The sequence below is a fragment of the Microcaecilia unicolor genome, chromosome 1 (assembly GCF_901765095.1).
Source record: "Microcaecilia unicolor chromosome 1, aMicUni1.1, whole genome shotgun sequence".
In the NCBI taxonomy this organism is placed as follows: domain Eukaryota; kingdom Metazoa; phylum Chordata; class Amphibia; order Gymnophiona; family Siphonopidae; genus Microcaecilia; species Microcaecilia unicolor.
Genome location: NC_044031.1, coordinates 31,612,678 through 31,684,766, shown reverse-complemented (window position 1 = coordinate 31,684,766; position 72,089 = coordinate 31,612,678). Strand labels below are relative to the sequence as shown.

At 48.6% G+C, this 72,089-nt stretch overlaps 1 protein-coding gene across 1 annotated transcript; it reads right to left on the bottom strand.

The window, feature by feature from the left end:
- Positions 1-16,859: 16,859 nt before the first annotated feature.
- On the bottom strand, positions 16,860-31,255 carry LOC115464057 (zinc finger protein 766-like). The gene is made up of 5 exons (XM_030194577.1): positions 30,970-31,255; positions 20,852-20,978; positions 20,340-20,453; positions 20,073-20,186; positions 16,860-17,164 (listed from the first exon to the last, which is right to left on the bottom strand). The coding sequence occupies exons 1-5, from the start codon at positions 30,994-30,996 to the stop codon at positions 16,860-16,862; spliced, it is 687 nt and encodes a 228-aa protein (XP_030050437.1). The 5' UTR covers positions 30,997-31,255.
- Between the last annotated feature and the right edge of the window lie 40,834 nt (positions 31,256-72,089).

Below are 72,089 nucleotides of genomic sequence, written 5' to 3'. Positions count from 1 at the left end.
TATTATCTGTAGAAAAAAGTACCTTGTAGATCAGATGAACAAAATAGCACTAAAGCTGCTAACAACGATATCTATAATAAATATGTAAACGAAGGCATAACTCACTACATCCTCTCCATACATACATATACAACAAAATGAAATGATACTGAAAAAAGTGAAACATAGAATATATGGACAGGGATCCCAAAAAAAGGTGTGTATTGATGATGGAGAATAATGAAGAAGACCACATGGGTATGAAAATAAAAATAAAAAAATGAAAATGAAAACAAGGCACGGCTGCCAAATGAATCAGCAAATGTCAAAAGTGGTGAACCATAAAATGATAAGGATAGGAGAAACAGAAAAAAGAAATAACTGATATTACTGTGAAAAATAGCATATATTAAAAATAGCATATATTAAAAAAGAAGACCATAAACTACTAAGAAAAATGAACCATAACATAGGGGAACCACCTAACTGAAAAATAATATTACCTTTGCAAAAGTGCAAAAGGAACCACATCAAAAAGGAGGCAAAATTACAAATAAGAGGTAAATGCCAATCAAAATGAGAAAAAATAAATAAGAAAAAATAATGGGTGTGGGGCATACTATAAGCTATTACAGCAGCCAGCATAGCTATCAGCAAATAAAAAAGGGGGGGATTATTGCAGATAAAATATAACAATGAAAATGAATGGAATAGTCGGTGTGGGGCATGCTATAAACTACTAAAACAGACTGCATAGCTGTCGGCATTGCACAAGAACAAACCTTAAAAGCGCCTAAATGACTGCTGAGTACTGTGAAGCAAATTCGTTTGTGTGAGGCACAATGCAAACCGCTATAACTGCATTGAATTAGCACTGGTTAAATAAAAGCTAACATGACTAATGAAAAAACCAATTAAAATGCTTACCGTACACAAGAAAACGCTGTGCTGCTTTGTAAAACGAAATGTATGGCAAAACATGAAACCACCTTCAAGGGAAGGAATTATACCGGAAGTAAAGATGACATCACTTCCCCTGTGATTGGAACGAACCATTACTAGGGAAATATAGCACATGCGAGTGGTGGGGTCGAAACTTAATGGTATGGTCGATATAAAAGACTCCACTGCTAAAAGGGTTAGTGAAAACAATGGGGCACACATAAAGCTATAGGTGGAATCTGACAACAATAAAACAAAAGATTGGACTATATAAACCATGTGATCCCATATGTAGTTCCAGCTAACTGCAGAATACAAATGAAAAATAAAAAGAAAAAAACAAAAATAGCGATTCAATTGTTCGACATGGACAAATAATTTTGTAAAAAAATTTTTGACATATATATAGGTCCTCGTATACAATGTATATGCTATAAAAATAAAATAAAAATGGTAGTAATCCTGAATGATGACACTACACCAAAACAATAAAACAAAATAATAATAATGGAAATGGGAAAAATGAATATGAAAAACCAAAACATATGTAATAGAAAAAAGACAGGCGACTGGGAACACTGAACAAAAATAAAAATAAAAGCAAAAATGAAAATAACAAGGATGATCATAAAAAAGGACTGAAATCCATGTCCATATTGAGTCCATGCGGTGTGGCTGTACCTAATGTACAGTGGGGGAAATAAGTATTTGATCCCTTGCTGATTTTGTAAGTGTGCCCACTGACAAAGACATGAGCAGCCCATAATTGAAGGGTAGGTTATTGGTAACAGTGAGAGATAGCACATCACAAATTAAATCGGGAAAATCACATTGTGGAAAGTATATGAATTTATTTGCATTCTACAGAGGGAAATAAGTATTTGATCCCCCACCAACCAGTAAGAGATCTGGCCCCTACAGACCAGGTAGATGCTCCAAATCAACTCGTTACCTGCATGACAGACAGCTGTCGGCAATGGTCACCTGTATGAAAGACACCTGTCCACAGACTCAGTGAATCAGTCAGACTCTAACCTCTACAAAATGGCCAAGAGCAAGGAGCTGTCTAAGGATGTCGGGGACAAGATCATACACCTGCACAAGGCTGGAATGGGCTACAAAACCATCAGTAAGACGCTGGGCGAGAAGGAGACAACTGTTGGTGCCATAGTAAGAAAATGGAAGAAGTACAAAATGACTGTCAATCGACAAAGATCTGGGGCTCCACGCAAAATCTCACCTCGTGGGGTATCCTTGATCATGAGGAAGGTTAGAAATCAGCCTACAACTACAAGGGGGGAACTTGTCAATGATCTCAAGGCAGCTGGGACCACTGTCACCACGAAAACCATTGGTAACACATTACGACATAACGGATTGCAATCCTGCAGTGCCCGCAAGGTCCCCCTGCTCCGGAAGGCACATGTGACGGCCCGTCTGAAGTTTGCCAGTGAACACCTGGATGATGCCGAGAGTGATTGGGAGAAGGTGCTGTGGTCAGATGAGACAAAAATTGAGCTCTTTGGCATGAACTCAACTCGCCGTGTTTGGAGGAAGAGAAATGCTGCCTATGACCCAAAGAACACCGTCCCCACTGTCAAGCATGGAGGTGGAAATGTTATGTTTTGGGGGTGTTTCTCTGCTAAGGGCACAGGACTACTTCACCGCATCAATGGGAGAATGGATGGGGCCATGTACCGTACAATTCTGAGTGACAACCTCCTTCCCTCCGCCAGGGCCTTAAAAATGGGTCGTGGCTGGGTCTTCCAGCACGACAATGACCCAAAACATACAGCCAAGGCAACAAAGGAGTGGCTCAGGAAGAAGCACATTAGGGTCATGGAGTGGCCTAGCCAGTCACCAGACCTTAATCCCATTGAAAACTTATGGAGGGAGCTGAAGCTGCGAGTTGCCAAGCGACAGCCCAGAACTCTTAATGATTTAGAGATGATCTGCAAAGAGGAGTGGACCAAAATTCCTCCTGACATGTGTGCAAACCTCATCATCAACTACAGAAGACGTCTGACCGCTGTGCTTGCCAACAAGGGTTTTGCCACCAAGTATTAGGTCTTGTTTGCCAGAGGGATCAAATACTTATTTCCCTCTGCAGAATGCAAATAAATTCATATACTTTCCACAATGTGATTTTCCGGATTTAATTTGTGATGTGCTATCTCTCACTGTTACCAATAACCTACCCTTCAATTATGGGCTGCTCATGTCTTTGTCAGTGGGCACACTTACAAAATCAGCAAGGGATCAAATACTTATTTCCCCCACTGTACATTAGGTACAGCCACACCGCATGGACTCAATATGGACATGGATTTCAGTCCTTTTTTATGATCATCCTTGTTATTTTCATTTTTGCTTTTATTTTTATTTTTGTTCAGTGTTCCCAGTCGCCTGTCTTTTTTCTATTACATATGTTTTGGTTTTTCATATTCATTTTTCCCATTTCCATTATTATTATTTTGTTTTATTGTTTTGGTGTAGTGTCATCATTCAGGATTACTACCATTTTTATTTTTATTTTTATAGCATATACATTGTATACGAGGACCTATATATATGTCAAAAATTTTTTTACAAAATTATTTGTCCATGTCGAACAATTGAATCGCTATTTTTGTTTTTTTCTTTTATTTTTCATTTGTATTCTGCAGTTAGCTGGAACTACATATGGGATCACATGGTTTATATAGTCCAATCTTTTGTTTTATTGTTGTCAGATTCCACCTATAGCTTTATGTGTGCCCCATTGTTTTCACTAACCCTTTTAGCAGTGGAGTCTTTTATATCGACCATACCATTAAGTTTCGACCCCACCACTCGCATGTGCTATATTTCCCTAGTAATGGTTCGTTCCAATCACAGGGGAAGTGATGTCATCTTTACTTCCGGTATAATTCCTTCCCTTGAAGGTGGTTTCATGTTTTGCCATACATTTCGTTTTACAAAGCAGCACAGCGTTTTCTTGTGTACGGTAAGCATTTTAATTGGTTTTTTCATTAGTCATGTTAGCTTTTATTTAACCAGTGCTAATTCAATGCAGTTATAGCGGTTTGCATTGTGCCTCACACAAACGAATTTGCTTCACAGTACTCAGCAGTCATTTAGGCGCTTTTAAGGTTTGTTCTTGTGCAATGCCGACAGCTATGCAGTCTGTTTTAGTAGTTTATAGCATGCCCCACACCGACTATTCCATTCATTTTCATTGTTATATTTTATCTGCAATAATCCCCCCCTTTTTATTTGCTGATAGCTATGCTGGCTGCTGTAATAGCTTATAGTATGCCCCACACCCATTATTTTTTCTTATTTATTTTTTCTCATTTTGATTGGCATTTACCTCTTATTTGTAATTTTGCCTCCTTTTTGATGTGGTTCCTTTTGCACTTTTGCAAAGGTAATATTATTTTTCAGTTAGGTGGTTCCCCTATGTTATGGTTCATTTTTCTTAGTAGTTTATGGTCTTCTTTTTTAATATATGCTATTTTTAATATATGCTATTTTTCACAGTAATATCAGTTATTTCTTTTTTCTGTTTCTCCTATCCTTATCATTTTATGGTTCACCACTTTTGACATTTGCTGATTCATTTGGCAGCCGTGCCTTGTTTTCATTTTCATTTTTTTATTTTTATTTTCATACCCATGTGGTCTTCTTCATTATTCTCCATCATCAATACACACCTTTTTTTGGGATCCCTGTCCATATATTCTATGTTTCACTTTTTTCAGTATCATTTCATTTTGTTGTATATGTATGTATGGAGAGGATGTAGTGAGTTATGCCTTCGTTTACATATTTATTATAGATATCGTTGTTAGCAGCTTTAGTGCTATTTTGTTCATCTGATCTACAAGGTACTTTTTTCTACAGATAATACTAGGTATGTCCTCTATATTTATACTTCATCATGTTGTGTATTTTATTTCATGCCTTGTCCTCATTATCTCTATGTGGTATAATTTCATATTTTTATATAATTCAATATTCTCTATTCTTTTAAAGTCATATACTCTTATATTTTTATCATATCTTTTTTATTATATATATTTTGCATCTTTCATTCTGATGTTTTATTTGTCTAAATTTGTACAAGAAATTGTATATGTATGCTCAAGTTTTTATTCATGGTTTTAATTATAATTGTATTTTTATGCATGTCTTTGTATATTATATTATTTTATAGACCCCTGACGCAGGCCTCACGGCCGAAACACGTCACGTGTCGGGTCATTTCTGCTACTGTTAATAAAGACCTTGTTCAGGAAGACACTCATTGTGAGAGGACTTTTTTGGATCCACTGTGTGTTTTGCCTTTCATTGGTTTTCCTGTGGAGAGTTCACCTTCTGTGGGTGTTTGCTTCGTTAACCCTGCGGAACACCACAAGGGTTTCTCCAACTTGCAGATAATTCCCCCTGTGATTTTACTCTATACAATCTACTAGTCAGAAAACCTTTAAACCAATCCAGTACCACCCCTGTAATCCCTAAATCCTCCAAGTTATATAAAAGAAGGGAATGGTCCACAAAGTCAAAAGTCAATGACAATTCAAACTGAAATAACAAAGCATTTTACTCAAGCTCATTAATAACTTCACATGGTCTAACAAGGAACACAATACAGTCTCCGTACTGAAAAAAACCACAGAAACCTGATTGTGAAGGAGGTAACACGTTGTGTAAATCTAAATAATGATTGAGCTGAACAGTTACCATGCTGTCACGTTTGTGCCCCTGTTTCATGCTCTCATGCATCTCGCCACCTGGTGACTGCGTTGGACTGTCTGTTTGCTGTTTTCCATGTTCCAAAAGTCATGCCAGTCCGGTCCAGATCTTCCAGCCTCCCAGACTGTCTTGAGATGTTTGGAACCTTGCAGCACCCGTACCTGGTGACCTCCCTTGTCTGTTACCTTTATGAACCACCTGGAACTTTCTACTTTGCCTTGGCAACAGAGGTCGTCTGATGAGCTTCTCGTCAGTGAGTGCTGTTGCTGTGCTACCTGTTCTTCTTATCCTGCTTTGGACCTGCCCTGCTTGTTTCCTGGTTTATTCTTCTGCTTGCCGCCTGCCCAAGACCCTGTGTGTTTACTGGTTTATTCTACTGCTTGCTGCCTGCCCAAGACTCTGCGTGTTTACTGGTTTATTCTACTGCTTGCTGCCTGCCCAAGACTCTGCGTGTTTACTGGTTTATTCTACTGCTTGCCGCCCGCCTAAGACTCTGGTTTCCTGGAAGCTACTACTGTGCCCTGCCCGGCCTGCTCCAGCATGCTCTACTTCAGCTGCAGCTTCAGTTCAGCTGCTCCAGTCCTGGTTGTATCTGACTGGCTGTGTTCTGCCTTGTCTCTTGTTTGGGTGATTCTCCTGCCACTGCCGCTCCTCAGTAGTGCTCCAAGGGCTCACGAACCTAGTTTCCGCCTGGAAAGCCTGACACATGCCCTCCATTAGTTTGACAAAAAAAGGTATCAATGCCACCGGCCTATAATTCGAAATCTGTTCTTTTGGTTTAGTTACATCCTTATGTATTGGCGTAATTATAATTTCTGCTAAACTAGTAGGAAAGACTCCTTGACCTAATCGATGTTCAATCCATAAATATACATTTAAACTAAATATAGATGGAGCACATTCCATCAAATATGGAGGACAGCTATCCAGCATACAAAGGGCAGAACAATATTTATGAAATAACTTACTGAACAGTGGCCAGTCAATAACAGAAAATGACTTCCATACTCTATCTATAGATATACCCTGTCCAGAGATTTGACCTAGTAGTAACTCTGAATCAAACTGATTACCTAAGGGAAAAGTAGATCTTAATTTACAAACTTTATCTTGAAAGAAAGAAGCTTAACTAGTTAGCACTGGGACATTTTCCTTGTTCAGCTTTGATACAATCAACAGGTTTATGGTGAAATTAGATCTTACCTGCTAATTTTCTTTCCTCTAGACCCTCCAGACCGGTCAAGACGCGTGGGTTATGTACTCCTACCAGCAGAGGGAGACTGAGAAACTACTGAGCTTTGGATACTGTATATATAACCTGTGCAGCACCCCCACCAGCCAGTATAACACTAACAATGCGGAGAAAGCCAAAACAACAACTAACCAGAACCCTGTACGTGGTCACTGCATAATTCCAAGATTTTGTGCTTCCACAAGCAGGTCACAAACCAAGCCACACCTGTAACAGACCCAAGCCAGTGACAGAAGCTGGCCCCAAGAGTCTGAAATTATTTGAACAACAATCATCAGCTGCCGAGAGAAAACAAATGTACTGAAAGAATACCTCCTGGCCTAAAGAATATACTGGGCGGGCCCTTGACCGGTCTGGAGGGTCTAGAGGAAAGAAAATTAGCAGATAAGATCTAATTTCACCTTCCTCAGCAACCCTCCAGACCGGTCAAGACGCGTGGGACGTACCAAAGCAGTAATTATCAACGGGTGGGACCCTCTAAGGCCAGAGGTCAAGACAGCTGCACCAAAACTCGCTTCTTCCTTCGCATGAAAATCAATCCTATAATGCTTAACAAATGAATGCAAAGAGGACCAGACCGCCGCCCGACAAATATCTAGCAGAGGGATTATACTATTTTCCACCCAAGAGGCCGCTACTCCCCTAGTGGAATGAGCTGAAAAGACCTTAGGTACTTCACGACCCTTCAAACGTAAGCAGAAGCAATCGCCTCCTTCAACCACCGGGCTATAGTGCCTTGGAAGCAGCAGCTCCCTTTTTAGAACCGCCATGAAGAACGAACAACCGATCTGAGGCTCTGAACTCTCGAGTTCTAGACAGATAACAACACAAAACTCGCTTCACATCTAACTTTGCAAGACGACGCTGCTCCGAATCTCCCGCCAAATTCCCTAAAACTGGCAAAGAAATGATCTGATTCACATGGAACTCGGAGACTACCTTGGGCAAAAAGGAGGGTACTGGCTGCAAAGAGACCTTCTCCTTCGAAAAGGACAAAAAGGGCGCCCTACAAGATAAAGCATGAAGTTCTGAAACCCTCCGTGCTGATGTAATAACCACCAAAAACACCGCTTTTAAGGACAGATGCTTGTCAGAAGCCAAAACCAAAGGTTCAAACAGAGGCCGAATCAAAGCCTCTAAAACAGGATTCAAGTCCCACGGAGGAACCAACCGACGACAAGGAGGCCGACGCAATTTAATGCCCTTCAAAAAACGGACCACATCCGGTGCAGAAGCTAACGACCTCCCTTGAACCTTTCCACGAAAACATGACAAGGCCGCCACCTGTACCTTCAAAGTAGACAAGGCCAAACCTTTGTCCAAACCATCCTGTAAAAATTCCAACATGTCCGGAACCGAAGCACGCAAAGGTCTCAAATTCCGATCTTGACACCAGTGCTCAAAAAGCCTCCAGACCCGAACATATGACAGAGAGGTGGACTGCTTGCGGGAGCTTAACATCGTAGCGATAACTCTGGAAGAAAAGCCTTTCTTCTTCAACTTGTGCCTTTCAAGAGCCACGCCATAAGCGAGAACGGAGACAGGTCTGGCAGGTCGATCGGCCCTTGACACAACAACACTGTCTCTGTCAATGGAATAGGCTCCGCTACCGCCAGACGCACCAGGTCTCCGTACCATGGATGACGCGACCAATTTTGAGCTATCAGGATCACCCGCCCAGAGTGACGTTTGATGCGCTGGACTATTCTCCCGACTAACGGCCATGGGGGAAAAACATACAGTAACTCCTGAGGCCAGGGCAGCAGAAGAGCGTTGATTCCTTCCGCCCGAGGATCCCTTCTGCGACTGAAGAACCGCTGTACTTGCGCATTGCATGCTGTCGCCATGAGATCTATCACTGGTAGCCCCCATACCGACACAATGCGATTGAAAACCGAGCGATGTACAGCCCATTCCCCGGGGTCTAGAGTATGTCTGCTCAGATAGTCTGCATCCATGTTGTCCACCCCGGCTACATGTGCCACCGAAAGAGCCTGAAGATGAATTTCTACCCATTGGCACAACTGTGCCGCTTCCTCCACGACCGGGCGACTCTTTGTGCCCCCTTGCTGGTTGACGTAAGCTACGGCCGAGGCATTGTCACAGAGCACTCTGACAGCTTTGCCTAGAAGCAGAGTCTGGAAAAACTGAAGAGTCAAGCGAATGGCCCGAGTCTCCAACCAGTTGATTGACCACTGTGCTTCCTCCGGAGACCACCGGCCTTGCGCTACCTGACCGAGACAATGAGCCCCCCAGCCTGTCAGACTGGCGTCTGTGGCGAGAACTACCCAGACTGGACATTCCAATGGCATTCCCTTTTCCAGGTTGCGGGTGTTGAGCCACCAGCGGAGGCTGAGACCAGGGATTGCAGTTAGAGGCAAACGCATCTCCAATTCTTGCGATTGAGGAGACCAACGACTGAGTAGAGCTGCCTGCAACTACCGCATGTGCGCCCTGGCCCAGGGAACTACCTCTATAGTCGCCGCCATCATCCCCAGAACCTGAAGGTAAGCACGCGCCATCGGCACAGTCTCCGCAAGAAACCGATGAATCTGATCTTGCAACTTGAGAATCCGAAGGGACGGTAAAAACACTCGACTGTTGTCTGACTCAAAGCGCACCCCCAGATATTGCAGAGACTGTGATGGAACGAGATGACTCTTGCTGAGATTCTCTACCCAACCAAGGGACTCCAGAAAATGTACCACTCGAGCTGTAGCCGCTTCGCTCTCCGCCCTCAACTTGGCCCAAATCAGCCAATCGTCTAGATACAGATGCACAAGAACATCCTGTCTGCACAACGCCGCTGCTACCACTACCATGACCTTGGAAAAGGTGCGGGGAGCTGTTGCAAGACCGAAGGGCAGGGCACAAAATTGAAGCCTCTGTCAAATCCAGGGAACTTAGGAACTCCTCTCTCCGAACAGCGACAATGACTGACCGCAACATCTCCATGCGAAAGGAAGGAACCTTTAGCGCCGCATTGACCCGCTTTAGAACTAAAATAGGCCGAAAGGAACCTTCCTTTTTCTTCACCACAAAATAGATCAAATAACAACCCGAGCGTTGCTGACCTGGAGGAACTGAAACCACTGCTCCCAGATTGCGAAGACGCCGCAAAGTGTCCCGCACGGCCGCCTTCTTGACCCACGAACAACAGGGGGCCTCCAGAAAGACTTCGGGAACTGAACTTTCAAACTCCAGTGCATACCCGTCTCGAACCACCTCAAGAACCCACTGATCTGACTTGATCTGGGTCCAGCTCTGGTAAAACTGACTCAGCCGAGTCCCCACACGTACCAGAGGCTGAACCCGCACACCTTCATTGGGGACTGCATGCCGAACCCGATCCTCCCGAGAAGTCACGGCCCCCACGACGACCTCCTTGAAAGGACTGGGTGCGCTGGAAAAAACAACCTCTAGAAGATCCACTAGACCTACCCGGTCTATACCGTCGGGCTTCCCTAAACCGACCGCGTACGGACGTACCTCTGGACCCTGCTTTGGGACAAAATTCAGGAAGACGAGGGACTTTAGCATCACTAAGACCTCGCACCAAGTTGTCCAAATCCTCCCCAAAGAGCATGGACCCCTTAAAAGGGAGAGAACACAATTTAGCCTTAGAAGCCGCATCTGCGACCCATCCTCGCAACCAGAGAGCCCTTCGCGCTCCAACTATCATAGCCATATTCTTGGCTGAAGCCCGCAACAAGTCGTACAGTGCATCAGACTGAAAGGACGAGCCCATCTCCAATTTAGCTAACTCCTGAACCCCAGAAGTGCCGACATCTACTGAATCATCAAGAAGCTTCTCGGTCCAGCGAAAGCAAGCTTGAGCTACCAAACCCCCACAAACTGAAGCCTGTAGGGCTAAAGCTGACAAATCAAAACTACGCTTGAGGAAAGATTCCAACCTCCTGTCCTGGGGGTCACGTAAGTGTGGTTCTGCCGTCTACAGGAATAGCCGTAGCCTTAGAAACCGCCGTCACCACTGTATCTACCGTGGGAGCCTTAAAGGAGTCTCTATTCTCCTGCAGCAGAGGATAAAGTCTCGCCATTGCCGGAATCCAGTGAACTCCACTCCTGAGAAATCATATCCCTGAGATCCTTATTCATGGGAAAGGACCGCGCTTTATGCTGAATGCCTTTCACCAAGGGATCCACATGTCCTACCTCCCCCATGGGAGTTTCTGCCTGTTCAAACCTAAGGGTGGATGTCACCTGATCTATGAGCTCCGCAACCTCATCCCTATGAAAAATTCTGACTGAGGGATCCTCACCAGGAATTAAACAGTCCAGCTCCTGAGAGCCCTCAAAACCCTCATTCACCAAAATCACTGAGAGGCCCCTCAGAGCCCATAGGAGAAAAACAATCCCCGTCATCAGCCCACGGGGTTTTTTTAGTGAGCATGGGGCTGACCCCCTTCCTCTAATTGGGGGGGGGGGGGGGGGTCCCAATTTCCAGGCTTGATAAAGCGTCCATACAAAATCCGGAGGGAAACCAACCCCTCCTGGGCTCTCATTAGTCACCTTCTGGGCCAAAACGGGGAAAACAGGCCCAAAAACAGCCGGTTCTGCTGACCGCACCAGATTCAAAATGGCGACCATTCCCGCCGAAACTGCCACCGCCGCCGTCGCTGCTGCTTGCGACCCCGAAGCTAAAGGGGCCACGGACACCGCTGGCACTTCTGCGGTCAAAACAGGAAGAGCCGCGGACAGCTGTTTCGGCTCCCCGCAGAGACGACACTGACTACCTGGCGTCTCTACACCGCGTCGAGAACACACACACAGCAACGGAGGAGTTTGCCTCACATAGCTGAATTGCAGGCAGAAATAAAACGTTGATTTGCTCAGACGGCAACCTGCCTCCTCTAAGAACAATAATCGCACTGCTCTTCCTCCCAGGCAAAGGAGCCTGAACACTTCGTTTGTTCCCAGAAATAATTAAATTATTCTGTTAAAGAAACAGAGCACAAATCTGGCAGCTGCTGATTGTAAGGCACTCAAGGCTCCAGTACTAAGAAAGCAGCCGAGGCACAAAGCTGCCACAAACAGAGAGTAAGAGAGCAGCACAGGGGGAGGGACCCGACTAGCAGGTGTGACAGCCCAAGGGGAATAGTGGGCCCCACCGGACCCAGACCCCCGAAGCACCAACTTTTCTTTTTTTTTTTTTTAACACACGTACAGGGAACTGAAATAACAGAGAATATCAAATCAAAATGACAAATTCCCCTTTTGTTATCAGTAAAACTACCTCACCAGACTATTGAAGACTGCACAGGCAGTACTTCTACCTCTGCTGAGACTGAGAAAATACTGGCTAGTGGGGGTGCTGCACAGGTTATATATACAGTATCCAAAGCTCAGTGGTTTCTCAGTCTCCCTCTGCTGGTAGGAGTACATAACCCACGCGTCTTGACCGGTCTGGAGGGTCGCTGAGGAAAAAGTGAATTAACAATACAAAACAATTGCTTCGTATTACCATTTTCTTTATGAATTAGCTGAGAGTAATATGTTTGCCTGGCTAAAGCAATTGCTTTCTTATAATTGTTGAAAGTATTCCTCCACTTTCTAGTTGTGGCAGATTTTACTTTAAGTCACTTCTGCTCCAATTTCCTACATTCTCTTTTTAATTTCAACAATTCTGGAGTGAACCACTTATTACTCTTGCAAAGTTCTTTCAATCTAGAATAGAGTGGGGCAATGGTATCTAACACTTCATGACCAAGAACTGTCCATTCATTTTCCATATCCAAATCTCTATCTGATGGTAATCTTGCCAATAAGGTATTCCAAAAAGTATTGGAATCTATCTATTCACCCTCTAGTAGTGATGTATTGGGGTAGTACATTGGTTACTTGTTGAAACTGATTCCAATATAATATCAAAAAAACATCTAAAATGATCAGACCTCAAAGACTCTTCCCAAACAATATTGGATAATACTAGGGTTAAACAATGAACCATCACTAAAGGTCACCAAATTCAGTTGGTGTCCCCTATTATGAGTTGGACATAATTCAAATTAGATAGAAAGGAGCATAGTTCATTTCTTATTCTGTCTTGTAGATCTTCCATGGGTAAATTAGGCCTTACCTGCTAATTTGCTTTCCTTTAGTCCCTCTGGACAGGCCCAGAATGTGACTGATGGGAAATAACAAAGCAGTGAAATTATGGGAGGGACTCTAGTAGCCCCGCCGTCAAGACGTGTGCTCCAAAAGCAATCTGCCGACAACTGAGGATATCAAAATGATAGTGCTTAGAAAAAAAAATGCAAAGACGACCAAGTCACCGCCCTACAAATGTCTTCCGGAGGCACCAGACAATGCTCTGCTCACGAGGCTACCTGACCCCTTGTAGAGTGAGCCTTAACATGCTCTGGAACAGGTTTCCCAGAAAGAAGGTAAGCTGAGGCAATCATTTCTTTAAGCCACTGAGAAATAGTGGGCTTAGAGGCCATGAACCCTTTGTGTGACCCTCTGATCAGAATAAACAAACGATCGGATTGCAGAATGTCATCAGTAGACTTGATATAGTGTTTCAACACCCGTTTGACATCCAAACACTTCAAATGCCGTTGCTCCTCTGACCCGGAAAAAGAACTTAACACAGGCAATACCACTGGCTGAGATACATGAAAACGAGTCACAACCTTGGGAAGAAAGGAAGGAACTGGCCACAAAACTACTGGATCGGAACAGAACTCCAAAAACGGTGATCTACACGACAGCGCCTGCAACTCCGAACCCGCCTAGCCGAAGCAACGGCCACCAAAAATACTGTCTTCAAAGTCAAGTCTTTCAGAGTACAGGACGACAAAGGCTCGATGGGAGGCTTAGTAAGAACCGAAAGAACTAAATTCAGATCCCAACAAGGAAAAAAACATTGAGACGGGGGACGAAGCAGATTAACCCCCCTCAAAAAACGCACCACATCCGGATGACTAGCTAGAGATCTCCCTTGGACACGACCACAAAAACATGTAAAAGCTGCAATCTGCACTTTAAGAGAAGCCAAAGCAAGGCCTTTGTCATAACCCCGCTGCAAAAAATCCAAAATTTGCGGAACAGAGGCACAAAAAAAGGAGACAAACTAAACTCTTTACACCACACCTCAAAAATCCTCCAGGTGCCCACATAATTCAAAGAGGTAGAATGGCGATGAGAGTGAAGCATAGTAGCAATGCTTTCTTAGTCAGCTTAGCCCTCTCAAGAGCCAGGCTGTAAGACAGAATCGACCCGGATTCGGAAAAACCACCGGACCCTGCGTCAACAGATCTTACGTGACAGGAAGTCTGAAGGGAACATCTATCAGAAGACGCCGCAGGTCAGCGTACCACGGTCTGTGAGGCCAATCTGGTGGTATTAAGATCAGACGCCCCCTGCAAGTCTCTACCTGCTGAACAAGACGTCCTATCAGAGGAAATGGAAGAAAAGCATACAGTAGACCGGTTGGCCAGGATTGAAGAAGAGCGTCCAAGCCCGCGCTTTGGGATCCTTGCGATGACTGAAGCACAAAAGAAGTTTTGAATTGCCAGCAGAGGCCAACAGATCCATCCTGGGACACCCCCAACGATTGACCAATTGCCGAAACGCCACTTCGCTTAGCAACCACTCTCCGGGATCGAGCAAGTGGCAACTGAGAAAATCTGCTTGAACATTTAGGACCCCTGCCATGTGAGCCGCTGATAGAGCTACCAGATGGACCTCTGCCCACTGAAACAGCAGTGACACCTCTCGCTTCAATGGTAGGCTCCTCGTCCCTCCTTGCCGATTGATATATGCTACCGCAGTGGCATTGTCTGACATCACTCGGACTGCTCCGCCCCTCAGAAGATGAAGAAAACTCTGAAGCGCCACACGAATTGGTCTGGCCTCCAATAGGTTGATTGAAAAAAATGTCTCCTGTGGAGGCCAGAGACCCTGAGCATACTGTCCCTGACAGTGAGCTCCCCAGCCTTGGAGACTGGCATCTGTCGTCACCACAGTCCAGCTGAGCTGATCCAGAGGCATACCTTTGGTCAGACTGGCCTCTTGAAGCCACCATTGAAGACTGGTCCTCACTTGGAGCGAAAGTGGTAATCTTTGATGAAAAGAATCCGCATGGGACGACCATCTCGACAGAAGTGACCTCTGAAGAAGCCTCGTGTGAGCCCTGGCCCAGGGCACCGCCTCGATCGTTGCCACCATGGATCCCAGAACCTGTAGATAGTCCCTTGCCGACGGTCTCAAATTCTGCAAGAACTGACGAATCTGAGACTGCAACTTGAGGACACGGGCCGGCGGAAGAAACACGCGACCCTGCTTTGTGTCGAATAGGACTCCTAGATACTCTATCGACTGAGAAGGCTGAAGACGGCTCTTCTGCATATTGACTATCCAACCGAGGGACTGTAAGAATTCTACCACCCAAGCTGTCACCTGAACACTCTCGTGGTAAGACTTTGCCCGGATCAACCAATCATCTAAGTATGAATGGACAAAATGCCCTCCGTTCTGAGAGCTGCAGCTACAACAACCATGACCTTGGTAAATGTACGAGGAGCAGTTGCAAGTCCAATGGGAAGAGCCCGAAACTGTAAATGGTGACCTAGCACCGCAAAATGAAGGAAACATTGATGTGCAGGACGAATAGGAATGTGGAAATAAGCTTCTGTAAGATTAAGAGAAGTCAGAAACTCCCGGACCGGACCGCAAAGTCTCCATACGAAACGATGGCACCTTGAGAGCTCGATTGACTGCCTTGAGATCTAAAATTGGTTGGAAGGAACCCTCTTTCTTGGGTACCACAAAGTAAATGGAGTAACAGTCTTGACGCTGTTCCGCAAAAGGGACTGGACAAATCGCTCAAAGGTCTGCGAAGAGTATCCCTGACTGCTCTGGCCTTGATGCGAGAACGGCAAGGGGATTCTAGGAAAGCATCTGACAAAGGATGAGCAAACTCTAAGGCGTACCCGTCTCGAATAACCTCTAGTATCCACTGGTCCGACGTAATCTGGGCCCACCTCCCTTGAAATTGTGCCAACCGAGCACCTACTTGGACTAGAGGCTGGGCCCGCCAACCTTCATTGTTCAGGACGGGAGGAGGAGCAAAGGGAATTCCCTGCCTCTCGACCTCCTCTACAACCTCCGCGAAAGAACCAAGTCCTTTGGAAAAATCTGGAGCATTGTACCGGAAAAAAACTGCCCGGCCCATGACAACCTGAAAAATTGACACGGCCAGAACCTCTGGGACGATCCTCCGGCAACCTTGGCACCTTAGCTCACTCAGGCTATGCACCAACTTGTCTAATTCTTCACCAAACAGAAAAGGACCCTTAAAGGGAAATTTACTAAGTTTGGGACTTAGAAGCCGCATCCACCGACCAGCCATGCAGCCATAGAGTATGACAGGCCGACAAGGATAGAGCCATAGACTTTGAAGAAGCCCGAAGCAAATCATAAAGAGCATCTGCCAAAAAGGCCGAACCCATTTCCAACTTTGCCACTTCAACATCAATAGCTGAAAGATCATCCGAAGAACGGTCCAAAACCCTTTCTGACCAGCGGAAACAAGCTCTCGCTACTAAGGACCCACAAATTGCAGCCTGCACTGCCAGAGCAGAAACATCAAAGGAATTCTTCAGCAAAGATTCAATACGGTGATCCTGGGTATACCATGTTTTGCTTAGTAACCACGGAAACTACAGTATCCATTACTGGGGGGCGCAAAAGATCTTTATCAGAATCCGAATAAAGTCTGACCATAGATCTCGCAAGCCTAAAAACAGAATCAGCAACCTCCCACTGAGCCTGAATAATATCCCTAATATCTTGATGCATATGAAAAGACTTACCTGCTCTGCGAATACCCTTGACCAGCAAATCCACCTTTCTAGGCTCAGTCACCTGGATATCTTGGTCATCAAAACGCAAAGTAGAAGAAACCTGAGAAATAAGCTCCTGAAGGTCAAATCCTTACTACCGAAGGATCCTCCTCCGCAGGAAGACATTCTTCTGCATCAGCTGTCTGTTCCAGGTCCTCAGAAAACTGCTCCTCAGGAAACCATGCCTCCTCTTCTAAGGATAGCATTTCTTGATCAGGGGAAAAAGAAAAATCCTGTTCTGCCTCCACAGAGTGTCTGACCCGTTTTTGAGCCAAAGAGGCACCCTCCAGAGATCTTTTTCCTGGAGGGTCCACAGGAGCAGCTTTGTGCAGCAGAAAGGCTTGGTACATCTGTACCACGAATTCAGGAGGAAATCCTCCTTCACCCGCTGCCAAAATGGGAGTTTGAGTAGTAGGCAGAGGCACAGCAGTCAACGAGACACCCAAAATGGCGGCGTTTCCCGCCGAAACTGGCACCGGGAGAGAGGGAGACGCGACCACTACTAAAACGCCTGAATCGGACCCCCAAGCCGACGGCGCCGACGATTTCCCGGCTCCTGCACCCTGCTCCACTAAACCCTCTGCAGCGGTGCAGTATTTACACACACCACTCGCAGCAAGACCCCGCCGCTCACAGACAGAACAGCGGCGAAGTTTTTCCGACATCACTGTCAGCTGATCACAAGGAAGAAAGCAAGGCGCATTTAGAAATATAGGAAAAGACCGAAGGAGCTGCCCTGCTTGTTTTAAAACAGACCAAAACGCGGCTCTCTTCGCAAACAGCAGACCGGTTGGCCCTTTTTTTTTTTTAAGTAGCTGCCTCTCCCTGCCTCCAAAGCTCTTCCCGTGAAGAGATTGAGGAAACCTTTTTTTTTTTTTTAATAAAGAATGCTAGCTATCAAATAAAGCAGCCAGCCATAGGCGGTCGGTGGCCCAAATGTTTGGGGAGGCTAAAGGGGGTGGGATTAGGGGTGGGGCCAGGGGTGGAGCTTAAATCCATAATTGTCTGATAACACACAGAAAAAAAATAAGTCACAATACCTTTTATTAAATTTAGATATTAGATATGTATCATATGTCAAAGAATAAAGTGGTTGCTCAAAGCATATACTAACCACATTCGCTCAACTGCAAAACACTATGCACAACTTTGTGCAAAAACACACTCAGAACACCTTGCTGTACCATAAATATTACACTGGGCAGAACCTAATACACCAATATACCACCCATACGGAAAATGCAGACTGTCAACAATATGAAATAAGGGATCATATCACAATTCTCATGTAGATCCACAAAACACCCTAATTCATGTTTAATGTGGGATAAAATGCCATAAATAAGTAAATAAATTTAAACTTTTAATGTTGAGCACCTAATTCTCAAAGTGGACATATTCCAAACACTGCCCTCCCCTCCATCCACCCATGTCCAGCAACCCTCCTCTTCCCCCTGCCCTCCCCTCCCCTCCATCCACCTATGTCCAGCAACCTTCCTCTCCCCCTCCATCCACCCATGTCCAGCAACCTTCCTCTCCCCTCCCCTCCATCCACCCATGTCCAGCAACTCTCCTCTCCCCTCCCCTCCATCCATCCATGTCCAGCCAGCAACTCTCCTCTCCCCTGCCCTTCCCTCCATCCCTCCATGTCGAGCCAATAACTCTCCTCTCCCCTGCCCTCCCCTCCATCCTCTCATGTCCAGCAACCCTCCTCTCCCCCCTGCCCTCCCCTCCATCCACCAATGTTATTACCATCTCCTTCCAGCCCCACTCTAAACGTCAGGTAGGAATCTTCCAGCCCACTCCCCCAATTCCCGACCTCCCGCTCGTCCATCCCGTCTGCCCTTAGCTTCCCCCTAGTCCTCGTTTGCTTCCTGCCGCTGCCCTACCTTTAAATATTGTATTTTTCTTCCAGTCGCGGCGCCAGCATTAAAAGCAGAAGCAGGCTCGGCTCAAGCCTTCCCTCGCATGGCTCCGCCCTCTTCTGACATATTTCCTGTTTCCACGAAGGCGGAGCCATGCGAGGGAAGGCTTGAGCCGAGCCTGCTTCTGCTTTTAATGCTGGCGCCGCGACTGGAAGAAAAATACAATATTTAAAGGTAGGGCAGCGGCAGGAAGCAAACGAGGGCTAGGGGGGAGCTGAGGGCAGACGGGATGGACGACCTGGGGAGCGGGGAAGCCTGCAGCTCGTCGCGGGGTGGGGGAAGAAGGTCATAGTTGGGCTGGGGAGGCTTAGCCTCCCCAAGTCTCTTATACGGGGCGCCTATGCAGCCAGCACCAAAAATCATCAGGGAGGGTATGGGGGGAGGGACTCGGCCCCCCGAGTGTAACACACCAAAGGCACTAAGAGACCCCCATGGGCCTCTGCCTCTGTGAACCAGGTTTTTTTTTTTTTTTTTTAAAGATGCACAGGACTAAATCAAAGAACCTTTACCACAAAGAGAAATAAAGTACAGACTAGAAAGAAAGGACTGAGACTGAAGGGCTCACCACCTTCCACCTGCTGGAGACTGAGATTACTGGATCTTTCTCTAGCTGGCAAGGGCTCTTATTGGGCTCGCTAGAGTCAGTTTTTTTCTCAGTCTCCATCTGCTGGAAGGCATGCACAACCCATCAGTCACATTCTGAGCCGGGCCGGAGGAACGCTAAGGAAATGTATGTGAACTTCACCCACGATTAGATTAATTCCTTTCCATGGAGTTTTTTTTTTTTTACAAATTCACAAAAGTGAGGCACCAATTTGTAGAATTACTTCCTAAGGACTAATATACTGAAGCGCATCAAAGCAAATAGAAACATTAATGCACATTAAGCATGTGAACACATATATCATCAGTCATATAATTTAGGAAACTAGTCCATGTCAGTTCTCATTAACTTAATCCAGACTAACAGAATATTTAAAGAGCTGCACTGAATGCAAAATCATGCAACTGCGTACTGTGATTTGTACTAACCCACCAGCAATAGAAAAACTCCATGGCTAAGTCAAACTTTATCACTTACATCAGTTATGTCCCCTGCCACTATCTTCTCTATTCCCACCAGCCCATTCAATAGTATAGATTTCCTCAACCCCATGACACTAGATAAAGGATTTTGCAGACCTGATCTTACCCCCAAGCACACCCATCTCCATCAGGTGCCTCCTCCATCTCCACAGGCAGCCAACTCTGTCCAAAGTAGGGAAACAGTGGGAGGAGGAGACAGGAGGATGGCTCATCCCACCACCACTGATTTCCTAAATGGTCCCAAATGATTTTAGTAAATATATGCAGAAAGAATTTTATACTTACTTGTTACAGAAGGGTGAGTCACTTCAAAAGTCTCTAATTCAGGATGATCCATAAACGGGAGATTTTCCTCTTGTTTAACACTCAGTGAGAACACAGAGGTTACCACTGGAAGACCTGCTATGAGAAAACATGTCAAGAAGGTTTCACCAAGGATCTGATAGTATTAAATTAGGAAACAGAGTTTAAGTCTCCAAATGTTTGATGTTAATGATCCATCTCCTGTGATGTAAAAACGCAAAGCCATTTAAAACCAAAACATCTACTTACTCTTGGTGGGATCATTCAGGTTTTCTTTTCCCTCCCATTCAAAGTGTTGAGTGAAATATTTCTCATCTTCCTTTTTAATCTTAAATATAACATCAGGATTAGCAATTGAATAACCTGTTAAGAAGTAGGAAAACAACATTTAAATTAGAACCTTCTCTGACATCTGGTTACCATCAGAAGGGAGTTACACATTGCACAGTATAGCTGAGTAGTGTGCAGCTAATAGTTGTAGTTCTAAGCCAGAAATCTGGGTGCCAAGTCCTCTCTCTGGTCTTCTGTGCCAAATTTTTCTTGGTATAGAAAAGGGAGACAGACTATGAAGCCTTCAGTTTAAGAACAGAGCAGCACCTTCTGCAGAGCCTGCTGTAGTGAGCTACTTCACTGGTTCCTGTTGGATATGGAATGACATCAGAATCCAGGTCCTAAATTTCGGGTGTCCATGGGACCTGGGAGTTTTCCGTGCTCATTGTATACTATGCTTGTGCAGTACATGAGAGAGAAGACATATTTACCTCGTGACATGAGAATGTCATGAATCTCCTTGATGACCCTCTTATACAGTTCCTTCTGCCATTCTCCTAAAATGTCCCACTCCACTTCCAAAAAATAAGCAGCAACATCCTTGAACGTGATCGATGCCTGGAATAGCCAGGAGGACACATTCAGTCACACTTTCATTATGATGTTTATGTAACAGATAGTATAGACTTTGTTAGATGACCTCTGTCAATGAGATCAGATCTCTAGTACATTAGTTCCCTAATTCTATATACGGTGCTTCAACTTGCATGCACCCAATTTACATGCGTAATTTAATTGCAAAACGAGCCAATTGGCCCCAATACTTAGTCGCTAATAATCAACTTTCGGTGCAATAATTTGAATTTATGCACACATCTTTATAGTCGATATTCAGTGCGTTAATCTTTATGCACAGATCCAAAATGGGGATATGGATGTGACAGGGGCATGGGCAGGTCAGGGTGCTCCTGGAATTTGCACGGAGTTACAGAATAAGACAGATTCATGCCTAATTTAGGCCTGAGAATTTACACCAGATTTAAGTTAGCGTAACTGGCACAGATACCGGCATCAAATGTTATTCTATCAATGGCATCCAACTGAGCATCATTTATAGAATAACGCTTAAGGCTCATTTGTTTTCAGCGCTATATACAGAATCTAGCCCTACATGTTCCCTTAAATATGCAATATTTTGAGCAGATATACTGTTGCTTAGAGAACACTGGAAATCTCTCATGAAGCTAAACATGACTAAAACTGAACTTCTCATTTTTCCCCCCTAAATCCACCTCCCCTCTTCCCCCATTCTCTATCTCTGTTAATGGCTCTCACATCCTCCCTGTCTCCTCGGCTCATAACCTTGGAGTCACCTTTGATTCCTCTCTCTTCTTTTCTGCACATATTCAACAGATCGCCAAAACCTGTCGTTTCTTTATCTACAACATTAGCAAAATCCGCCCCTTCCTTTCTGAATACGCTACCAGAACCCTTGGTTCAAACCCTTGTCACCTCTCGTTTGGATTATTGCAATTTACTTCTTACTGGTCTTCCACTCAGTCATCTCTCTCCTCTCCAGTCTGTCCAAAATTCTGCAGCACGACTTATTTTCCGCTAAAATCGTTATACCCACACTAGCCCACTCCTCAAGTCACTTCACTGGCTCCCTGTCTGCTTCTGCATACAATTCAAACTTCTCTTACTGACCTTTAAATGCATCCACTCTGCAGCTCCCCATTACCTCTCCACTTTCATCTCTCCCTACATTCCTCCCCGTGAACTCCACTCACTGGACAAATCTCTCTTGTCGTCCCCCTTCTCCTCCACTGATAACTCCAGGCATCGTTCCTTTTCCCTCGCGGCACCTTATGCCTGGAATAGACTTCCTGAGCCTGTAAGTCTAGCTCCATCTCTACCTGTTTTCAAATCTATGCTGAAAACCCATCTTTTCACCACTGCTTTTGGCTCCTAGCTATTACTCAATTCCCTCCCCTTGTTCCTTCTCACCCAGTACTTCCCTCGCCCTTAATTGTCTTGTCTGTCTGTATTATTTTTAGATTGTAAGCTCTATTGAGCAGGGCCTGTGTCTCTATGTCAGGTGTTCAGTGCTGCGTGCATCTGGTAGCGCTACCCAAATGTTAATAATAATAATAATGTTGGGCTGATAAAAGTAGTTGGAAGAAGGAGAAAGTAGAAGAGATGAGAAGGAGAGAAGAATGTTGTTCGGTGTCTGAAGGCAAGAAAGTGAAGAGTGTTGGGGTCTGGGCTGAGAAGAGAGAAAATGTGTGTCTATTGATGTTACATAGTATTGTTAATATAGTTAATCCAGTATGTCAGGTACAGTTAGTATTGTGAAGAGCAGGGCCGGTCTTAGCAAGTGCGGGGCCCTATGCAGACCAATTTGATGGGGCCCCACCCTAGCCCTGCCCCCACCCTAACTCCGCCCCCACCCTAGCTCCAGGGCCCACCACCCCTCCCTCCGAGCTCCAAGGCCCCCAGTTCCAGGGCTTGTCGATCCTGCAGTCAGTGCCAACTGAAAGCCATGTCTTTTTCACAAACACAGATACACCCTAATCCACTATAGAATAAGTAATCATAAACTTTCTATTTAGACAAAAAATAAAATGAAACCCCAAGATGCCAGACTCTGCATACAATGCAACACCACAGAAACAGAAAATGTCCCCTACTACTGTGCAAAATATAAAGACAGCAGATGTAAATTTGAAAACAACTAACAAATACCAATCACCACTTTACAAATTAACAAATAGAAATAAAATAAATATAGAAAATAAAATACCATTTTATTGAATATATTTAACTTCAGAGGCCAAAACATCCTTCCTCAGGTCATACAGTATAGTACTGTTACAGTATCCTATCCTGACCTGAGGAAGGGGGTTTTGTTCTCCGAAAGTTAGCCAAAATGTATTAAAATTAGTCAAATAAAAAGATTACCTTGTTTGCATGTTCTATTATAACCATTTATTAACATATCTACAATACTACTTTATCCTAAAGCAAAAAAATTTAAATATATATTTTATTTACAGTTTGTTGTCTCTGGTTTCTGCTCTCCTCATCTTCTTTTCACTGTCTTCCTTCCATCCAGCATCTGTCTTCGGTCTCTCTCTGCCATCCAGTGTCTGCCCTCTCTGCTGTCCCCTCCATCCAATGTCTGCCCTCTCTTCCTGCCCCTTCCATCCACTATCTGCCCCTGTCTGCCCTCTCTCTCTCCCCCATCCATTCACTGTCTGCCCTTTCTATCCCGTCCATCCACTGTCTGCCCTTTCTCTCTGTTCCTTCAATCCACCATTTGCCCTCCCTCTCCCATCCATCCAGATTTTGCCCTCCCTTTTACTCCCCCATCCAGGATCTGCCCCTCTCTCTGCCCCTTTTTTTCAGCCCCCAGTTCCAGCCCCACTATCCCACCAGTCCCCCATTTCAGCCCCAGCCCTTTTCTCCCACCAGTTACGAGCTTCAGCCCCCCAGCCACTTCTCCCTGTTCCCTTTTCAGCCCCCAGTCCCCAGTTTCATCCCCTGCCCCTTTTCAGTCTCCAGTCTCTTATCCCACCTAACCTCCTTTTCAGCCCCCAGTTCCAGCCCCCTTCATCCACATGTATTAGGGCCCCCCTTTTCAGAACCATTCTCCCACCTGACCCACGCATACCCCATTTTCCCACCAGCCCCAGGCATGGCCCCCATTTTCCCACATTGCCCCTTCTCAGACCCAGTCCCCTTCTCCCATCCAAGAACCCCAGTCCCCTCCCCACCCGTCCCCTTCAAACCATCCAAGAACCCCCTCTCCACCTCAGTCCCCTTCTCCCATCCAAGAACCCCAGTCTCCTCCCCACCCGTCCCCTTCTCCCATCCGAGAACCCCCTCTCCATCCCCTTCTCCCATCCTTGAACCCCCTCCCCACCTCAGTCCCCTTCTCCCATTCAAGAACCCCAGTCCTCTCCCCACCCGTCCCCTTCTCCCATCTGAGAACACCCTCCCCAGTCTCTCCCATCCAAGAACCCCAGTCCCCTCCCCACCCGTCCCTTCAACTATCCAAGAACCCCCTCTCCACCACCTTCTGCTTCTCCCATCCATGAACCCCCTCCCCACCTCAGTCTCCTTCCCATTTGAGAACCCCCTCCCACATCCCACCCTTCCCCCACCTGAGAGCCCACACCCTTCTCCCATCTGAGTCCCTCCCCACCTACCAGCTCCATTCTCCTGCCGCCCAGGCCCACCACCCTCACTGCCTTTAAAAAAAAACCCAATTTGAAGCGCTGGAGTAACAGGCAGCAGCGCCTCGCGTCTGCCCTTCTACTAAAAATCTCTTAGACGACGTCATTGGGCCTTCCCACAATGAGTCCCACCCGCCCTCGCGGTAATTGGAAGTTCTCCAAAGACAAGCAGGCTGATATTCTCACAAGTGGGTGACGTCACGTCGGCCCCGGAGGATTTTAAAGCAAAATCTAAAAATCTCTTTAACTGCGTTCCGTCGCACGAGCGATCGCACCGCGCATGTGCGCACACATCTTCCCGCTCGCCGTGCGGACACGCCCCTCAGTTCTTTTTCCGCGTCTGAGGAGACACGGAGTTCATTAGTGCTTCGTGTTTTCTTCAGGTCCTCGGAGTTAAATCTCTTTTTTTATTTTAACTTTTTATAGAAATGCTAAGTAGTAGTAGTAGTACCCCTTTGGGTGTTCTTTTTTTTTTTTTTTTTTTCCGTTTGTACTTTACTCATGGCAGGCTCATTGTGGCTTACATATACAGGTACTTTTTGTACCTGGGGCAAGGAAAGTTTAAGTAATTGCCAGAGTCACAAGGGGCTGTGCCTGAAATGAGAATCAAAACTTATAAGTATTTCTTTATAAGTTTCTTTCTTCTTTTTTCTTATTAAAAAAGACTCTCGCCAGCAAAGTAAAAGAATCCATTTGTTAAAGTCCCCAATTTTTTTTAAAACTTAACAAATGGCTCTCGAGAGCTGTGAGAGCCTGCTCCAGCACACCACTCTGACTTTAAGCCTTCTACCCACTGCAACCGGATGCATCGAGTGAGTCTCCACCCGCCTCGGCACCTCCTGCTTTGCAGGTCATTCGGGCGCATCGGCGGACGTGTCTTGGGCCGGATCATCTCCCTGAGAAGTGCAAGTAGTGTCTCAAAATGACGAGACGTATGCTACTTGCCAGGGATGCCCAAAGGAGACATCGGTGCCGAGAGCGTTGCTCCCTCTGTTATGGAGGTATCCTGGCATCGGACGTCGGTACCATCGGTACCAGGTATCATGGGTACCATCGGTACCAGATGTCATGGGTACCATCGGTACCAGGTATCATGGGTACCATCGGTACCGGGTATCATGGGTATCATCGGTACCATCAGTACCAGGTATCATCGGTACCATGGGTACTATCGGTACCAGATGTCATGGGTACCATCGGTACCAGGTATCATGAGTATCATCGGTACCAGGTATAATCTGTACCATGGGTACCATCGATACCAGATATCATGACTATCATCGGTACCAGATACCATCAGTACCATGGGTACCATCGGTACCAGGTATCAAGGGTACCATCGGTACCAGATGTCATGGGTACCATCGGTACCAGGTATAATCGGTACCATGGGTACCATCGATACCAGATATCATGACTATCATCGGTACATCAGTACCATGGGTACCATTGGTACCAGGTATCATGGGTACCATCGGTACCGGGTATCATGGGTACCATCGGTACCATGTGTACCATGGGTACCATCGGTGCCATGGGTACTATCGATACCATCGGTCTCATCTCTGTTATGGATACGGTACCATGGGTACCATCGAGTGCCATTGGTGCTAGCGCTCCTGCGGCATCTAGCTTTTCACCTGGGATTAGATCTCCTTCACCGATGCTGCCTCCGGTATTGGTGTTCGCAGCCTACTGGGTCGATTCTCCTTCACTGGAGTCGTCTGGAGAGTCAACTTCTCGACCCCGTCCTAGAGGTTACCGGGCTTCCATGTCGGACGGGTTTGGATCTGAGCTGCTCTGTCTGAGTTGTTAGTTCAATTCAATGATGGCTCATCTGATGAACATGAAAGTCATGGGGTTTTCTCTGCTGAGAATTCTCTAGATCTTCTATCTGTCTCGACACATTACAGTGGAGATTGTGAATCAGCCCAAGGCCCCAGATGCTCGAGGTCCTGGACTATCCATCTTCACCTAAGTCTTCTACAACATGATATAAGAAGACTGAATCCCAGTATCGGATCCACGGGGAACCCAGTTTCATTGGGCCTCAGTTACCTCATGATTCTGCGGTGGTGGATTCTGCTCTCAGAATAGATAGCAGTTCTAAAAACTTGCTTAGACGCCCCCGGGGCCAGAGCATACATCCTTAGCCTATTTTGGGAGAACGGCGTACCAGGCTGGCATGATCGCATCCAAAATCGAGTCCTGCTAGATCTTTATGAGCATTCCCACCGGAGCAGGCTAAACCTTTTCAACGGTGTGTCGCAGGTTCCTGTCCAGGGGCATTTTCGACACTTGTAACATCTAGATTTCTGCTCTGGGTATAGTGATGCGCAGACTCTCATGACTGCGTGCCTCTCACCTGGAGGAGGGGACTCAGCAGAAATTGTAGATATTCTGTGCATACACTTCCTCATCTTGGAAGTTCTTTAAAGGGAAGAGAAGTTTTCCTTGTGCCTTAAGGGATCGTACGTATACTCCTGCTTCTCGACAGCCGGTTCAGGCTATGCCACAGCACGCTCGTTCTAGTCAACGGCGTACACCTAATCAGGCCCCTGCAGCTACTCCGCAAAAACCAGGGACGGGTTTTTGACTGGCTCCAATTCAGCATAGCCACCATAAAATTAAAAAAAAAAAAATGTCCGTACCGGCTAATCTGCCTGTCGGGGGGAGGTCTAACTTTTCTCCACCAAAGGTGGCTTCTTGTAACCTCCAACCGGTGGTTTCTTCAAATAGTCCGGTTAGGATACTTTCTCAATCTGGAATCAAACCCTCCACATTGCTCATTGGGAGCTTAATCCTTTAGCTTCCATCACAAGTGGGTACTTGCAGAGGAACTCTCCGCCTTTCTCAGCGCCAATGCAGTCGAGCCCGTTCCACCAGGGCAAGAAGGGTTGAGATTCTATTCCAGGTGCTTCTTTGTGGGTTGCGTCCCATCATAGACATAAGGGGCCTACACAGATATTTGGTTCAGGATGCTTCCCCTGGGCATCCTTCTTCCCATACTTCAGGAAAACGATTGGCTATGCTCTCTGGACTTACAGGATACTTATACCCAGTTTGCGTCCAGAGAATGTTTTCCTAGTGCCTGGCTGTTGTTGCAGCGTCTCTTCATGGACTGGGAGTGCATGTGTTCCCTTAACACGATCATTGCCCGTCTCAACAGATTACAGCACAGTAAATATTGAGACTTCTAGGCACATGGCTTCCACAGTTCACGTAACTCCCATGGCACATTTACACATGACATCCGCTCAGTGCATCCTAGCTTCCCAGTGGTATCAAGTTCAGGGTATCTGGAGGATGTGACCCAACTGTTCACCAGTTTTCAGAATTCTCTTCAGAGGTGGTCAATTCTCTCCAATTTGATTCTGGGGCGTCCCTGCCAACTTCCTCAGCCACAAAAGCTGCTGACGAAGGTTGCATCCCTCCTGGGGTCGGCTATCCAACCAAATTATTCTAATTCAACCAAACAATCGGGTTGCGATGTACTCGATAACAAAGGGGTACTGGATCTTGCCCTCTGAGTCAGGATGCCATGCAGATGTAGCGGTGGGCCCGCCAACGCGGCATGTTTTCTCCAAGCCACTTATCTAGTTGGCGTAAACAGCAGTCTGGCCGACAGGCTGAGCAGGATAATGCTACAGTCATGGTTGTAGAGCGTGACTGTAGCTCGAAAGATCTTCCGGGAGTGAGACACCCCCTCAGTGGATCTTTTTGCCACTTAGTCCAATCACAAAGTCCCTCAGTCCTGTTCCAGGCTGCAGGTTCACGGTAGGCTAGCATCGGATGCCTTTCTCCTTCATTGGGGGGACAGGCTTTCTGTATGCATATCCTCCCATACCTCTGGTGGAAAAGGCTTTGCTGATTCTCAAGCAAGATTGTGGAGCCATGATTCTGTTCGGTCCCTTCTAGCCGCGTCAGATATGGTTCCCTCTTCTTCTGGAGTTGGAATGTTTTTCAGCTCTCATTACGCAGAACGAGGGGGCACTTCTACATCCCATCCTCCAATCTCTGGCTCACACGGTCTGCATGGTGAGAGTATGGATTTCGTTGAGTCTTCCAGAGAGTGTCTCCCGAGTCTTGCTTGCTTCCAGAAAAGATTCCACGAAGAGGTGTTATTCTTTTTCATGGAAGAGGTTCGCCGTCTGGTGTGACAGCAAGGCCCTAGATCCTGCCTCTTGTCTTATACAGACCTTGCTTGAGTTCATTCTACACCTGTCTGAGTCTGGTCTCAAGACCAACTCTGTCAGTGTCCATCTTCGTGCAATAAGTGCTTATCATCAACGTGTAAAAGGTCAGCCTTTAGCTGTCCACTTCATGAGAGGTTTACTTCTCCCCCAATAGAGAGAATTCCTTGTATATGTCTAGGGGGGGGGGGGTTTCTGTTGGGCTTAGCACCCCCAATAATTTTGAAAATTGGCTCTTATGCTTCGGTCAAAGCCCTTATCAATCCTTCTTCAATATCTTGGGGTCTCAATGTCGTTTTCATCCAGCTGCTGAAAGCTCAATTCGGGCCACTGGATTCCTGCCATCTGAAGTATTGGACCTGGAAGGTCATTTTCCTTGATAGCTATTCCTTCAACTCGTAAGGTCGGTGAGCTTCAGATTCTAGTAGCTCAAGCGCCTTACCTTACTTTTCATCTTAACAGAGTAGTTCTCCGCATGCAGCCAAAGTTCTTACTGGCGGTGGTATCGGAGTACCATCTGATCCAGTCAATTGTCTTGCCAACATTTTCTCTCCCTCATCTTACAAGCCCTGGCAAAAGCAAGCTGTGCTCTTTTTACGTGGAACGGACGAGCCCCCTCAGACAGTCCGCCCAGTTGTTTATTTCTTTTAATGCCATTAGAGAGGAGTTGCTGGCGGAAACCGCACCATTTCTTCTTGGCTAGCAGATTGCATTTCCTTCGTTTTGTCCAAGCTGGACTGACTCTAGAGGGCCATGTCACGGCTCACAAAATTAGAGCCATGGCTGAGTCGGTGGCTCATTTAAGATCAGTCACTATTCAAGAGATCTGCAAAGCTGCGGCGTGGTCATCAGTCCACACATTCACATCTCACTACTGCCTTCAGCAGAATAGCCAACGTGACAGTCGGTTTGGGCAGTCGGGGCTGCAGAACTTATTTGGGGTTTAGAATCCAACTCCAACCCTCCTAGGCCCATTTTTGTTCTGTTCCAGGCTACACTCATTTAGATGTTTCTTCCTTTCAGGTCAATTTTTATTCTGGCCTCGCCGTTGCGAGACTCAATTGAGCACTGTTTGTTGTGTTGTGTAAGCCTGGAAGCTAGGGATACCCCACATGTGAGAATATGAGCCTGCTTGTCTTTGGAGAAAGAGTAGTTACTTACCTGTAACAGGTGTTCTCCGAAGACAGCAGGCTGCATATTCTCACAAACCCTCCCACCTCCCCTTTTGGAGTTGTCTCCTTCATCTTTTGGATTTAACTGAGGGGCGTGTCTGCACAGCGAGCGGGAAGATGTGTGTGCACATGCGCAGTGCAATCGCTCGCGCGACAGAACACAGTTAAAGAGATTTTTAGACTTTGCTTTAAAATCCTCCGGGGCCGACGTGACTTCACCCACTTGTGAGAATATGCAGCCTGCTGTCTTCGGAGAACACCTGTTACAGGTAAGTAACTACTCTTTACCTCAGAGGAGGGCGGAACTCAATGTGGGAAGGCCCAATGACGTCGTCAAAGAGATTTTTAGTAGAAGGGCAGACGCGAGGCGCTGCTGCCTGTTACTCCAGCGCTTCAAATTGGGTTTTTAAAGGCAGGACAGGACGAGCAGCGCCGGGAGCGGACTCCGAGCACCACCACCCGCTGACATCTGGGGCGGACTGCCCCAAGGTTGCCAGGTCGGTGGAAAATTTTTTTCCCACCCAAAACAGCCTAAATCCAGCCCAAAACCAGCCCAAACTCAAACCCCGCCCCTGACAACCCCACCCCCGCGTCATCACCCCCGCCGTCATCAACCCCACCCCCGCCATCATCGGCCCCGCCCAGAACGTCATCGGCCCCGCCCCCCGCGGCCGAAAAAACCGCCCAAAAACAAAAAAGAAGCCCAAAAAACCGTCCGCAACCCGCCGCGGGCAAAAATTTCCCGCGGCGGGTCGCGGAAAACCGCCCACCTGGCAACACTGGCCCCCACCACCACCACGTCGCCGTCGCGCGTTGTTGAACTTCGTTGGGAGGGAGAGTGGTGCTCGGGCGGTCGGGGCGGGGCGACCTGAGGCGCGCTGCGCGGGGCCCCCCTGAGCGCGAGGAGGCCCTGTGCGGCCGCCTCGCCTTAAGACCGGCCCTGGTGAAGAGATTGGTTAAGGGAAGAAATGTATACATGAGAAGAGAAGAGAAAATAATTTCTTGCCTGATCAGAAGAAACTCGGGCAGACATTTCTCTTCCGTTTTCCCCTCTGGATTCTGCAGCTGCTGGGATGGATTCAGGCAAGAGATTTCCCTTTTCCTGGAAGGATGAATAAAACAGGAGGAGGATAGACTGATCCCTAAAGGTCTCAGATAAATTCCTTCTTCTCCCTCTCTACAGATCAGAAGATAAAGCTTTCTTTTCTTCTGTGTCTATTCCGCACTTTGCAATCCTGCAGACAAATGAGGAACAGAAAGTAGCAGTCAGAGCATGCTCAGAGCACTTCATCCCTTCCCCTTGCTGAGGTCATCTAGGGTATGCCACTTCCTTAAGATAGATCTGTACAAGTAAAGGAAGGAGGTTAATGCATGAGCCTATCTCAAATCTGGCCCAAGGAGGAGGAGTGTATGAGCTTATTATATGGGCTAAACCAGTAGGCGCAGATTGCCACCATTTTCATTCACCCAAAACAATAGCAAAAGATTAGAAATAACAGACTGCCTATGGGTGGTCCATCTGAAAAAAAAGTCTAAAACTGTTCCAGTTGGATAGGCAGTACCTTAAAATGTGGAAGACAAAAGATTTTTTAAAACTTATTTGACAACTTTATAAATTTATTTGAAAGCTTCCCATAGGTAGATAATAAGATGATACCTTTTTTATTGGACATAATACATTTCTTGATTAGCTTTCAAAGGTTGCCCTTCTTCGTCAGATCAGAAATAAGCAAATGTGTTGGCAGATAGTATATATAAGAGAAACATCAAAGCATCTGATGAAGAAGGGCAACCTTCGAAAAGCTAATCAAGAAATGTATTAAGTTATGTCCAATAAAAAAGGTATCATCATATTTTCTTTTCCATGTTTTATTTTGTTTGATTTCTATTGATAACCTTTAAGAGTGGACTAACACGGCTACCACACCTCTCTACATAGGTAGATATAAATAGGAAATTATTGTAGCTTGTAGAAACAGCACTTAAAAACTCTGTATTTTGTGTTCGTTTTCCTACACTTTTCTATACAATACAGATGGCCAAATTTCAGTGATGAAATCCTGTTTACTGATGGGTTCATTGTAACTTATTTATTTAATTAATACATTTATAAGCCGCCTATCCAACCATCTAGGCAATGAACCATAAAACACTCATAAAATGCACAAACTGTACAAAAAAAAACCCCTTACAAGCAGCCAAACCTCAGCAAGCCTCAATATCCACCCATCAGTCAAACACCTTACAAAACAATCAGGTCTTTAACAGCTTCTTAAATTAAGATGTAGATACAAGTTGTCAGACGGCCAGCCAGCTACCAGATGGGCCAGACAGCTGCCCAGGGTTACAGAAATAAGGGAATGGTGAAATATGTGTGGTAGGTGCCCAAGTCCTCAGTTGGTTGCATAATTGTTTTCGGGGCTGCCTCTGTGGAGGTCCTCCCTACCCCCCACCCCCACCCAAGGTGGTCAATAGAATCCAGAAGCAGCTGTACTGCATTGCTGCAGGAAACACAGGTCTGTGCTAGGGCACTGCTGTGGCATGGCCCACACACCCAAGAAATGTGACCTGGGGGAAGGAGGCTGGACAGAGTGCTGCATTAGTACAGAGCAAGGCTGTATCAGTAATTGGAGGAGTGGCCTAGTGGTTAGAGTGGTGGGCTTTGGTCCTGGGGGACTGGGTTCGATTCCCACTGCAGGCACAGGCAGCTCCTTTGGGCAAGTCACTTAACCCTCCATTGCCCCAGGTACAAATAAGTACTGTATATAATATGTAAGCCATATTGAGCCTGCTATGAGTGGGAAAGCGCGGGGGTACAAATGTAATAAAAAATAAAAAAAAATAGCAGGGGCTGGCCCGGCAGCAAGAAGGGAAGTGTGGAAATGCAGGACACAGTGAGGAGGCTGGGAAGAAGAGGTGAAAAGTTAGACCTCTAGGGAGTGGTATTGAGGAGGGGGAGGTGTCCAACCTAGGGGGGGGATTAGGGTCCACTGCAGAGGTATCTTTCTAGGGTGCCTCAGCCATCATCACTGCTGTCACTAATACATACCCAGCCCTTGCACCTGCTGTCATAGGTACATAGACTCATGATTACCCATGATGACCACACCTAGAGAGGCCAGTATATACTACTACTACTACTTAACATTTCTAGAGCGCTACTAGGGTTACGCAGCGCTGTACAAATTAACGAATAAGGACGGTCCCTGCTCAGAAGAGCTTACAATCTAAAGGACGAAATGTCAAGTTGGGGTAGATGAGATTTCCTGAGAAGAGATGTAGTGATTAGGTGCCGAAGGCGACATTGAAGAGGTGGGCTTTGAGCAATGATTTGAAGATGGGTATATACGGCATGTGATGGCACACACACTCTTCTGACTCACCATTTCACCCTATGCTAAAGCAACCACACAGATCTTTCTGTAGAGCCAGGTATACCAGGCTCTTTCATTGCTCCAGTAAAGCACAATGCAAATGTTACTCATAGCCCACATATACCCAATGCAATGCTATCACAGCAGTCTGTTAGCCAACATCCTGATATAGAAGAGCTTCCTGTATCCCCAACCAGCCATAATCCAGCCCACGCTGTCCAAACACAAATGCCTCACTCATTCAGCATGGGTTGCCAAACAGTCTACTGCTGTCAAACACACACTTCCCAGGCCAGCTCCACAGAACCTGGTAGCAGGAGCAGCTACATCACATCTAACCATCTATATGAGGGCTGCACCGGCAGAGTGTACAACTGGAACTTAGAAAGTGCACAACAATGTAACACACCCATGCTAGGTCCCCTGAATACATACATTCAGGAGACTAAAATACAAATCAACCTATGCATCCAGTTTTTCCTACATCAGCACACAACTATGGAATGCACTACCAAAAACCGTGAAAACCACGTACGACCACCTCCAATTCAGGAAAAAACTAAAAACCCACCTGTTTCAAAAGGCTTACCCCACTAATCCAACTTAAATACCTGAACTCCGCGACACTATGAGGCAGATGCAGCAACCAAACGTAAAAAAATCTAAATCGTTAAAGTCCCTAACGATTTTAAAATAACGAAAAATGCACCAAAAAAAAAAGTCACACATGCTGAGATCGGTATTGAAACGTACAATGTATCAAAGAATCACAATACACATCGTTAATCGGCCCCCAAATCATGCGCAGAGCAGCCAAGCGTTATGTTAGCTGCTCTGCGCATGCCACAAACAGTCAAAACACAGTCAAATCACAAGCACATGGCTCCCAAATCAAAATAAAAATAAAAAAAGGATCGGGAGGGGGCAAGGGCGCTCATCAGGAGCGTCCTGTACGGACGGCCTTGCCCCCCCCCCGCTGCTCCCCACTTTCCGCCGCTCCCCCCACCCCGAAAAAGCAAAATTCAAGCAGCCCTGCTCCCCACTTTCTGCCGCTCCCCCCACCCCGAAAAAGCAAAATTCAAGCAGCCCCTGCCCCCCTTCCTTCCTCACTACTCTCTCACCTCAGCTCCGCCTCCCGACATCCTCCGTCCTCCGTCCTGTGCCCCGCCCCCTTTTGGGGTCGTCGCCGCCATTCCCCTCCTCCATCGGCCCCCCTCCCTCTTACCGGGCCCGTGCAGCGCCTCTCTCCTGTGTCCGAAGGCGCTGCACGGGCAAGAAGAAAGCCTGATGCCTGCCTTCGCCCAGCTTCTACGGCGCGTCTTTCTCCTGCTGGGCCCGCCCCTTTCTGACGTCGGTAACCTACGTAGGTTACCGACGTCAGAAAGGGGCGGGCCCAGCTGGAGAAAGACGCGCCGTAGAAGCTGGGCGAAGGCAGGCATCAGGCTTTCTTCTTGCCCGTGCAGCGCCTTCGGACACAGGAGAGAGGCGCTGCACGGGCCCGGTAAGGGAGGGGGGCCCGATGGAGGAGGGGAATGGCGGCGACGACCCCAAAAGGGGGCGGGGCACAGGACGGAGGATGTCGGGAGGCGGAGCTGAGGTGAGAGTAGTGAGGAAGGAAGGGGGGCAGGGGCTGCTTGAATTTTGCTTTTTCGGGGTGGGGGGAGCGGCGGAAAATGGGGAGCAGCGGGGGGGGGGGCAAGGCCGTCCGTACAGGACGCTCCTGATGAGCGCCCTTGCCCCCTCCCGATCCTTTTTTTATTTTTATTTTTTTATGTGTTTTCTGACGTCCTTTGGACCAATCACAGCGCTTTTAGCTCTGCTAATGCGCTGGGATTGGCTCAAAGTTTGTTTATTTTTTCAATTAATGATTTTTCCTGCCACGGAGCTGTCCTAACGAGAGGTCCAGACCTCTCGTTAGTTTTCCTGCCTTTTTCCTGCGTAAAGGCAATCGGAAAAGGTTAGTGCATGTCGTTTCAATGGGGTTTTCACACTAATTGCTCATCTCCATTCCGTTTTCGTTAGCTGCTACTGTCGTCGGAAAATAGGCTTAAGTGCATGGAAAGGATAGGAAATTCTTCCCTGAGGGCTCATTTAACGATGAAAAACGTTTAGTGCATCTACCTCTAAAACACCACAGTCCATACTGATCACCAAACAATCTCATCTGTTCTTACTATCCTCTTTATGGTCCCAACACGTGTGCCTTCATGTGGTCCCTACCCTACTTAACCATTATTTGTATTTGTTTTACTCTGGAGTCTATCAACACCTTTCCGGTACCATGTAAGCCACAGTGAGCCTGCAAATAGGTGGGAAAATGTGGGGTAAAAATGTAGCAAATAAATACATACATACCTGTGAAGATTTCTTGGTCCACCCCTACTTCTTGATTTATTCCTATGTGGTCCTTAGCAGATTTGGTATCTCACACTGCGTGCAGTGATCGCTCACAATTCAATTTGTTCCTCTGATGCCACACCATTGGCTTATTGGATGGTTTGATTTCTTTACTTTTTGACTTACACTGAGATTTTGTTTTACTCCTGAAGCAGGTGCATGTTGCACTGAAACACAGGACTGTGTCGAGTCATCTCGTTAAGTGTTTAAATTTAAATTTATTCTAATCTGCCCTTATCCAGGGCGGGGTACAAAGAAACATCTACTATAATAAAACTCACCCTCAACGTTCTGAGGACACTGACGTCAGTGAAGCCAAGCCCTGACTTCCTTCAAAAAGGTTTGAAGGTTCGTGGTGGTGAAGCCACCAAAATCGCTCCAGGCCCCGCCCTCGAGGGCAGAGCAATGGCAGAACAACGAACGGGTTGGCAGGGAGGGAGGAGGCGGGCGGACGGGTGGGGGGGGGAAATTGCTCCAGGCCCCGCCCTCGCGTCAAACGTCATGACGTTGGGGGCGGAGCAATGGCAGAACAACGAAGGGGTTGGCCAGGGAGGGGGGGGTGTTGGCAACGAAAACCTTGCTAGCGCCCGTTTCATTTGCTCTGAAACGGGCCTCTTTTACTAGTATCAAACATATAAATTGCGAGTGACCGTACTCACCCGCAAATGCGCAGTAGAGACCGAACATTCAAGGAGCAACACTCCAAACCCCGCCTCCACCAGCAGCTCCTGTACCGAACGTAATGCAGCCAATAGGGAGGGAAGGAGGGGGCGTGGAAATTGGAGGAGGACGTAATGCAGCCAATAGGGAGGGAAGGAGGGGGCGTGGAAATTGGAGGAGGACGTAATGCAGCCAATAGGGAGGGGAGGGACGTGGAAAACGGAAGAGGACGTAATGCAGCCAATAGGGAGGGAAGGAGGGGGCGTGGAAATTGGAGGAGGACGTAATGCAGCCAATAGGGAGGGGAGGGGGCGTGGAAAACGGAGGAAGATGTAATGCAGCCAATAGGGAGGGGGCGTGGAAATCGGAGGAGGACGTAATGCAGCCAATAGGGAGGGGAGGGGCGTGGAAATCGGAGGAGGACGTAATGCAGCCAATATGGAGGGGAGGGGGCGTGGAAATTGAAGGAGGACGTTATGCAGCCAATAGGGAGGGAAGGAGGGGGCGTGGACATCAATGGGGGAGGGAGGGAGGATGGAGAAGAGAACCACCATGTACAGGCACAGCAGGAACGACGAAGTGGCCGAGGCAACTAAAAAAACCCACAGCAGAAACCAAGCAGGGATCAAAAAACGTTCTGGGGCCAACAGAAAAAGGTAAACAGGTACATTCACTCACAGCACACACACACAAGTCCTGCTTTGCAGCATGAAGCAAAGACATAGCTGTCCCGCCCCTTTGGCTCACTGAACAGCAGGAGTCAGCAGAAGGGGCGGAACAACAACATGTATGCGGGGAGGGGGGAAGGGGGGAGGGAGACCGGCACACGACTGAAAAATGAGCCTGCGTTTCAAACTGCTCTAACAACTGCCTAAAAGGAGACACTGAACCTCCACTGACACACAGCTCCAACAACTGACTACAAGGAGACACTGAACCTCCACTGCCGCACAGCTCCAACAACTGACTACAAGGAGACACTGAACCTCCACTGCCACAAAGCTCCAACAACTGAGTACAAGGAGACACTGAACCTCCACTGCCACAAAGCTCCAACAACTGACTACAAGGAGACACTGAACCTCCACTGACACACAGCTCCAACAACTGACTACAAGGAGACACTGAACCTCCACTGACACACAGCTCCAACAACTGACTACAAGGAGACACTGAACCTCCACTGCCACACAGCTCCAACAGCTGACTACAAGGAGACACTGAACCTCCACTGAGACAGAGAGTACTAACAGCTCACAAGCACTCTCTCTCACTCACTCACTCACACACTCTCTCTCATTCACTCACTCACACACACACACACACACACACAGAGACACCCAAGCACACACACACTAGCTGCTCACTCTCACACTCACTGTCTCTTTGGGAGGGCATGGAACAGAGGACTGTGGCTTGACATGGGGTGAGGGAAGAGGACAGAGGAGGATTGCTGGACATGGGGAGAGGACAGGGGACAGAGCAGACTTGCTACACATGGAGGTGAAATAAAAAAAACTCGCCCGTTTTAACGGGCTTAACGGCTAGTATAATAATAAAAACAAAACATTTGTATAAAATACAAGTTGATTGCTAATAAACATATCGTGTTGGAACTACATTGGTCTGCCCTCTTTTCTTTTTGTTTTTCTGTTTGTGGTCAATTGAAGGACACTTCTGGGTTATTTTTTTGTTTCACATTTTCACAGCTGAGTATCAAGCTGAAGGACTTCCTGAAGGTGCTGCCGCAGGCCTGGTCCCAGCTCCACAGGTGAAGGAGGAGGCAGAAGTGGAGGAGGTGGAGGAATAGGTACAAGTGGAGGAAGAGGTGGAAGACCCAGAAGCAACAGAGGGGAACATTTCATCACCTAACACTTCATCACGTGACACTTCATCATGCATTCAAACTAAATGTATTAATATACGTGGAAAACTTGTGGCAAATTGGGGAGAGGGGCAGGGAGTGCCAACACATATCTGTGCCTGGTTTTTTTTGCACGTAAGTATGAGCCTCACTGCAACTTCTTACACATAAAATTTTTTGCAAAGCTCATACTTAGGCACAGGAGCACAGCATTCTCATCACCTTATTTTATCACATGACACCTCACTACTGCAGACATTTCATCGCATGACACTATCATGTATTCAAGCTAAATGCATTCAGATTATATCAGGGGCGTAGCTACGGGGGCATGGGCCCCCATAGATTTGGCCCTGCCCCCCCTGCCGCCGCCAACCCCTTCGCCCCCCCCCCCCTCCCGCCGCCAACCTGCCGTCGGGTACCTTTGCTGGCGGGGGTCCCCAACCCCCTGCCAGCCGTTCCTTTTCTCCAGCACGGCCGCGTTGCTGATCTGCAAGGGCAGGCTTCTGTTTCTGTGAGTCTGACGTCCTGCACGTTGTACGTGGAGGATATCAGACTCACAGAAAAAGAAGCCTGCGCGGCCGCGTTGCTGATCTACAAGGGCAGGCTTCTGTTTCTGTGAGTCTGACGTCCTGCACGTACAACATGCAGGACATCAGACTCACAGAAACAGAAGTCTGCCCTTGCAGATCAGCAATGCGGCTGCGCTGGAGAAGAGGACTTCGGCTGGCAGGGGTTGGGGGACCCCCGCCAGCAAAGGTACCCGACGGCGGCGGGGGGGGGGAGGGTTGGTTGCGTGGGGAAGAGGGGGTGGAAAGGGTTGTCGCGGGGGGGGGGGGTCAAAGGTGGTGGTGGTGGTGGCAGGGGGGGGTCAAAAATGGCTGTGGGGGGTTAAAATGGTGGGGGGTCGGCAGCACCGGGGAGGGGGCTAAAATGTGCCCCCTCACTTCAGGCTCTGGACCCACCTCCCGCCAAAGTCTGGCTACACCCCTGGATTATATGCAGGGGAAACTTGCAATAAATGGCGGGGGGGGGGGGGGGGGGGTTGATTGTGCTGGATATCATAGCTTCTTTGTGCACGTGTCCAAAGGAAACCAAAGTGCCAACACACATTGGGAACTATTCTTTTGAACCTAAATATGAGCCTCAATAAACACATACTGAAGCTCTGATTCTCTTTCCTGTTTTATCTACACAGGTCTCCAAGATGATAACATGCTTCTTCCCTTCACCCTTTCCCCATCCTCTCCAATCCAGCTGTGATATGTGCTATATAATTGCATACACTGGCAAGTTTTCCACACATATTTATTGAGCCTTTATGTGATATGTGCTATTTTAAATGTAAATATCTTTGGGGGGCTCACATGATGCTCTGAAGAGAGGAAGACGTGGTCCCGCGATCTCCTGGGCCCTGGCTCCTTAAATTGCTTTTAAACTGGGACTATCAGCCTACAACTCCCCCAAAACAGCATAAGACAGAGTCCAGCTCTTCATGGACAAATATCTGAGTTCGCCAACACGTGTAATGGCGAACCGAGGGACCAAAAAGGACAAAGAAAAAACAAAGGCGCCAACCGCGATAGCGGAGGAACGCCCGGCGAGCGGGGGAATCCTGTTCACCACGGAACAATTACAGCAGATTGTGGAAGCGATGGACACCGCATTAGATCCGAAGCTGGAAAAATTATACACTAAAGTGTCCAATCTGGAAACACTTATCACGGACACGGTCCAAAGAACTGGAGAGCTGGAGAGAAGAATCTCCGCTGTAGAAGATTCGGCAGGCCCCGCGACGCAGAGGGAAAAGAAAATGGCCGCTACACTAGAAGCCCTGTCAGCAAAAATGGAAGACCTAGAAAATAGGTCACAGCGGGGGAACCTTCGCATAGTGGGGCTGCCAGAGTCAGTGCATGACCGCTTGTTATCAGACTTCCTAGAAAAGTGGTTGGCAGAAGAGTTCGCGCTATCGGACCATGCAGGGAAGCTGTGCCTGGAAAGGGCTCACCGCATAGGTCGGAGGCAGGAGGGCAGGCAGGCCCCACGGACGGTGATCGTAAAAGTGCACAACTATGTGCACAAAGAAGAAATATTAAGAGAGTTTCGCCAAAAAAGAAATACGCTGCAGTATGAGAGGCAACAGATACGCATCTTCCAGGACTACTCAGGTGCGCTGCAGGAAAAAAGAAAAAAGTTCACCCCCACTGTGCCAGAAATTGCATGAAAATCAACAGGTTTTCATGCTGATTTACCCAGCAATATTGAAAATCAAGCATGACGGCCGGTGGAAGCAATTTGACGACATCCAAGAAGCACAGAGATTTGTGTTGGAGTTGGAGAAAAGTGACCAGCAAGGAAACACTGAGCCGGTAAACAGCTGAAGTGCACATGGGAAGTGTGATCTGCAGCGCAAAAGGTTTGTTGTTTGGGGACCTATACTGAGTAATGAAATAGTTCCAATACTGATGCAGAGTTAATGCGGGGGGGGGGGGGGGGGGGGGGGGGGGGGGGAGCTGGGGCCCGGGGACACGGGAAATCCCCAACACCCATTAATAGTAATGGGAGAAGACCACAAGGGTAGGGGGGAAGGGGGTCAAGGGGAGTTTCAAAGGAGAGGAGGGGGGAGAATGGGAGGGGAAGAGAGGGGGGGTAGGGACTGGGGGTCTTAATCAGAAGGGATTATTGAAAAGATGGGAATCACTAAAGGGGAAGGGGTCTGAGCAGAAGGGGAGACTAGTAAATTCACAGATTAGGTGCAAACGGAGATGGACATTCCAAGGGGGGAGGCTGGGTCCCCTGAGGAGTGGTGTGGAGTGCAAACTGACGTCATATATTGTGCATAGAGGAGATGGCTAATCTGCTGGGAGGAGGGACTAGATTGATCTCCTGGAACGTAGGTGGGATTACATCCCCGGTTAAAAGGGCAAAGATCTTAGGTGCATTAAAGCGACATAAGGTGGGAGTGGCATGTATACAGGAAACCAGGTTATCTCAGATAGAACATCAGAAACTAAAAAGGCACTGGGTAGGAGAGGTCTTTTGCTCCTCAGCGGTGGGGAGGAGAGGGGGGGTGGCAATTCTGGTACACAAGGCAGCAGCAATAAGAGCCAAATTTTTATTTGCGGACAGTGGGGGGCATTATGTGGGGGTGCAATTGAATTGGCAGGGTCAGACGCGGCTGCTCGTAGCAGTTTATGCGCCCCAGTCAGGAGAGAAGAAATTTTTTGCAGGTCTTTTTGCAAAATGCCAGGAATATGGTTCTGACCCACTAATTATTGCTGGAGATATGAATCAGGTCATGGAGCCGGGATTAGACAGGACGGGCCGACAGTCGAGGGGGGGGGGGACGTCGACACCTGGTGTGCTGGAAACCTGTGGCGGGCTGGGTTTGGTGGACCCTTGGAGATTGCTGCACGATACAGAACGTGACTTTACGCATACCTCGCGGGCCCACGGAACCCAGTCCCGCATAGATTATATTCTTGTTTCGCAGCAGCTGTTTTCCCAGGTTTTGAGCGCGACTATTGGTCCCGATGAGATATCGGACCATGCTTTGATCTGGGTGGACATAGAGCCCCAACCTTATTATCGAGCGTCCGGAGGTTGGCGATTCCCTGCATACCTTTATTCTTCCTCCGAGTTTGCCGCATATTTAGCTGATAAGTGGGCAGATTTTCAATTGAATAATGCACAGCACGTGGGCAATGCAGGCCTTTTTTGGTCCACTGCAAAAGCAGTAATGCGGGGGGAAGTGATAGCATACATCAGCAGGAGGAATAGGCAAATTGCGCAGCGGGTGGTACAGGCAGAGAGGAGGGTAAAACAGGCCAGGCGGAAGTACACTGCCCACCCCACACAGGACTTGTTTGAGTCCTTGATCGCAGCACGGACAGAGCTTAATAGCCTGCTTCAGGAGAGGTTTATGAGAGCGACAGTGGTCCGCAAATATCACCTCCATAGATTCGGAGATCGCCCGGGAGGTATGATGGCTCGGCTGATTAAGGGAGCCCGCAGAAGGCAAGTGGTGACTAGACTACGTAGTGGCCCTCATTCGTGCACCACAAGCCCGGAGAATATTGCGGAGATTTTTCGAACGCATTTTGAGGGGGTGTACTCAGGGGAGCAGACAGAGAGAGAGACGCGGGGGAAGATTCAAGAATACTTAACTCGGTCTAAACTGCCACATTTGACGGGAGACCAAATGGAGTCTCTAGATTCCCCCTTGGATGCAAAGGAAGTGATGAGGGCAATACAGGCCTTGAAAATGCACTCAGCACCCGGCCCGGATGGGTTTTCGGGTGAATTTTACAAATTGTTAAAACAACAAGTAGTGGGGCCCCTGATAGGTCTATTTGAGGAGGTGACCGAAGAAGGTCAGCTCCCCCGGTACGCGAATGAAGCGCTGATCACTTTAATCCCCAAACCAGGGCAAGACTTAACGGACCCAGCTGCCTATAGGCCTATTTCACTAATTAATGTGGACGTCAAGATCCTCTCTCGGATATTGGCGGAACGCCTGGCGTGTATACTCCCATCTATAGTTGGGGAAGAACAAGTGGGATTCGTGCGTGGCAGACACTCGGTGTTAAATGTTCGGAAGCTGCTTGCAGCTGTGATAGAGGCGCCTGGAGAAGCTGCAACAGGTTTAGTGATTAGTTTGGACGCAGAGCGCGCTTTCGACAGGGTAACATGGCCTTTTATGTTTGAGACGTTGCAGTGGATAGGTTTACGGGGCTGGTTCCTGCAAGCAGTTAAGATGCTTTATGCGGATCCATGGGCCAGGTTATTGGTAAATGGGGTCAGAACTCAAGAATTCTTGATAAGGCGGGGAACAAGGCAGGGATGCCCTCTGTCCCCACTACTGTTTTTGATATCGTTGGAACCCTTATTATGCATAATTCGCACGGAGCCGGGAATTCGGGGCATGAAGGTGGGTAAAGGGGAGGTGAAGTTATTGGCATACGTAGATGACTTACTGCTTCTGGTGGAGGACCCGCAAACATCAGTGGCCCGACTACTAGAGGAGATAGGGGAATATGGGATGTTATCGGGGTTTAGATTAAATCTAGGAAAGTCCTTGGCGCTCCCAATGTCCCCCACCATTAGATCTAGCTGGAATGGTCCCTTTCCTTTTAAGTGGGCGGAGGAGAAGCTTAAATACCTGGGGGTAGATATCCCGGTGGATTTGTCCACGTTGTATAGAAGGAATGTGCAGCCGCTGCTGGAGGAAACTAGACGCCTCTTGGGGATATGGGGCTGTTGTCCCCTCTCCCTGATGGGGCGCATTGCCCTCTTTAACATGATGATAGCACCAAAATGGCTATACAGATTCCAGATGCTGCCGCTGTATCTGCGGGGGAGGGAGGAAAAAACACTACATGCAGTTTTAAGGAAGTTTCTGTGGAATAACAAACGCCCCAGAATAGCGTTGAATGTGCTATGTAAACCTAAAACACATGGGGGCATGGGACTACTCAGTATCAGGTACCTCACAATTGCCTGCACCATGAGACATGTGCGTGATTGGCTAGTGGGAAGCCAGCAGTTTACAAATACCCAGCTGGAAGCCTCGCTGGTGCCGGGGGTGCATCTTAGTTGCTTAGTGCATACTTCAAAAATAAGACCTGCTGGACAGCAACCTTTGAACTGTTTTGTGCGATCAGCAAGAGCGATGTGGCGTTGGTTGTGTCGCAGGCAAGGCTTTGCAGCAGATGCTACTCCTTTTGTGTCACTGAGTCTGAACCCAGATTTTCCAGATGGATCATCAGCAAAACATTTTAAATCTTGGAGGATGAAGGGGATTCAATACCTTTCTCAGGCCCAGATGCACTAAACGTTTTTCATCGTTAAATGAGCCCTTAAGGAAGAATTTCCTATCCTTTCCATGCACTAAAGCCTATTTTTCGATGGCAGTAGCAGCTAACGAAACTGGAATGCAAATGAGAAACTACCATTGAAATGTAGACAATTTGGAATGCACTAACCATACCGACGATAGCAACGATTCACTTACCGCCAGAAATTTAACGTCAGCTCAGACCTGTCGTTAAAGCCTGAGCTGTCATTTCCCCACTGCCCCCTGCACGATGAAAAACCAAATTGTTGGCATGTTTTAAAAGAAAAGTGGCTCCCTGCTTCCCTGTGCCTAAAATAAAAAAGGAAACTAAATTAAAAAAGGATCGGGAGGGGGCAAAGGCGCTCATCAGCAGCGTCCTGTATGGATGGACGGCCTTGCCTTGCCCCCCCCCCCCCCCCGAAGTCCCCGCTGCTCCCCGCTGCTCCGTTTGTGAAATAAAAGCTTTTAAAAATGAAACCTTTGCAGTTGCTGGGCTCCCCCTCCCTTCCTGTGTCTCTCTTCTTTAGTCGGCAATGCTCCGCCTCCTGCCCTCCTCCACCTCCGTGCCCCGCCCCCCCCCCGATTTCGTCCCCACCGCTCCCCCCCCCCCACCGGACCCCCCATCCACCATAATGGCCGGTGCAGCGCCTTACACCTATGTTTGAAGGCGCTGCACAGGATGGATCAGCTGTTCTTGAGCTCTTCTGTCTCCTCCGATGTCTCCTTTTTCTTCCTGTGTCCGCCCTCCTCTGACGTCAGTTATCTACGTAGATAGCTGACGTCAGAGGAGGGCGGACACAGGAAGAAAAAGGAGACATCGGAGGAGACAGAAGAGCTCAAGAATAGCTGATCCATCCTGTGCAGCGCCTTCAAACATAGGTGAGAGGCGCTGCACCGACCATTATGGTGGAGGGGGGGTCCGGTGGGGGGGGGGGAGCGGCGGGAACGAAATCGGGGGGGGGGGGCATGGAGGTGGAGGAGGGCAGGAGGCGGAGCATTGCCGACTAAAGAAGAGAGAGACAGGAAGGGAGGGGGAGCCCAGCAACTGCAAAGGTTTCATTTTTAAAAGCTTTTATTTCACAAACGGAGCAGCGGGGAGCAGCAGGGACTTCGGGGGGGGGGGGGGGCAAGGCAAGGCCGTCCATACAGGACGCTGCTGATGAGCGCCTTTGCCCCCTCCCGATCCTTTAATGTTTGTGGAGACATGCAGGGGAAAGTGGGGAGCCACGTGTTTGTGTTTTCTTTTTTTTCTTACGTTTCTGGCATGCGCAGAGCAGCCAGCATAACGCTTGGCTGCTTTGCGCATGCTTTACGAGCCGATTACCGACGGGGATTAGTGCATCGTTCTTTCCAATACCGCACCAAACTTTTGGGGGCTGTGTTTTTGGAGCATGCTTCGTTATTTGAGATTCGGTAAAGGTTTTTACGTTTCTGATTTTTTTACGTTTGCTTGATGCATCTACCCCTCAGTTGCTAGATGAAGAAGGGCAGGTCAAGCCACTTGCAGACTTACAAAGAGAATTTGGTTTGACTGCATCAGATTTTTTTGCATATGCACAGGTGAAGCACTATGCCCAATCATTGGGAGCAATAAACTTGACTGAGGATGTGCAGGAAACGATCTCAACAGCACTCACACTGGGATCGGAAAAGTTTGTGCCACTGCGATTTCACCACAGACATCTCCTGGATACAGCGGAAGATATTGATTATCGCAAAGTGACGCAAGGTTGGAAGCAGGAACTAAAGGTTGAGATCACGGCTGATGTACTACAAAGTTACCTGCTATCCATTCTGCATAGGTCAGTATTTCCCAGGCAATGGGAGCAGCAGTACAAGTTTGCTACGCGGACCTACATAGCACCAGCCAGAGCGCGAAGGGCAGGTTTCGGAACAGGGAACTGCCCTAAATGTGGAGAGCAAATCGCAACTTTGGGCCATATGTTCTGGCTGTGCCCACAGATTAGAACATTTTGGAAGCAAATCTTGGCAGAGACCAGCCGATGCTGGAACCGGGCAGTGGGAGACACCCCGTTGATATTATTTGACATATATGCTATTGCCAAACCGATCCCGGTGGGATGCACAGGCTTTCTCAGAAGGGCAGTGTTGACCGGAAAGAAAGTGATTTTCCTCAGCTGGAGAGAGACTCAGGCACCTACAAGAGAACTGTGGAGAACAAAGATGACAGAATCGTTACACTTGGAACTGTGTGGACTTGCTAAGTCTGCTCATTCAGATCAGGAGCGGAATGCATTTCGCAGGGTGTGGGAGCGCTATTGGACTACCCTTCAGCCCCACACCAGGCAGAGGATTCTACACAGATTGAAATGGAGTGTCGAGACACCAATAGCACCTTCAACTGTCTTAAAGAAGTGACATCAGATCCCAAACCCAGAACTCTGAGGGGGAGAGGGTGAAGAGAAAGAGGGAGGGGGGGAGGGGGGGCTTATTATGGATATAATGGACTAATGATAATGTTTGCTTGCTGTTTCAGCAGCTATGAGACTAGATAAATGGCTGCTTGGTTAGTATGGGGGAGGGAGTCAACAAAAGAAACTATTCTTTGATAGAGGCTGGGTAGCTATTTGATGTATAAGTCTTTTCGTTTGATCTGTTGCCAATCTTGGACATGTTTATTTATCTTAATAAAAAGATTTCAACATAAAGGGAGGGGGGAGGTGGGATATAAAATGATAAAAGAGTTGATGATAATGATTGGAGAATCAAAATGTGGAAGAATTTCTCTTTTTCTTGTGATTTGAATTTGACTGTTCCCTAAATATTTGTATTGGCTGATTTCTTAAGTCATCAATAAAAATTATTGAAACATAAAAAATGTAAATATCTTTGCTCAATTTGCCATGCAAGTTTTCTATAGTTTTCTACACATGATGAAGTGTCAGGTGATGAAAACACTGTTCTTCTGCACCTAATTATGAGCGTCATGAAAATTTCATGTGTAAGAAAAGGAAAGGGGATGGGCTTTGATATTACTGCCTTTTTGTGGTTACAATCAAAGTGGTTTACATATTGTATACAGATACTTTTTTTATACCTGGAACAATGTGACTTGCCCAGAATCACAAGAAGCTGTAGTGAGAATTGAACCTGGTTCCTTAGGTTTTCATGTTGCTGCACTAACCATTAGGATACTCCTCCACTCTATCTCTGCAATATAATTTGTGCCCTGGTACGACAGTATCCCATTGGTTATCTTCCTTTAATTCCCTTCCACCCACCCCAGCTCCCACACATCCCTGGTCTAATCTTTGATGTATACGCCTTTCAACAAATTAGGAGGCTAGAAAGTTTTATTAGGGCATCTATATCCACCAGTTATTAACTTTTAGAAATACAGTCTACTTAGGTACATAGAGGGGAACCTACAAATAAAAATAATATGTTTAAAAACCCAAATATTAGCAGGTCCAATCCTTGAAGGCTAGAGTAGCAGACCTGGGAGCTCAGGAACACAAAGAGACATATAGAGAAAGTCTACAAGAACATAGTTGAGAGGTCCCACATCCAACATGGCAACCCCTGAGCTGTCATGGAAAAGAAAGGTCAGCTGAAGGGAGAGAATCACCTTGGACAGGCAGGATGTGATCCTGTAGATAGAGCCAGCACTCCAGGGTATGTAATATCCTCTCATTCTGAGGGTATGTCTCCAGGGGCTTCTGCCCAGGAGGGAAGAATGAGGACAGCTCTTTTAGTTAAATTCAATCATTATACAATCATTATCCCTTCAATCATTATTCAATCATTATCCCTTATTCAATCATTATCCCTTCCCAATCTACTCCTCCACCCGAAACCACTATGCACTACAGTTATACATTGCCCTTTCGTTCATTATACTACCTCACCATCTCTCTTGTCCTCTTCCTCCCTCCTTGTTTTCTGCCTTCAACACTTCATCCCTTCCATTTTACCTTCCCCATTCTATCTGAACCAATCTCGCCTTCGTCACCTTCATCGCCACTCTTCTACTCTCCTCCGTACTTTCTTACTCCTTCTTCTTCTCTCTGCCAGAGACATCAATCCAAATCCTGGTCCCCCCCACCAACCCTCATCCTATTTGTACAGGTCGTACCGTGACCTCTCCAATCTCATCTCCATTCCTATCCTCCCCCCTCTTCTCTGCCTTTCTCATATGCCCTATGGAATGCCCGCTCCATCTGCAACAAACTTCCTTATATCCATAACGTTTTTATCACTCGTAGCGTCCCATCTGCTCGCGATAACTGAAACATGGCTCTGCCCTGGTGACTCTGCTTCAGTCGCAGCCCTCTGCCAGGGTGGTTATCTCTTCTCCCATACTCCTCGCCCTATTGGCCGTGGTGGTGGTGTTGGTCTATTACTCTCGCCCTCTTCCAAATTTCAATCTCTTCCGCCACCTCAGTCTCTCTGTGTTTCTTCCTTTGAAGTACACTCCGTTCGCCTATTGTCTTGATTAGAGATTTTCATGAGCTCTTGGGTCCCACTGGAGGGCAAAGGTTTAGGTGAACCGCAGTCCTCCAAAGGACAGCCGACCAACCCCCAGTCTTCACCCGCGGCGACCGCCGTTCACCGGGAGTTGAGCCCCCAGCTGCAGGCGGCCAACAGGACTTCTGGAACCGCGGGAGTGGACGGACTGGCCGGATGGAGAGAGGACAGGGCACAGTAAGCAGACTGGCTGGCAGGCAGGCAAGGATGGTCTGGAACTGAGCAGAGGTCAAGGCGGGCAGCGAGCAAGGATGGTCAGAAACTTAGCAGAGGTCGAGGCTGGCAGTGAGCAAGGATGGCCAGGAACTTAGCAGAGGTTGATACAGGTCAGGTCACGAAGCAGGGAAGTCTGGAGACAACACATGCAGCTTAAGTCCTCCGAAACGAGAAGCCGAAGCGATGCTGCGCTTTAGATAGCCCTCCCCATCAGGGAGCCGAGAGTCAGCTGGTGAGTGCGGGGACCACAGGAGACGTCATCTGAGGAGCATCCAGGATAGGCGCATCGTCGGGTCTGAGGCGGAGCCCCGCTGTAACCAACCAATCAGGAAAGCACCAGGCGTAACTGCCTCCCGGGCTCCGCGACCGGAAGAGAAGCCGGCCATCGAACGCCGGTGCCACCTTCAGTGACTCCGTTGATGCAGGTCCAATAGCCGGCGATTGGGAGCAGCGTAGCCATGATGGCCGGCGATCGGAAGAAACAGCAAGACAGACCGGCTGATGGCGCGCGGGAAGGCGGCCAATTCCGGAGTGTGTCCGCCGCGGGAGTGGGGCTGCTCGGGTGAGGAACAGGACAGGTGAGGGATGTGACAGTATCCCCCCCTGTAGCCCCCCTTCTCCTTCTCGGTCTTGGTTTCTGAGGGTGACGAGAGTGGAATTCTTGTACTAATTCCGGAGCATGTACATTGGAAGCTGGTCCTTTCTCCTATGCCACCTGGACTTCCGAAAGGGCTTCAACAGTGAAACGTGGAAGGCATTATGTACCCGTAGAGCCCTCGGCAGATGCAGATGGTAGGTAACTGCACCTAATCGGGACTGGACAACAAAGGGGCCAATGAAGTGTGGTGCCAATCTTCGGGACGGCAGCCGGAGTCTCAGATATTTGGTGTTCAACCAGACCTTCTGACCCGGTAGGAATATCGGTGCGGTCCGCGAATAATTTGTACTTGGTGGCCGCCTGCTGTAATTGTTCCTGGACCGTCTTCCAGGTCTCCTGCATGTCTGACAATGCTTGTTGCAACTGTGGAATGGTCTGGTCCATGGGAATTGGTGGAGGAAGTCTTGGATGCCGGCCATACACCACCGAGAATGGGGACTTCTGGGAAGCTGAGTGCAGGATATTATTGTATGCGAACTCCGCCCACGGGAGGAGCGGAGACCAGTTGTCCTGCCGGTCGTTAGTGAAGGCTCAAAGGAATCCTTTCAGGGTCTGGTTAATTCTTTCTACCATCCCGTTAGTTTGAGGATGGTAGGCAGATGAGAAATGCGTAGCGACCCCCAAGGCGGCACACAAGGATCTCCAGAATCGAGAGGTGAACTGCATTCCGCGGTCACTAATGATTCTGACCGGAAGTCCGTGGAGGCGGAAGATGTGTTGAATGAACTGAGTAGCCAAGGTGGCTGCTGATGGCAGCTCTCTCAAGGGAATTAAATGGGCCATCCTGGAGAAACGGTCTACATAGTAACATAGTAACATAGTAGATGACGGCAGAAAAAGACCTGCACAGTCCATCCAGTCTGCCCAACAAGATAATTCATATGTGCTACTTTTTGTGTATACCTTACCTTGATTTGTATCTGTCTTTTTCAGGGCACAGACCGTATAAGTCTGCCCAGCACTAGCCCCACCTCCCAACCACCAGCCCCTTGATTTGTATCTGTCTACCACCACCCAGATTACCATATGCCCCTGGGAGCGAGGAAGGTCCGTGATGAAATCCATGGAGAGTTCCTCCCAGGGGCCCTGAGGGACGGGTAAAGGCTAGAGTTCTTCCCATGGTCTTCCTACCACCGATTTGGTGCGGGCACAGGTGGGACAGGTGGCAACAAAGTGGAGCACATCCTGGGCCATGCGAGGCCACTGGTATTGCCGAGAGATCAGGTGCAGAGTTTTGTGGAAGCCAAAGTGTCCAGCAAAAGCCGAAGAGTGGGCCCAGTGCATCACCCTTCTTCTATCCTTGTGAGGCACCAGAGTCTTCATGGGAGTGACAGAGGTAGACATAGCTGGGAGACAGTCGGGATTCAAAATGGGCTGAGAGTCCTCGGGGTCTTCAGGTGCGTCAAACGCCCTGGAGAGCGCATCTGCTTGGATATTCTTGCCGGCCGGCCGGAACACCAGGCAGAATTGGAATCTGGCAAAAAATAGCGACCAGTGGGCCTGGCGAGGGTTCCCTTCTCTCAGTACCCTTCTCCACCACTGCCAACTCCAGGCTCCGCTCATTCTGCCTTGCCTCACCCTATGCCTGGAACAATCTTCCTTTACCCATACGCCATGCCCCCTCCCTACCCATCTTCAAATCTGTGCTTAAAACTCACCTCTTCAATGCTGCCTTCGGCGCCTAACTGCTTGAGAAATATAGAATGCCCCAATCTATCCACCCTATCAGATTAACTGTTCACTCGTCCTCTAGATTGTACACTTGTCTTTAGACTGTTCTCTTGTCTTTTAGATTGTAAGCTCTTTGAGCAGGGACTGTCTTTCTATGTTTAAATTGTACAGCGCTGCGTAACCCTAGTAGCGCTTTAGAAATGTTAGTTGGTTAGTAATCTCTTAGCCTCTTGCAAGTAGAGCAGATTCTTATGGTCCGTAATCACGGTGAACATGTGTTCCGCGCCCTCCAGCAGATATCTCCATTCCTGAAGCGCAAGCTTTAGGGCTAGGAGCTCCCAGTCCCCTACGGTGTAGTTCCGCTCCGGGGGAGTGAACTTCCAGGAGAAGAAAAAGCATGGGAGTCTTTTCCCGGAGGAGGTGACCTGGGACAGAATAGCCCCGGCGCCCAAGGAGGAGGCGTCCACCTCCACGACAAATGGTTTGCTGGGATCCGGACTCCGTAGGATGGGAGCTGAGAGAAAAGCCTTCTTCAAGGTAGTGAAAGCCTCATGAGCCTGAGGCGACCACTCTCTGGCATCTGCTCCTTTCCTGGTGAGAGCGGTCAATGGGGCGGTGACCAAGGAATAGTGCCAAATAAACTGGCGATAATAGTTTGAGAACCCCAGAAACCGCTGCAAAGCCTTGAGGCTCTGGGGTTGTGGCTAGTCCTGGATGGCCCACAGTTTGTCAGGATCCATTTGGAGAACTTGGGCGGAGATTATATACCCAAGGAACGGGACCACCGGCTGATGGAACGCACATTTGCTTAACTTCGCAAACAGCTGGTGTTGTCTCAAGTGCTGGAGCATCATGCCCACGTGGCCAACGTGCTCCTGAGGGGACTTGAAGAAAATCAAGATGTCGTCTAAATACACGATCACCGAGGAATAAAGATCTTGGAACACAAAGTTGATGAAGTTCTGGAAGACTGCCGGGGCATTGCACAGCCCGACGGGCATAACCAAGTACTCGAAATGCCCCTCGTGAGTGTTGAAGGCGGTCTTCCACTCATCCCCTGGTCGAATACGGATTAAATTATAGGCCCCTCGCAAGCCCAGCTTGGTGAAGATTCGGGCTCTCTGGAGTTCCGGGATCAGTGGCAGAGGGTAACGATTCTTCACTGTAATAGCGTTGAGAGCCCGATAGTCGATGCAGGGTCTGAGCGAGCCATCTTTCTTGCTGACAAAGGAGAACCCTGCTCCAGCAGGAGACGAGGACGGTCGGATGAACCCCTTTTTCAGGTTTTCCTGAACATAGGCGCGCATGGCCTTTGACTCTGCCCGAGAAAGAGTACATAACCTGCCCCGGGGAGGCATTCGGTCTGGCAGCAGATTGATGGCACAGTCAAACAGCCGATGCGGCGGTAAGGTGTCTGCCTCTACCGGGTTGAAAACATCGGCAAACGCCTGATATTCCTTAGGCAGGACAGCCTTACAGGCCTGCAGCATCGTGGGAGCTGCTGTAAGAACCAGACAAGCATGTTCCGGCCCTCCCAGGCAGTTCTCGGTGCAGTAACTACCCCAGCTGCGAATCTGTCTGGAGGCCCACTCGATAAGGGGTGAGTGCCGACGTAACCACGGGAGACCCAAGACCAGGGGATGGATGGAGCTGGTCAGAATCAAGAACTGGATCTTCTCCCGGTGTCGCATACCCACCTCCATGTCCAACGGTGGGGTAAGCTGAGAGATGGGGTGAGGTAGCAGCGTGCCTTGGATGGAGGTGACCTGCAGGGCCGGACTGCATACTTCCGCCGGTTGCCGCCACTGGTCAAACAGCTCGGCGCTGATGAAATTCCCCCCTACGCCCGAATCAATCAGAGCCCGGGTGTGGATCTTGGTCTCCTGCCATCGTAAAGTCACTGGTAAGGTAATCAAGTTGTCAGGAGGGGGAGCCGAGCGCCCCAAGACCATTCCCCTGACAGGGCATTGGCGCCTCCTGCCGGGCGAGTGGGACAAGCATGAATGAAATGACCGGCCTCTCCGCAGTAAAGACACAACTTGTTGCGATGGTGGTGAGCCCTCTCAGTTGCAGTCAAGCGCTGGCGACCCACCACCATGGGTTCTTCCGGTGGCCCTCTTTGAACACTGGGCGGCCCCTTCGGCGACGGCGCTCGCCGAACCTGGCCACCCGACCCCGAAGCCCGGTGCTGGGCCGCCTGTTCCCGGGCTCTCTCCTGAAACCGAGTGTCCACCCGAATGCAGAGGTTGATCAAAGCGTCCAGCGATCCCGGGACATCACGTCCCGCCAACTCATCTTTGATCCGGTCCTGAAGGCCCTGCCAAAAAATAGCAGAGAGAGCCTCCTGATCCCAACGAAGCTCAGTGGCCAGGGTGCAGAACCGGACTGCATACTCTCCCACCGACCCCTCTCCTTGCTGAATTTGCAGCAGCTCAGACGCGGACATGGAAGGTCTTCCTGGGACGTCAAACACCAGTCGGAACCGGCGCTGAAAATCCTCAAAGTCGGACATGAGAGGATCCCACTGTTCGCAGAGAGGGGACGCCCAGGCCAGAGCCGGGCCGGAGAGAAGAGAAATAATATAGGACACTTTCATCCGATCTGAGGAGAACGCCCATGGCTGCATGTCAAAATACAGATTGCATTGATTCAGTAACCCCTGGCAGTTTGCTGGGGTCCCGTCAAACCTGGCCGGCTCGGGAAACCGGGGCCCCGCAAAGGCCCCCCCCCCCGGCCGGGGGGCCGCTACCGTGGCCTGGGCCTGGACTGTAGTTAACTGGGAGCAGATGTTCTGGAGGGCCCCGGACAAGGCGTTCAGCTGTTCCTGCTGCTGATGCAGAATCTTCGCCAGGTCCCTCAAGTCAGGTTGTGTCGGCGAGCTCATGGCTTCGGCTTACTGTCTTGATTAGAGATTTTCGTGAGCTCTTGGGTCCCGTTGGAGGGCAGAGGTTTAGGTGAACCGCAGTCCTCCAAAGGACAGCCGACCAACCCCCAGTCTTCACCCGCGGTGACCGCCATTCACCGGGAGTTGAGCCCCCAGCTGCAGGCGGCCAATGGGACTTCTGGAACCGCAGGAGTGGACGGACTGGCCGAATGGAGAGAGAACAGGGCACAGTAAGCAGACTGGCTGGCAGGCAGGCAAGGATGGTCTGGAACTGAGCAGAGGTCGAGGCAGGCAGCGAGCAAGGATGGTCAGGAACTTAGCAGAGGTCGAGGCTGGCAGCGAGCAAGGATGTTCAGGAACTTAGTAGAGGTCGAGGCTGGCAGCGAGCAAGGATGGTCAGGAACTTAGCAGAGGTCGATACAGGTCAGGTCACAAAGCAGGGAAGTCTGGAGACAACACACGCAGCTTAAATCCTCAGAAACGAGAAGCTGAAGCAAGGATAGTGAGAAATGCTGCGCTTTAAATAGCCCTCCCCATCAGGGAGCCGAGAGTCAGCTGGTGAGCGCGGGGACCGCGGGAGACGTCATCTGAGGAGCATCCAGGATAGGTGCATCGTCAGGTCTGAGGCGGAGCCCCGCTGTAACCAACCAATCAGGAAAGCACCAGGCGTAACTCTGCCTCCTGGGCTCCGCGATTGGAAGAGAAGCCGGCCATCGAACGCCGGCACCATCTTCGGTGACTCCGTTGACGTGGGTCCAATAGCTGGCGATCGGGAGCAGCGTGGCCATGATGGCCGGCGATCGGAAGAAACAACAAGACAGACCGGCTGATGGCGCGTGGGAAGACGGCCAATTCTGGAGTGCGTCCGCCACGTGAGCGGGGCTGCTCGGGTGAGGAACGGGACAGTTGAGGGACGTGACACCTATTCACTCCTTTGCCTCTTCGAATAGCAGTTATTTATCGTCCCCCTAATAAATCCCTTTCATCATTTCTCAGCGACTTTGATGCTTGGCTTTCCTTCTTTCATGATCCTTCCTCCCCCTCCCTCATCCTTGGCGACTTTAACATTCATGTTAATGATCCCTCCAACTCTTACGTCTCTCAATTCCTCACCTTAACATCCTCCTTCAATCTTCAACTATGCTCCATTTCCCCTACCCCCCAAAATGGTCACTGTCTTAATCTTATATTTTCCTATAACTGCTCTCCCTCCAATTCCTGTACCTCAAATCTTCCCCTTTCTGACCATCATGTAATAACCTTCACAATTAAACTTCCTCCCACCCAATCCCATCCAATCTTAACCAATTTATCTAGGAATCTCCAGGCCATTGACCCTACTACCCTATCCTCCAATGTCTCAAACCTTTTCTCTACCACTACATCATACAAATCTGTCAATGATGCTGTCTCTTCCTACAATACTATTCTATCCTCTGCCTTAGACACTCTTGCACCTCTCATGCCCCATCTTATAAGATGTACCAAACCCTAGCCCTGCCTAACCCCTAAAATCCGCTACCTACGTTCCTGTACCCGTTCCGCCGAACGCCTCTGGCTGAAATCTCGTGCCCTTACTGACTTCTCACACTTCAAATTCATGTTGACCTCCTTCCAATCTGCTCTCTTGCTTGCCAACAGGACTACTATATCCAGCTGACTAATTCTCTCGGCTCAAACCCTCGACTTCTCTTCGCCACACTAAACTCTCTCCTCAAGGTGCCCCCACCCCCAACTCCCCCCTCACTATCTCCCCAAACCCTAGCTGAGTTCTTCCACGACAAGGTTCAGAAGATTAACCTTGAATTCTCTACCAAACCACCCCCACCTCTCCCTCCCCTTGGCACTCCCCTTGTCCGTTCCCCTATTTCCTCAACCCCTCTGTCCTTTTCCTCCTTTCCTGAGGTCACTGATGAAACATCACATCCTCTCTCCTCCTCAAAGCGAACTACCTGTTCCTCTGATCCCATTCCTATCCACCTTCTTAACATCATCTCTCCTACTCTCACCCCTTTGATCTGTCATATCCTTAATCTCTCTCTTTCCACTGCGACCGTTCCTGATGCCTTCAAACATGCTGTGGTCACACCGCTCCTGAAGAAGCCTTCACTTGACCCTACCTGTCCTTCCAACTATCGACCCATTTCCCTCCTCCCCTTCCTTTCCAAGCTACTTGAACGCGCCTGTTCACCGCCGCTGTCTTGACTTTCTCTCATCTCATGCTGTTCTTGACCCACTCCGATCTGGCTTTCGTCCTCTTCATTCAACTGAAACTACACTTACTAAAGTTTCCAATGACCTGTTCCTGGCTAAATCCAAAGGTCTCTATTCTATCCTCATCCTTCTCGATCTGTCCGCCGCTTTTGACACTGTTGATCACAGCCTACTCCTTGATACGCTGTCTTCATTTGGATTCCAGGGCTCTGTTCTTTCCTGGTTCTCCTCCTACCTCTCGCTTCCCATCTTTAGTGTACACTCTGGTTGATCCTCTTCCACTTCTATCCCCCTACCAATCGGTGTACCTCAGGGTTCTGTTATCGGTCCTCTCCTGTTCTCCATCTATACTTCCTCCCTTGGCTCTTTGATATCATCCCATGGCTTTCAATACCATCTCTATGCTGATGACTCCCAAATCTACCTCTCTACCCCTGAAATCTCAACCACTATCCAGACCAATGTCTCAGCCTGCCTGTCTGATATTGCTGCCTGGATGTCTCAGCGTCATCTGAAGCTCAACATGGCCAAAACTGAGCTTCTCATCTTTCCCCCTAAACCTACCTCCCCTCTCCCCCCTTTCTCTATTTCGGTAGATGGCACTCTCATTCTCCCTGTCTCATCTGCTCGTAACCTTGGGGTCATCTTTGACTCCTGTCTCTCCTTCTCTGCTCACGTTCAGCAGATTGCCAGAACCTGTCGTTTCTTTCTCTACAACATTAGCAAAATCCATCCCTTCATCTCTGAGCACTCTACCAGAACCCTTATCCACACTCTTATCACCTCTCATCTTGATTATTGTAACCTACTACTCACCGGCCTCCCTCTTAGCCATCTCTCTCCTCTTCAATCAATCCAGAACTCTGCCGCACGACTCATTTTCTGCCAAAGTCGCTATGCCCACATTAGCCCTCTCCTTAAGTCACTTCACTGGCTCCCTATCCGTTTCCGTATTCAATTCAAACTTATCCTATTGACCTATAAGTGCATTCACTCTGCTGCTCCCCAGTACCTCTCCACTCTTGTCTCCCCCTACGTTCCTCCTTGAGTACTCCGTTCTGTAGATAAATCTCTCTTGTCCGTTCCTTTCTCCTCTACTGCTAATTCAAGACTCCGTACCTTTTATCTCGCTGCACCTCACACCTGGAATAGACTTCCAGAACCTGTACGTCTAGCTACTACTACTACTACTACTACTTATTATTATTATTTCTAAAGCGCTACTAGACGTACACAGCGCTCTACACTTGAACATGAAGAGACAGTCCCTGCTCGACAGAGCTTACAATCTAATTAGGACAGACAAACAGGACAAACAAGAGATAAGGGAATATTAAAGTGAGGATGATAAAATAAGGGTTCTAAACAAGTGAATAAGGGTTAGGAGTTAAAAGCAGCATCAAAAAGGTGGGCTTTTAGCTTTGATTTGAAGACGTCCAGAGATGGAGCTTGACGTACCGGCTCAGGAAGTCTATTCCAGGCATATGGTGCAGCAAGATAAAAGGAACGGAGTCTGGAGTTAGCAGTGGAGGAGAAGGGTGCAGATAAGAGAGATTTACCCAGTGAACAGAGTTCCCCGGGAGGAATGTAGAGAGAGATGAGAGCGGAGAGGTACTGAGGAGCTGCAGAGTGAATGCACTTGTAGGTCAATAAGAGGAGTTTGAACTGTATGCAGAAACGGATAGGAAGCCAGTGAAGTGACTTGAGGAGAGGGCTAATATGAGCATAACAACGCTGGCGGAATATTAGTCGTGCAGCAGAATTTTGAACAGATTGAAGAGGAGAGAGATGGCTAAGTGGGAGACCTGTGAGAAGTAAGTTGCAATAGTCTAAGCGAGAGGTGATAAGAGTATGGATAAGGGTTCTGGTAGTGTGCTCAGAAAGGAAAGGGCGAATTTTGCTGATATTATAGAGAAAGAAACGACAGGTTTTAGCAGTCTGTTGAATATGTGCAGAGAAGCAGAGGGAGGAGTCGAAGATGACTTTAGCCATTTTCAAGTCCAAACTAAAAACCCACCTCTTTACCACTGCTTTTGACTCTTAACTCACTTACCCTGTCCTTTATCCTCACCTCATTATTCCCTTACCCTTAATTGTTCTGTCTCTTTACCTGTCTTATCTAGATTGTTAGCTCTTTGAGCAGGAACTGTCTTTTGTGTATGATGTACAGCGCTGCATATGCCTTGTAGCGCTATAGATAGATAGATAGATAGATAGATAGATAGATAGATAGATTATACACATAGCTGGGTGGCTGGTGGATGTGAGGATTGCTTGGTCACTTGCCTGCCTGCTGTGAAAGTGGCAGACCTCACGGATCACCTAGATAAGATTTTAGACAGTGCTGGGGAGGAGCTGGCTGACTTGGTACATGAGGATCACAACATAAGGGAAAGGGGAAACGGAATGGGATTTGATATACTGCCTTTTTTTCTGATTACAATCAAAAAGGTTTACATACTACATAGAGGTACTTATTTTGTACCTGGGACATAGAAGGGTCAAGTGACTTGCCCAGAGTCACAAGGAGCTGCAGTGGGAATCGAACCCAGTTCCCCTGGTTCTCTTACCACTGTACTAATCAATAGGCTGCTTCTGGTTCTTGAAGCCAAATTTAGGCTCTTAGGGGGACAGGTGAAATCCAGAACCTTCAGGGTAACATTTTTGGAAGTACATTGTTCCACGCACAGAACCCAAGAAACAGGCAGATAGAGACTGAATGAATTTCAGTTTTGGATCAGTGGCATACCAACTGGGGGGGGGGGGGACCTTGGGGGCCTCCCCCCTCCAATTTGGGTTCAGGCTTCCCAAGGTCTGCTGGTTTGGCTGGCAGGGGTCCTCAAGTCCTGCCGGCAGAAGCCTTCCTCCAGTGACGTTTGCCCTGTACTGCCTGCCCTGCTTCCCCCTCCTCTGCACATGCTCAGTTTTCCTCTGTCCAGCAAAAACAAGCTGGAGCTTCCCCTCCCTGCCGCCTCTCTGTCTGACCTGCTGCCTCCCCAGTTCAGTAGAAACTGTCTGCAGGACCAGTCTGCACGTTGCTGACAGCTCTGCAGGTCCCCCCACCCCCCCACCCATGATGCAACTTCCTGTTTGGACAGGAACCGACAGAGCTATCAGTGTCGTGCCCCACACAGTTTCTACTGAATTGGGATTGGTAGCATGTAATGTTGCTACTATTTGGGTTTCTGCCAGGTACTTGTGACCTGGATTGGCCACTGTTGAGAACAGGATACTGGGCTAGATGGACCATTGCTCTGACCCAGTATGGCTATTCTTATGTTCTTATGGTACAGTAGATATGCTTTATAGTCCTGAGTGACTTTTTTAAGGTTTTGTATTACTTTTCAATATACCTAATATTAGGATTTGGATTTAGCTCATAGCATTCTCAGTAGTAGCTCAAGGTGAGTTACATTCAGGTACACTAATTATTTTCCTGTCACTGTGTAACAGGAAAATTAGCAATCAATCACGAGACTGGAGGCAAATAGATCCAAGACAAGCAAACTTTTATTGGCAGCCAAGACGCAGCTGTGAGTGTGGTCTCAGGAAGACTGCGTGACATGTATCATTTGCCACAGATACTTATACACTTTTATCAGCAGTCATGCGCATTGAGCTCATAAAGCATTACACAGACCTCAGGAAATCGAAACTTATCTCTACACATAGTTTACAGACAAAGGATCTTAGGCAGAAATGAAACTCAGCAGGTTAGGGCCGTTATCTTATCTGGTTTCCATAGCATCCTGTTCGCAAGGAGCTGTAGCTCAGTTCAGTTACAAGTTAAAATTTCCTTTAGCCAAGCACAATACAGTGTAGTTTATAACAAATAACATAGGCAGCCGAGACCCCTCGGGCCCCGCATACCGTATTCATCCCTTTACTGAATAAAGACTTCACACATATCTTGTAGATTTGGCACAACTTGGCCGCAGCTTTATTTAAATACAACAACATATCTTAACCCTGGGCATACCCAAGCCGCTTTCAGCCTCTGGCTCAAATACCCCCAAGCCAAGTCCGCCGCCCTAGCAAGACTGGCTAATCTTGAACAGGGCTCCCCGCCGCACAGCAAGGGAGCCGTATGGTATCCGCAGCTGCTAGCTGCCTAGCAAAATGTCAACTGGCTTGGGTACCCCGCCACCAGGCCAGGGTAGCATGGCTTACCTCGGCCCACCCCCCCACCTCCCTCTTATCTGCACCCTTCTCCTCCACTGCTAACTCCAGACTCCGTTCCTTTTATCTTGCTGCACCATATGCCTGGAAGTTGCCTGGAAGTTGCGGCCTGTTGTGCTGACAGTACAAGCTCTAGCACACTCAGTAAGTCATTGTTGAATAAGTCATTTCCAATGTCAGAAAGGTGTGTGCCATCCTTCCAGAAGTAGCCTTTGCACATGTCGTCCGCCCAATCGTGTGTGATCTGCCAGCCGCCCCTGCGCGTCACCCACGCTGCGATCTGCCTGTTCAGTTTCTTTCTGGGCCTACCCCACAGATTAGAGTCCCTGTGTATGGAGAATGTCGGACCAAACCACACTAGTGTTGGGAAAAAGGAGGGCGATTCTTGAGAGCTCGCGCTTTGCTGCCTTTATAATCTCGATGGCAGGGAGCGCTCCGATGTCGTTCCCTCCGAGATGTATGACTATGGCTGCTGGGGCGTCTGCCTTGCGTTGCAGTAGTGTGCCCAACTGGTGCCATTTCATGCCTCCAATTCCCATCCAAAGTATTTGTACTCCTCTCGCCGCCAAGCCTAAGTGGCGGCCACCGGGCCTTACACCCGCTCTGCGCGCGGCCCACTTAATGTAGGAATGGCCGACAATCCACACTGTGTGAGACCCTGTAATATAGAATAGTGGGAATGTTACATCGCTGCCGACGGGTCCGGCGTCCCGTGGGACTGCTCCCTAATATATCCCTTGTACGCTTTCGACTTCCATCTCCCTATTTGCTTGATGGCTGAGGGTGGGAGGCCTAGGGATGCGGCGCATGTGGCGGCTCCTATCCTAAAGGAATGTGTTCCATATCCCGCTGGGTCGCGCCCTGTCTTTGTCAAGCATTTGCGTAATACTGCCGTGAATTGGAAGAGGGTGAGCGGGGTTCTATCTATGTGTACTAATAGGGGCTCGCTCCCTGAAGGTCTCAGCGCTAGGTAGTCTCTGATGTTTGCTACGGGGCAAGTATGGAGCGAGTCCACTTGCGTTAGTGTGAGTGTCTGCCCCTTGCCTATTTGGTCCGTTTTTGATCTACGGATTACTATTTGCAGTGCGTTATTCGCTACCGTGACCTCACTGATTTTTAGCCCGGTGTGCGTCGGGTTTTTCTTGGATGTGGCTACCAATTCGCTTATCCTTAATGCGCCAAAAAAGGCAAGTGTAAATGCCGCCCGGAAGAGTCGGGTTTCGTATTTAGAATGGCAGACGCTTCCAATAGCTTGCCATATCTCAGACAACAGGTCATGCGTGATTGGTAGCCTCCAGTCCGGTCTGGCTCCGCGTTCACGGCGCCAGCCTTCTAACAATTTTTTGATTATGAATCTATTTTTTGGGTCGCCCCACCCCTCTATCTTCGTGAAGAATGAGAATGCTGTCAGATGTCTGGTAACTACGCTGAGGGTCCCTCCCCTTTGTTTCGCCTGTACGATGTATTCAGTGATTGCGCTGTCCGGTACTGGGCCTCCGCGCCATCATTGCGCATGCAGGAAGGAGTGTACTTTCTGGTACCCAGCTATGTACGTCCTCCAGGTTCTCGGCGCCAAGGATTGTTTCAGTAATCTCCATGCCTCGGGGCTCCGAACCTCCATAGGTAACTGGGTACGGGCTCTCCTCTCGCCACTGCCTGGGGTGCCAGCTTCCTGAAGGTTTCCCACTTTGAACGAGAAAGAGCATCAGCAATTGGGTTGCATGCGCCAGGGACATGCTTTGTGCGCAGTAGAATGTTGTTATATAGACACAGTTTCACTAGCTCGCGCGCTAAGTCTACTATGAGTGGGCAGCGCGCCGTGTGCCTATTTATTATGTCTACGACTGCTCTGTTGTCCGACCAAAACACTACTCTCCTATTGCTGAGCTTCCACCTCCATATGGTGACTGCTACTACAATTGGAAAAAGTTCTAAGAATGTAACGTTTTTTGTAATGTTCTGATCTTTCCAGATAGGCGGCCATGTATCCGCGCACCATTCTCCCTGGAAGTAAATTCCGAACCCTATTCCACCCGCTGCATCAGTGTATAACTGTAAATCTGTGTTGGATACTGGAGCGTCCAACCATACTACTCTGCCATTGAATTGCCTCAGAAACATGTCCCATACCCTGAGGTCGTCTTTCATGTTCTGTGTTAGTCTGATATGATGTGATGTTTTTAGCACCCCAGACATAGCGCTGGATAGTCGTCAGAGGAATGCCCTACCCATAACAATTACTCTGCAAGCAAAGTTGAGGGTACCTACTAATGACTGCATTTCCCTTAAGGTAACCTCTCGTCTCGCTACTTCTGCTATCCGCGTTCTAATTTTGTCGATTTTTTTGGTTGGTAATCTAGATACCATCTCGCTCACTTTTATATGTGGATAACTTAGCTCAGCATTTATAGGTGAGTAACTCTTCTGGGCAAGGCTACCCAAAGAGTAATTCCCAGGTTCTGTTACATAGGTCTGGATAACCGACTTCCTAGCTCCGTCTAGAGGTTATAGTATAAGGGAACCTGGCTGTTCTGGGCTACGCCAGAACTTTTCTTCTGTTAGAGAGAACAGGAATAAGGTAAAGCCACTGCTGTGAAATATATCAATTTATTATGTATTATGTGGGTAAGAAAATAGAAACAATCCACCCTACTCTACAGCTCAGCTGTACCCATGTAGCTCCCTTATGCGCACGAGCGCACAAGCAACAATAGCATGTATTGTCTAACTAAAACCGGAAGAGGTCGACCCGGCTCTAAACCTGGGCTTTTAAGCCCTTTTCTGGCTCCTCCCGTTGCCCAGCGGGGAGCCTCTGGCGATGGGGGCCTGTCCCTTCCCTTGCCTCGCTCGCCCCCGCTGGGATTGGTGCGCATGCCCGTCGGGGCATGGCGCCATATTATTTTTGGCTCCGTGCACCCTACGGGGCACTGCGCCTTGCATAAGTCCTGAATCTCCAGGTTCAATAAAAACTACAGTAAAAGCTACCCCTTGCAATCCCCCCTTTGATACTTTATCATCTTCTTAATGGAAAGTATCACATTCTTGATCCTTAGGTTTGAGCTGATGAGACCTTTGACCTTTCCAGAGCTCAAGCGGTGCGGCTCGTAGTTGTAGCTGCGAGGAAGAAGAAAAGGTTAGTCACTGGACTCAATCAGTTGGCCCTAATCACCTGCTCCGGCTGCTGGTTTCTTCGCCGGGTTCGAGACGGAGGGTTCCTATTGATGTCCCCCCCCCCCCCTTTGTAGCTGGACTTAGCCGCAACAAGGGCGGGTGGCCTTCAGATTGGTCCTGCAAGGAGAGAAAGAACTTCAGTCAGTATCAGACAAAGGTACGGGGGAGTACATTTGTAGAGACATAATCTGTGCAACAGCCCTCTGGTCAGCAATGCGCTCCATTGTTCGGCGGACACAGGACAGCAGACAAGGTATCAAACAGGGTAAGAAAACAACACCTCCTAAGAGACAGACTCAAAAAAATAATATCTTTTTCCACCAGGCACCTCCAAGCAAAGAGTCCCACCAGCTACCATCTAGCATAGATTTCCACCGTTGGACTGGTACGTGGGCAATTTTACGGATGTTAGTGGCTATGTTTAACAGTGCCTCCCTATTATCGTCAATCTCCAAACAGCAGTTAGATGTATTCCACTTACCACAAATCAGGACAAGGAGACAGTTACAAAGAAGGACACACAGTGTCATAAACATCATGATATAGTGAGAGATAATAACAAGTGTTAATGAAAGATGTAACCAGGTTTTTCTAAAACCAACAAAAGGATACTCAGAATTGCGACTCCAGTTATTAGCAAGCCCCAATGCAGAACTTCCATGGTTTTGGATCAGAATCAGGCATGTGGAAGTGGTACCACTCAGCGTCCTGGTACGTGAGTGGAGCAGGGTAGTCAACACCTCTTCTCACTCTGGTCCAATGTATCCAGGCCAGATTCCCCGGAGCCCCTTTTCTGAGGTGACACTGGAACTTGGAGTGCACTCAACCTCATCCTTGGCTGGAACTCAAACTCGGAGTGAACGCAGCAGCGGTGATGGAACTGGAACTCGGAATAGATGCAACAGCTTGGCTGGAATTGATGCTCTTCTGGTTGGACTGGGACGACCTTCTAAGCCGTCTCCTTTCGGCATTGGTTTCAAGAGTAGTCCGCAGGGCAGGTTCCAAGAGAAGACTGCGGCGGTACTCATGGAGCGTGATAGCAGGATCAATTGCAAAAACTGGGTTTCTCTGGACCCCAAGCCGCTGAACTTGCCATCTCTCAGCTACAGCTTCGGGGGTATTTTCCAAGACTGGATCAGAACAAAGTCTATCACGGTACTCTTGGCATCATTAAGGGCAGAAACTTGAATAGGCCTCGGAGGCTCCGTCAGCAGCATCCCTCGGACTGGACTCAACTCCTGTGGACTGGAATCCCAAGGCGTCTTCTTTCGGCCTCAGCTTCATCATCCATTTGGGTCCATGCCTTTGGAGAGGTACGCCACTGGTCACTGCCATGTCCCGAATGCCTGGGTCAATACTCCAAGCGCCAAGCCCCTCTTCTCATCCACAAACAAGTGGAAAGGTTTGGTGACATCTGGTAGTCCTCCTGTCGGGCCCAGACGTCTTCGTCTGGTGAGTATGTGGGGGTTTCTTCGGGGAGATGGACGAGGAGTAGGTTCGTAGGTTCAGGAGGGTAGGGTTCTTGACAGGCTTTCTTGGCTGCCTCGTCCGCCCGCCGGTTACCCCGGGCTATGAAATCTGACCTCCCTGTGTGGGCTGTACAGTACATCACAGCGACTTTTCTTGGCTTCCACACAGCTTCAAGCAGGTGACAGATTTCAGTGGCATTTGCAAGCTCTCTTCCTTCCGCTGTCAAGAACCCTCAGGCGAACACTACACAATCAACAGGTCACCCACGTACTGGACAACTGGTCCATATTCGATCTGGCACATCTCCAGATCTCTGGCGGGTTGCTATGTCGAGCTGCATAGGGTATACTGTGTTTGGAGCTGGATGACGACCTGGGTATTTGGCTTCAGCTCGATCCAGTTAGAGGTGGCATTTACGGCTAATCCCCCGGGATTGGATTCTGCCCAGACTCCTGGTACTTCTGCCATAAGGTCCCTCCTCTGTTGGGCGAAGGCAGTATTCTGAAAGTACTGGCTATCAGTGGCCCCGAAGATCAAAGGGGTGTGGAGTCTCCACTCTTCTTGGACGGGACATATGAGCGTCACTGGTTGATCTTCGAGAATGGCTTCCACCTCACCGGTGGGTTTGAACTTTAGTATCTTGGGTTTGCAATATGAGACAATAAATGAGATACCATAGAAATATGTCTTGAAACAATATCATACAGGAAACAATCAGTGGCTTCAGAGGTGTTAAGACTGATGATGCTTATACCTAGTAAGCAAAAAGAAATCATTACAATTGAAAATGTATAGCAATATTCCTATATTGACCACCAGTTTAAATGCTGGAGTAGAGTTCAGCAGTTTATCTAACAAAATGAGTTCAACCAAAATCTCCTTCCAGCAATGGTGCAATCTTAACAGAGTTGTTTATAGGCATGAGGATATAAAGATTACAGTTCTAAAAAGTTCATTGCAGTAATAGGCAACAATCCTGAAAACAGAGGAGAATGCGATGGTCAGGTCTGCTTCAGGAATGGTAAGACAGCAGGCCTTAGCACAATGGCAGCGAAGACTAGTGCTGTCAGTGATCACAGTTCAAATGATGTCACGTCCTGCCTGTCAACTAAGGTGAGAGGACAATTTGATGAACCTGAAAAAACAAGAAAGAGGACTCCAAACAATAAATCAATTAATCAAAGCAGGACCTCTGTTTAGGCCTCAAGACATAAAAGATAATAATTTTCTCAATATCTGGTCAAACCCTTAACAAAATATCATTAACTCAATTCTATACTCAGATTTTATGCTTTATTCAGTTCTATTTGATAGGTAATTCAGAATAAAATGAATTGCTATTCTGGCCTATCCCAAAAGAGTATAGTCCTGTTCAAACACTTCCACGTATATTCACTTCCACAGACCTTCTAACTAACTTACAGTGTACCTTCGTAGCACATAAACATGCATGCCATGTGATTATTTCACACAACTTGCACATTGGCAGTAAATAACTTTTACAAGCTTAGAACATCTCAGTAACCTTTCAATGACTGGGAAATTGCTCCCATCTTCTTCACAATGTGATTCCCTACAATTCAAAACACACATTAAATCTTTATCATGGTACATCTCACATCTCTGGATAACCAGGTTTAAGCGTCTGTCCAAAATCATGAGAGAGACACATTTCATTTATGGAGAAAAATTAGAACAAAGATGATTTCAGCAAAGTAGGCAGGTGCCTAGAATGTTCTATAGCAGCACAAAGCATTCCCATTCAAGGTACATTAAAAATGTTAACAACTTCTTAATCTGAACATTCGGCTAGATTCCTTGCATAAATCACATTATCAAACACCAGGCTGCAAAAGAAAATATTAATGCAATACCACAGGGTATAAAAATTAAAAGGTTCCAATTGTTGGATAACTCAATTTGAGAAAGAGGTCCTGGAAAACACAATTTAAAGTTTTACTATACGAACTGGTGCATGTAATGCACACAAGGGTCAGCAGAGGGAGCAAGTCATCAATATAAGAAAGAAGAGTGACATCATCAGGCAAGCAAACAACTGCATATTGAAACAACGAGAATTCAACAAGCCAGGAAGTACACATTTCAGACAAGCAGTGGCGTAGCAAGGGCGGGGCGGTGGGGGCGGTCCGCCCCGGGTGTCCGCGGGTGGGGGGTGCTCCGTCGCGTCTCCTGCCACCACCTGCCTTTTTTTTTTTTAATCCGTGCAGCCACGCAGGCAGCGCTTCGCGTCTGCCCTGCGTGTGCTGTGAAAGAAGTAAATCGTCAGCGCTGGCTTCGGGGCTTCCCTCGATGTCCCGCCCTCGAGGAAATAGGAAGTTACCTCACAAGAGGGCGGGACATCAAGGGAAGGCCCGAAGCCAGCGCTGGCGATTTACTTCTTTCACAGCAGCACACACAGGGCAGACGCGAAGCGCTGCCTGCGTGGCTGCACGGATTAAAAGAAAAGAAAAAAGCAGGCGGTGGCAGGAGAAGAGGGCTCTGTGGCTTCAATGGAGGGGAGACGGGACTAGGTCAGGGGGGGAGCTCAGAGGGGAGAATGGGGATTGGAGAGGGGGTGGGGGAGTTCAGAGGAGGGGTGCTCAGAGGGGAGAAGGGGATTGGAGAGGGTGGGGTGCTCAGAGGGGAGAATGGGGATTGGGGAGGGGTGGGGGTGCACAGAGGGGATTGGGGAGGGTGGGGGAGCTCAGAAGGGTACTCAGAGGTGAGAAGGGGATTGGGGAGGGGTGGGGGAGTTCAGAGGAGGGATGCTCAGAGGTGAGAAGGGGATTGGGGAGGGTGGGGGTGCTCAGAGGGGAGAATGGGGATTGGGGAGGGGTGGGGTGCTCAGAGGGGATAAGGGGACTGGGGAGGGAAGTGCTCATGGGAGAAGGGGTCTGGAACTGGGGGCTGAAAAGGGGCAGGGGCTGATACTGTGGGGACTGGGGGCTTTAAAGGGGACAGGGAGAAGTGGCTGGGGCTAAAGCTCGGGACTGGTGAGAGAAAAGGGCTGGGGTTGAAACTAGGGGCTGAAAAGGGGACAGGGAGAAGTGGCTGGGGGCTGAAGCCCAGGACTGATGGGAGAAAAGGGCTGGGGACTGGTGGGATAGTGGGGCTGAAAAGGGTGGCAGGTGGGAGATGTGGGCTGGAACTAGGTGCAGGTGGAAAGAGGGGGCAGAGAGAGGGGACAGACCCTGGATGGAAGGGGTGGTGCTTGCGCCGTCGGTACCGTTAATAGATGCGGCGACTGGCTCCCCGTCTGTGGTGAGGTCTGCGATGCCAGTGCCGCTTGCGGCGTCGGCCTCAGCTGCCACCCAAGTTGACTCCCCATTGACATCAATGGAGGGAGCTTCATCGCAGACGGCGCAGGAGTCCACTTCTCAACACCGCCATCGAGGACATGGTTCCTCTGCGTCAAGACGGGCCCGACTTTGGACTGCAGTCAGAGAACTAGTGTCCGATACCGAGGGGGAGGCCTCGTGGGAGGCAGAGGAGGACCCAAGATATTTCTCTGATGAGGAGTCTTGTGGTCTCCCTTCTGATCGTACTCCTTCGCCAGAGAGAAAGCTTTCTCCTCCCGGAGAGTCTGTCTTTCTCTTCCTTTGTGGGGGAAATGTCTACGGCCATTCCCTTCCCTGTGGTAACTGAGAATGAGCCCAGGGCCGAGGTGTTCAAGGTCCTTGACTATCCTTCACCACCTAAGGAGTCGTCTACTGTTCCTCTACATAATGTCCTTAAGCAGACATTGCTGGCGAACTGGATGAAACCGTTATCTAATCCTACCATTACCAAGAAGGTTGAATCCCAGTATCGGATTCACGGGGACCCGGAGTTGATGAAGACCCAGTTGCCTCACGACTCTGCAGTTGTGGATTCCGCTCTCAAGAGGGCCAAGAGTTCTAGAGATTATGCCTCGGCGCCCCTGGGGCGGGAGTCTAGAACTTTGGACTCTTTTGGGAGGAAGGTCTATCATTCCTCTATGCTCGTCTCCAAGATTCAGTCGTACCAGCTCTACACAAGCATCCACTTGTGCAATAATGTGAAGCAACTGGCGGACTTGGTCAATAAGCTCCCTTCAGAGCAGGCCAAGCCTTTTCAGGATGTGGTCAGGCAGCTGAAGGCGTGTCGTAAATTCCTGTCCAGAGGTGCTTACGACTCTTTTGATGTTGCATCCAGGGCTGCTGCTCAGGGTATAGTGATGCGCAGAATCTCATGGCTGCGTGCCTCTGACCTGGAGAATCGAGTCCAGCAGCGGATTGCGGATGCTGCTTGCCGGGGGGATAATATTTTCGGCAAGAAGGTCGAGCAGGTGGTAGAGCAGCTCCACCAGCGGGAAACCGCCCTCAACAAACTCTCCCACTGGGCGCCTTCAGCATCTACCTCATCAGGTAGACATTTTTACGGAGGAAGGAGGACTGCTCCCTTTACTTATAATAAGCGTAGGTACAATCCACCTTCCCGACAGCCTGCTCAGGCTAAGCCCCAGCGCGCTCATTCACGTCAACAGCGTTCGCCTCGACAGGCCCCTGCAGCTCCCCAGCAAAAGCAAGGGACGGGCTTTTGACTGGCTCCAGTTGAGCATAGCCGCTATAAAGGTGTCTGTGCCGGACGATCTGCTGGTCGGAGGGAGGCTAAAAGTTTTTCACCAAAGGTGGCCTCTCATAACCTCCGATCGATGGGTTCTCCAAATAGTCCAACTAGGATACTCCCTCAATTTGATATCCAAACCTCCAAATTGTCCACCGGGAGCTCAGTCCTTCAGCTTCCAACACAGGCAGGTACTTGCAGAGGAACTCTCCGTCCTTCTCAGTGCCAATGCGGTTGAGCCCGTTCCACCGGGGCAAGAAGGGCTGGGATTCTATTCCAGGTACTTCCTTGTGCAAAAGAAAACAGGGGGGATGCGTCCCATCCTAGACCTAAGGACCCTGAACAAATATCTGGTTCGAGAAAAGTTCAGGATGGTTTCCCTGGGCACCCTTCTTCCCATGATTCAGTAGAACGATTGGCTATGCTTTCTGGACTTAAAGGATGCTTATACACACATCCCGATACTTCCAGCTCGCAGGCAGTATCTTCGATTCCGTCTGGGAACCCAGCACTTCCAGTATTGCGTGCTGCCCTTTGGTCTCGCGTCTGTGCCCAGGGTGTTTACAAAATGCCTGGCGGTAGTTGCAGCATCGCTACGCAGACTGGGAGTGCATGTGTTCCCTTATTACGACGATTGGCTGGTGAAGAACACCTCGGAGGCAAGAGCTCTGCAGTCCATGCAGATGACTATTCAACTCCTGGAGCTACTGGGGTTTGTTATAAATTACCCAAAAGTCCCACCTTCTTCCAGTTCAACAACTAGAATTCATAGGAGCTCTGCTGGACTCACAGACAGCTCGTGCCTATCTTCCCAAGGCGAGGGCAGACAATCTTCTGTCCCTCGTTTCCTTGGCCAGAGCATCTCAGCAGATCACAGCTCGGCAGATGTTGGGATTGCTAGGCCATATGGCCTCCACAGTTCATGTGACTCCCATGGCCCGTCTTCACATGAGATCAGCTCAATGGACCCTAGCTTCCCAGTGGTATCAAGCTGCAGGGGATCTAGAGGATGTAATCCAATTGTCCACCGCTTTTCACAACTCCCTGTTATGGTGGAGAATTCGATCCAATTTGACCTTGGGAGTCCCTTTCAAATTCCTCAGTCACAAAAAGTGCTGACAACGGATGCATCCCTCCTGGGGTGGGGAGCCCATGTGGATGAGCTTCCCACTCAAGGTCGCTGGTCCCTCTGGGAGACAGGTCTTCAGATCAATCTCCTCGAGTTGCGAGCGGACTGGAATGCGCTAAAGGCTTTCAGAGATCGGCTGTCCAATCAAATCATTCAAATTCAGACAGACAATCAGGTTGCCATGTATTACATCAACAAGCAGGGGGGGTACCGGATCTCGCCCCCTGTGTCAGGAAGCCATCCAGTTGTGGCTTTGGGCTCGCCGTTACGGCATGTTTCTCCAAGCCACGTATCTGGCAGGTGTAAACAACAGTCTGGCCGACAGGTTGAGCAGGATAATGCAACCTCACGAGTGGTCGCTCAACTCGAGCGTGGTACGCAAGATCTTCCAAGCGTGGGGCACCCCCTTGGTGGATCTTTTTGCCACTCAGATCAATCACAAGGTCCCTCAGTTTTCTCCCAGACTTCAGGCCCACAGCAGGCTAGCGTCAGATGCCTTTCTCCTTCATTGGGGGAAGGCCTCCTGTATGCATATACATTGGGGGAAGACTTTGCTGAAACTCAAGCAAGATGGCGGAACCATGATTCTGATTGCTCCGTTTTGGCCTCATCAGATCTGGTTCCCACTTCTGGAGTTATCCTCCGAAGAACCGTGGAGATTGGACTATTTTCCAACCCTCATCACTCAGAACGAGGGGGAGCTTCTGCATCCCAACCTCCAGTCTCTGGCTCTCATGGCTTGGATGTTCAGAGCTTAGATTTCGCTCCCTTGGGTCTTTCGGAGGGTGTCTCTCGAGCCTTGCTTGATTCCAGGAAAGATTCCATTAAGAGGTGTTACACTTTCAAATGGAGGAGGTTTGCCTTCTGGTGTGACAGCAAGGCCCTAGATCCTCGCTTTTCTCCTACACAGACCCTGTTTGAATACCTTCTGCACTTGTCAGAGTCTGATCTTAAGACAACTCAGTAAGGGTTCATCTTAGTGCTATTAGTGCTTATCATTATCGTGTGGAGGGTAAGCCTATCTCGGGACAGCCTTTGTTCGCTTTATGAGAGGTTTGCTTTTGTCAAAGCCCCCTGTCAAGCCTCCTACAGTGTCATGGGATCTCAAAGTCGTTCTCACCCAGCTGATGAAACCTCCTTTTGAGCCACTGAATTCCTGCCATCAGAAGTATTTGACCTAGAAGCAGTGCCGTAGCGAGGGCGGCTGACACCCGGGGTGGATCAGCACAGCGCACCCCCCTTCTCGGTGCGCGCACCCCCCCCCCCCGGAGCGCATTCTTACCACTGCTGTAAGAAAGGGGGCGGGCAGGAGGGCCGATCCGCCCCAAGTG

Bases quoted from the DNA above. Each gene is read 5' to 3' on its own strand.
- LOC115464057 (XM_030194577.1), bottom strand. From the start codon at position 30,996: ATGTCTGCCCGAGTTTCTTCTGATCAG. The intron at 20,454-20,851 runs GTAAATATGTCT...ACTTCTTAACAG, and splicing joins TGACATTCTCATGTCACGAG to GTTATTCAATTGCTAATCCT. The intron at 17,165-20,072 runs GTAAGTATAAAA...CCATTTTGGCAG, and splicing joins GACTCACCCTTCTGTAACAA to CGGGTGAAGGAGGATTTCCT.